The sequence below is a fragment of the Opisthocomus hoazin genome, chromosome 10 (genome assembly GCF_030867145.1).
Source record: "Opisthocomus hoazin isolate bOpiHoa1 chromosome 10, bOpiHoa1.hap1, whole genome shotgun sequence".
Lineage (NCBI taxonomy): Eukaryota > Metazoa > Chordata > Aves > Opisthocomiformes > Opisthocomidae > Opisthocomus > Opisthocomus hoazin.
This window is the reverse complement of record NC_134423.1, coordinates 3,370,453-3,439,961: the sequence shown is the minus strand read 5'-3', so window position 1 is coordinate 3,439,961 and position 69,509 is coordinate 3,370,453.

Genomic DNA, 69,509 nt, shown 5'->3' with positions numbered 1-69,509 from the left:
TGGCTGGGACACAAACTTTCCCAGGCTACGTTTGAAGTTTCAAGTGGCAAGACAAGCAAGGAGCCCCATTCTCTGTGCCTCTGTGCGAGCACTGCCATGGGCAGATGAGGCTGAGCAACAGCTTTCCAGGATAGCTCCTTCTGCCTGCCAGCTATCTGCAGACGGTCGCATTTCAAGAGCAGGGCTGCGAAAGGAGCCTAGCAGGTACACCATCTTTCCCAGGCTACGTTTGAAGTTTGAGGTGGCAAGACAAGCAAGGAGCCCCATTCTCTGTGCCTCTGTGCGAGCAGTGCCATGGGCAGATGAGGCTGAGCAACAGCTTTCCAGGCTAGCCCCTTCTGCCTGCCAGCTATCTGCAGACGTTCGCACTTTCGGAGCAGGGCTGCGAAAGGAGCCTGGCTGGGACACCAACTTTCACAGGCTACGTTTGAAGTTTCAAGTGGCAAGACAAGCAAGCAGCCCCATTCTCTGTGCCTCTGTACGAGCACTGCCATGGGGACATGAGGCTGAGCAACAGCTTTCCAGGCTAGCCCCTTCTGCCTGCCAGCTATCTGCAGACGTTCGCACTTTCGGAGCAGGGCTGTGATAGGAGCCTGGGAGGGACACCACCATTCCCAGCATGCGTTTGAAGTTTCAAGTGGCAAGATAAGCAAGCAGCCCCATTCTCTGTGCCTCTGTGCGAGCAGTGCCATGGGCAGATGAGGCTGAGCAACAGCTTTCCAGGCTAGCCCCTTCTGGCTGCCAGCTATCTGCAGACTTTCGCACTTCAAGAGCAGGGCTGCGAAAGGAGCCTAGCAGGTACACCATCTTTCCCAGGCTACGTTTGAAGTTTGAGGTGGCAAGACAAGCAAGGAGCCCCATTCTCTGTGCCTCTGTGCGAGCAGTGCCATGGGCAGATGAGGCTGAGCAACAGCTTTCCAGGCTAGTCCCTTCTGCCTGCCAGCTATCTGCAGACGTTCGCACTTTCGGAGCAGGGCTGCGAAAGGAGCCTGGCTGGGACACAAACTTTCCCAGGCTACGTTTGAAGTTTCAAGTGGCAAGACAAGCAAGGAGCCCCATTCTCTGTGCCTCTGTGCGAGCACTGCCATGGGCAGATGAGGCTGAGCAACAGCTTTCCAGGATAGCTCCTTCTGCCTGCCAGCTATCTGCAGACGGTCGCATTTCAAGAGCAGGGCTGCGAAAGGAGCCTAGCAGGTACACCATCTTTCCCAGGCTACGTTTGAAGTTTGAGGTGGCAAGACAAGCAAGGAGCCCCATTCTCTGTGCCTCTGTGCGAATAGTGCCATGGGCAGATGAGGCTGAGCAACAGCTTTCCAGGCTAGCCCCTTCTGCCTGCCAGCTATCTGCAGACGTTCGCACTTTCGGAGCAGGGCTGCGAAAGGAGCCTGGCTGGGACACCAACTTTCACAGGATACGTTTGAAGTTTCAAGTGGCAAGACAAGCAAGCAGCCCCATTCTCTGTGCCTCTGTACGAGCACTGCCATGGGGACATGAGGCTGAGCAACAGCTTTCCAGGCTAGCCCCTTCTGCCTGCCAGCTATCTGCAGACGTTCGCACTTTCGGAGCAGGGCTGTGATAGGAGCCTGGCAGGGACACCACCATTCCCAGCATGCGTTTGAAGTTTCAAGTGGCAAGATAAGCAAGCAGCCCCATTCTCTGTGCCTCTGTGCGAGCAGTGCCATGGGCAGATGAGGCTGAGCAACAGCTTTCCAGGCTAGCCCCTTCTGGCTGCCAGCTATCTGCAGACTTTCGCACTTCAAGAGCAGGGCTGCGAAAGGAGCCTAGCAGGTACACCATCTTTCCCAGGCTACGTTTGAAGTTTGAGGTGGCAAGACAAGCAAGGAGCCCCATTCTCTGTGTCTCTGTGCGAGCACTGCCATGGGCAGATGAGGCTGAGCAACAGCTTTCCAGGCTAGCCCCTTCTGGCTGCCAGCTATCTGCAGAAGTTCGCACTTTCGGAGCAGGGCTGTGATAGGAGCATGGCAGGGACACCACCATTCCCAGCATGCGTTTCAAGTTTCAAGTGGCAAGATAAGCAAGCAGCCCCATTCTCTGTGCCTCTATGCGAATAGTGCCATGGGCAGATGAGGCTGAGCAACAGCTTTCCAGGCTAGCCCCTTCTGCCTGCCAGCTATCTGCAGAAAGTCGCATTTCAAGAGCAGGGATGCGAAAGGAGCCTAGCAGGTACACCCTCTTTCCCAGGCTACGTTTGAAGTTTGAGGTGGCAAGACAAGCAAGGAGCCCCATTCTCTGTGCCTCTGTGCGAGCAGTGCCATGGGCACATGAGGCTGAGCAACAGCTTTCCAGGCTAGCACCTTCTGCCTGCCAGCTATCTGCAGACGTTCGCACTTTCGGAGCAGGGCTGTGAAAGGAGCCTGGCAGGGACACCACCATTTCCAGCATGCGTTTGAAATTTAAAGTGGCAAGATAAGCAAGCAGCCCCATTCTCTGTGCCTCTATGCGAACAGTGCCATGGGCAGATGAGGCTGAGCAAGAGCTTTCCAGGCTAGCCCCTTCTGGCTGCCAGCTATCTGCAGACTTTCGCACTTCAAGAGCAGGGCTGCGAAAGGAGCCTAGCAGGTACACCATCTTTCCCAGGCTACGTTTGAAGTTTGAGGTGGCAAGACAAGCAAGGAGCCCCATTCTCTGTGCCTCTGTGCGAGCAGTGCCATGGGCAGATGAGGCTGAGCAACAGCTTTCCAGGCTAGCCCCTTCTGCCTGCCAGCTATCTGCAGACGTTCGCACTTTCGGAGCAGGGCTGCGAAAGGAGCCTGGCTGGGACACCAACTTTCCCAGGCTACGTTTGAAGTTTCAAGTGGCAAGACAAGCAAGGAGCCCCATTCTCTGTGCCTCTGTGCGAGCACTGCCATGGGCACATGAGGCTGAGCAACAGCTTTCCAGGATAGCTCCTTCTGCCTGCCAGCTATCTGCAGACGTTCGCACTTTAGGAGCAGGGCTGTGAAATGAGCCTGGCAGGGACACCACCATTCCCAGCATGCGTTTGAAGTTTCAAGTGGCAAGATAAGCAAGCAGCCCCATTCTCTGTGCCTCTATGCGAACAGTGCCATGGGCAGATGAGGCTGAGCAACAGCTTTCCAGGCTAGCCCCTTCTGCCTGCCAGCTATCTGCAGACTTTCGCACTTCAAGAGCAGGGCTGCGAAAGGAGCCTAGCAGGTACACCATCTTTCCCAGGCTACGTTTGAAGATTGAGGTGGCAAGACAAGCAAGCAGGCCCATTCTCTGTGCCTCTGTGCGAGCAGTGCCATGGGCAGATGAGGCTGAGCAACAGCTTTCCAGGCTAGCCCCTTCTGCCTGCCAGCTATCTGCAGACGTTCGCACTTTCGGAGCAGGGCTGCGAAAGGAGCCTAGCAGGTACACCATCTTTCCCAGGCTACGTTTGAAGTTTGAGGTAGCAAGACAAGCAAGCAGCCCCATTCTCTGTGCCTCTGTGCGAACAGTGCCATGGGCAGATGAGGCTGAGCAACAGCTTTCCAGGCTAGCACCTTCTGAATGCCAGCTATGTGAAGACGGTCGCATTTCAAGAGCAGGGCTGCGAAAGGAGCCTAGCAGGTACACCATCTTTCCCAGGCTACGTTTGAAGTTTCAAGTGGCAAGACAAGCAAGGAGCCCCATTCTCTGTGCCTCTGTGCGAGCAGTGCCATGGGCAGATGAGGCTGAGCAACAGCTTTCCAGGCTAGCCCCTTCTGCCTGCCAGCTATCTGCAGACGTTCGCACTTTCGGAGCAGGGCTGCGAAAGGAGCCTGGCTGGGACACAAACTTTCCCAGGCTACGTTTGAAGTTTCAAGTGGCAAGACAAGCAAGGAGCCCCATTCTCTGTGCCTCTGTGCGAGCACTGCCATGGGCAGATGAGGCTGAGCAACAGCTTTCCAGGCTAGCCCCTTCTGCCTGCCAGCTATCTGCAGAAAGTCGCATTTCAAGAGCAGGGATGCGAAAGGAGCCTAGCAGGTGCACCATCTTTCCCAGGCTACGTTTGAAGTTTGAGGTGGCAAGACAAGCAAGGAGCCCCATTCTCTGTGCCTCTGTGCGAGCAGTGCCATGGGCAGATGAGGCTGAGCAACAGCTTTCCAGGCTAGCACCTTCTGCCTGCCAGCTATCTGCAGACGTTCGCACTTTCGGAGCAGGGCTGTGATAGGAGCCTGGGAGGGACACCACCATTCCCAGCATGCGTTTGAAGTTTCAAGTGGCAAGATAAGCAAGCAGCCCCATTCTCTGTGCCTCTGTGCAAGCAGTGCCATGGGCAGATGAGGCTGAGCAACAGCTTTCCAGGCTAGCCCCTTCTGCCTGCCAGCTATCTGCAGACGTTCGCACTTTCGGAGCAGGGCTGTGATAGGAGCCTGGGAGGGACACCACCATTCCCAGCATGCGTTTGAAGTTTCAAGTGGCAAGATAAGCAAGCAGCCCCATTCTCTGTGCCTCTGTGCGAGCAGTGCCATGGGCAGATGAGGCTGAGCAACAGCTTTCCAGGCTAGCCCCTTCTGGCTGCCAGCTATCTGCAGACTTTCGCACTTCAAGAGCAGGGCTGCGAAAGGAGCCTAGCAGGTACACCATCTTTCCCAGGCTACGTTTGAAGTTTGAGGTGGCAAGACAAGCAAAGAGCCCCATTCTCTGTGTCTCTGTGCGAGCACTGCCATGGGCAGATGAGGCTGAGCAACAGCTTTCCAGGCTAGCCCCTTCTGGCTGCCAGCTATCTGCAGAAGTTCGCACTTTCGGAGCAGGGCTGTGATAGGAGCATGGCAGGGACACCACCATTCCCAGCATGCGTTTCAAGTTTCAAGTGGCAAGATAAGCAAGCAGCCCCATTCTCTGTGCCTCTATGCGAATAGTGCCATGGGCAGATGAGGCTGAGCAACAGCTTTCCAGGCTAGCCCCTTCTGGCTGCCAGCTATCTGCAGAAAGTCGCATTTCAAGAGCAGGGATGCGAAAGGAGCCTAGCAGGTACACCCTCTTTCCCAGGCTACGTTTGAAGTTTGAGGTGGCAAGACAAGCAAGGAGCCCCATTCTCTGTGCCTCTGTGCGAGCAGTGCCATGGGCAGATGAGGCTGAGCAACAGCTTTCCAGGCTAGCACCTTCTGCCTGCCAGCTATCTGCAGACGTTCGCACTTTCGGAGCAGGGCTGTGAAAGGAGCCTGGCAGGGACACCACCATTTCCAGCATGCGTTTGAAATTTAAAGTGGCAAGATAAGCAAGCAGCCCCATTCTCTGTGCCTCTATGCGAACAGTGCCATGGGCAGATGAGGCTGAGCAAGAGCTTTCCAGGCTAGCCCCTTCTGGCTGCCAGCTATCTGCAGACTTTCGCACTTCAAGAGCAGGGCTGCGAAAGGAGCCTAGCAGGTACACCATCTTTCCCAGGCTACGTTTGAAGTTTGAGGTGGCAAGACAAGCAAGCAGCCCCATTCTCTGTGCCTCTGTGCGAGCACTGCCATGGGCACATGAGGCTGAGCAACAGCTTTCCAGGCTAGCCCCTTCTGCCTGCCAGCTATCTGCAGACTTTCGCACTTTCGGAGCAGGGCTGTGAAATGAGCCTGGCAGGGACACCACCATTCCCAGCATGCGTTTGAAGTTTCAAGTGGCAGGATAAGCAAGCAGCCCCATTCTCTGTGCCTCTATGCGAACAGTGCCATGGGCAGATGAGGCTGAGCAACAGCTTTCCAGGCTAGCCCCTTCTGCCTGCCAGCTATCTGCAGACGTTCGCACTTTCGGAGCAGGGCTGCGAAAGGAGCCTAGCAGGTACACCATCTTTCCCAGGCTACGTTTGAAGTTTCAAGTGGCAAGACAAGCAAGGAGCCCCATTCTCTGTGCCTCTGTGCGAGCAGTGCCATGGGCAGATGAGGCTGAGCAACAGCTTTCCAGGCTAGCCCCTTCTGCCTGCCAGCTATCTGCAGACGTTCGCACTTTCGGAGCAGGGCTGCGAAAGGAGCCTGGCTGGGACACAAACTTTCCCAGGCTACGTTTGAAGTTTCAAGTGGCAAGACAAGCAAGGAGCCCCATTCTCTGTGCCTCTGTGCGAGCACTGCCATGGGCAGATGAGGCTGAGCAACAGCTTTCCAGGATAGCTCCTTCTGCCTGCCAGCTATCTGCAGACGGTCGCATTTCAAGAGCAGGGCTGCGAAAGGAGCCTAGCAGGTACACCATCTTTCCCAGGCTACGTTTGAAGTTTGAGGTGGCAAGACAAGCAAGGAGCCCCATTCTCTGTGCCTCTGTGCGAGCAGTGCCATGGGCAGATGAGGCTGAGCAACAGCTTTCCAGGCTAGCCCCTTCTGCCTGCCAGCTATCTGCAGACGTTCGCACTTTCGGAGCAGGGCTGCGAAAGGAGCCTGGCTGGGACACCAACTTTCACAGGCTACGTTTGAAGTTTCAAGTGGCAAGACAAGCAAGGAGCCCCATTCTCTGTGCCTCTGTACGAGCACTGCCATGGGGACATGAGGCTGAGCAACAGCTTTCCAGGCTAGCCCCTTCTGCCTGCCAGCTATCTGCAGACGTTCGCACTTTCGGAGCAGGGCTGTGATAGGAGCCTGGCAGGGACACCACCATTCCCAGCATGCGTTTGAAGTTTCAAGTGGCAAGATAAGCAAGCAGCCCCATTCTCTGTGCCTCTGTGCGAGCAGTGCCATGGGCAGATGAGGCTGAGCAACAGCTTTCCAGGCTAGCCCCTTCTGGCTGCCAGCTATCTGCAGACTTTCGCACTTCAAGAGCAGGGCTGCGAAAGGAGCCTAGCAGGTACACCATCTTTCCCAGGCTACGTTTGAAGTTTGAGGTGGCAAGACAAGCAAGGAGCCCCATTCTCTGTGCCTCTGTGCGAGCAGTGCCATGGGCAGATGAGGCTGAGCAACAGCTTTCCAGGCTAGTCCCTTCTGCCTGCCAGCTATCTGCAGACGTTCGCACTTTCGGAGCAGGGCTGCGAAAGGAGCCTGGCTGGGACACAAACTTTCCCAGGCTACGTTTGAAGTTTCAAGTGGCAAGACAAGCAAGGAGCCCCATTCTCTGTGCCTCTGTGCGAGCACTGCCATGGGCAGATGAGGCTGAGCAACAGCTTTCCAGGATAGCTCCTTCTGCCTGCCAGCTATCTGCAGACGGTCGCATTTCAAGAGCAGGGCTGCGAAAGGAGCCTAGCAGGTACACCATCTTTCCCAGGCTACGTTTGAAGTTTGAGGTGGCAAGACAAGCAAGGAGCCCCATTCTCTGTGCCTCTGTGCGAATAGTGCCATGGGCAGATGAGGCTGAGCAACAGCTTTCCAGGCTAGCCCCTTCTGCCTGCCAGCTATCTGCAGACGTTCGCACTTTCGGAGCAGGGCTGCGAAAGGAGCCTGGCTGGGACACCAACTTTCACAGGCTACGTTTGAAGTTTCAAGTGGCAAGACAAGCAAGCAGCCCCATTCTCTGTGCCTCTGTACGAGCACTGCCATGGGGACATGAGGCTGAGCAACAGCTTTCCAGGCTAGCCCCTTCTGCCTGCCAGCTATCTGCAGACGTTCGCACTTTCGGAGCAGGGCTGTGATAGGAGCCTGGCAGGGACACCACCATTCCCAGCATGCGTTTGAAGTTTCAAGTGGCAAGATAAGCAAGCAGCCCCATTCTCTGTGCCTCTGTGCGAGCAGTGCCATGGGCAGATGAGGCTGAGCAACAGCTTTCCAGGCTAGCCCCTTCTGCCTGCCAGCTATCTGCAGACTTTCGCACTTCAAGAGCAGGGCTGCGAAAGGAGCCTAGCAGGTACACCATCTTTCCCAGGCTACGTTTGAAGTTTGAGGTGGCAAGACAAGCAAGGAGCCCCATTCTCTGTGTCTCTGTGCGAGCACTGCCATGGGCAGATGAGGCTGAGCAACAGCTTTCCAGGCTAGCCCCTTCTGGCTGCCAGCTATCTGCAGAAGTTCGCACTTTCGGAGCAGGGCTGTGATAGGAGCATGGCAGGGACACCACCATTCCCAGCATGCGTTTCAAGTTTCAAGTGGCAAGATAAGCAAGCAGCCCCATTCTCTGTGCCTCTATGCGAATAGTGCCATGGGCAGATGAGGCTGAGCAACAGCTTTCCAGGCTAGCCCCTTCTGCCTGCCAGCTATCTGCAGAAAGTCGCATTTCAAGAGCAGGGATGCGAAAGGAGCCTAGCAGGTACACCCTCTTTCCCAGGCTACGTTTGAAGTTTGAGGTGGCAAGACAAGCAAGGAGCCCCATTCTCTGTGCCTCTGTGCGAGCAGTGCCATGGGCAGATGAGGCTGAGCAACAGCTTTCCAGGCTAGCACCTTCTGCCTGCCAGCTATCTGCAGACGTTCGCACTTTCGGAGCAGGGCTGTGAAAGGAGCCTGGCAGGGACACCACCATTTCCAGCATGCGTTTGAAATTTAAAGTGGCAAGATAAGCAAGCAGCCCCATTCTCTGTGCCTCTATGCGAACAGTGCCATGGGCAGATGAGGCTGAGCAAGAGCTTTCCAGGCTAGCCCCTTCTGGCTGCCAGCTATCTGCAGACTTTCGCACTTCAAGAGCAGGGCTGCGAAAGGAGCCTAGCAGGTACACCATCTTTCCCAGGCTACGTTTGAAGTTTGAGGTGGCAAGACAAGCAAGCAGCCCCATTCTCTGTGCCTCTGTGCGAGCAGTGCCATGGGCACATGAGGCTGAGCAACAGCTTTCCAGGCTAGCCCCTTCTGCCTGCCAGCTATCTGCAGACTTTCGCACTTTCGGAGCAGGGCTGTGAAATGAGCCTGGCAGGGACACCACCATTCCCAGCATGCGTTTGAAGTTTCAAGTGGCAGGATAAGCAAGCAGCCCCATTCTCTGTGCCTCTATGCGAACAGTGCCATGGGCAGATGAGGCTGAGCAACAGCTTTCCAGGCTAGCCCCTTCTGCCTGCCAGCTATCTGCAGACGTTCGCACTTTCGGAGCAGGGCTGCGAAAGGAGCCTAGCAGGTACACCATCTTTCCCAGGCTACGTTTGAAGTTTCAAGTGGCAAGACAAGCAAGGAGCCCCATTCTCTGTGCCTCTGTGCGAGCAGTGCCATGGGCAGATGAGGCTGAGCAACAGCTTTCCAGGCTAGCCCCTTCTGCCTGCCAGCTATCTGCAGACGTTCGCACTTTCGGAGCAGGGCTGCGAAAGGAGCCTGGCTGGGACACAAACTTTCCCAGGCTACGTTTGAAGTTTCAAGTGGCAAGACAAGCAAGGAGCCCCATTCTCTGTGCCTCTGTGCGAGCACTGCCATGGGCAGATGAGGCTGAGCAACAGCTTTCCAGGATAGCTCCTTCTGCCTGCCAGCTATCTGCAGACGGTCGCATTTCAAGAGCAGGGCTGCGAAAGGAGCCTAGCAGGTACACCATCTTTCCCAGGCTACGTTTGAAGTTTGAGGTGGCAAGACAAGCAAGGAGCCCCATTCTCTGTGCCTCTGTGCGAGCAGTGCCATGGGGACATGAGGCTGAGCAACAGCTTTCCAGGCTAGCCCCTTCTGCCTGCCAGCTATCTGCAGACGTTCGCACTTTCGGAGCAGGGCTGCGAAAGGAGCCTGGCTGGGACACCAACTTTCACAGGCTACGTTTGAAGTTTCAAGTGGCAAGACAAGCAAGCAGCCCCATTCTCTGTGCCTCTGTACGAGCACTGCCATGGGGACATGAGGCTGAGCAACAGCTTTCCAGGCTAGCCCCTTCTGCCTGCCAGCTATCTGCAGACGTTCGCACTTTCGGAGCAGGGCTGTGATAGGAGCCTGGCAGGGACACCACCATTCCCAGCATGCGTTTGAAGTTTCAAGTGGCAAGATAAGCAAGCAGCCCCATTCTCTGTGCCTCTGTGCGAGCAGTGCCATGGGCAGATGAGGCTGAGCAACAGCTTTCCAGGCTAGCCCCTTCTGCCTGCCAGCTATCTGCAGACTTTCGCACTTCAAGAGCAGGGCTGCGAAAGGAGCCTAGCAGGTACACCATCTTTCCCAGGCTACGTTTGAAGTTTGAGGTGGCAAGACAAGCAAGGAGCCCCATTCTCTGTGCCTCTGTGCGAGCACTGCCATGGGCAGATGAGGCTGAGCAACATCTTTCCAGGCTAGCCCCTTCTGGCTGCCAGCTATCTGCAGAAGTTCGCACTTTCGGAGCAGGGCTGTGATAGGAGCATGGCAGGGACACCACCATTCCCAGCATGCGTTTCAAGTTTCAAGTGGCAAGATAAGCAAGCAGCCCCATTCTCTGTGCCTCTATGCGAATAGTGCCATGGGCAGATGAGGCTGAGCAACAGCTTTCCAGGCTAGCCCCTTCTGCCTGCCAGCTATCTGCAGACGGTCGCATTTCAAGAGCAGGGATGCGAATGGAGCCTAGCAGGTACACCCTCTTTCCCAGGCTACGTTTGAAGTTTGAGGTGGCAAGACAAGCAAGGAGCCCCATTCTCTGTGCCTCTGTGCGAGCAGTGCCATGGGCAGATGAGGCTGAGCAACAGCTTTCCAGGCTAGCACCTTCTGGCTGCCAGCTATCTGCAGACTTTCGCACTTCAAGAGCAGGGCTGCGAAAGGAGCCTAGCAGGTACACCATCTTTCCCAGGCTACGTTTGAAGTTTGAGGTGGCAAGACAAGCAAGCAGCCCCATTCTCTGTGCCTCTGTGCGAGCACTGCCATGGGCAGATGAGGCTGAGCAACAGCTTTCCAGGCTAGCACCTTCTGGCTGCCAGCTATCTGCAGACGTTCGCACTTTCGGAGCAGGGCTGTGAAAGGAGCCTGGCAGGGACACCACCATTCCCAGCATGCGTTTGAAATTTCAAGTGGCAAGATAAGCAAGCAGCCCCATTCTCTGTGCCTCTATGCGAACAGTGCCATGGGCAGATGAGGCTGAGCAACAGCTTTCCAGGCTAGCCCCTTCTGGCTGCCAGCTATCTGCAGACTTTCGCACTTCAAGAGCAGGGCTGCGAAAGGAGCCTAGCAGGTACAGCATCTTTCCCAGGCTACGTTTGAAGTTTGAGGTGGCAAGACAAGCAAGCAGCCCCATTCTCTGTGCCTCTGTGCGAGCAGTGCCATGGGCAGATGAGGCTGAGCAACAGCTTTCCAGGCTAGCCCCTTCTGCCTGCCAGCTATCTGCAGACGTTCGCACTTTCGGAGCAGGGCTGTGAAATGAGCCTGGCAGGGACACCACCATTCCCAGCATGCGTTTGAAGTTTCAAGTGGCAGGATAAGCAAGCAGCCCCATTCTCTGTGCCTCTATGCGAACAGTGCCATGGGCAGATGAGGCTGAGCAACAGCTTTCCAGGCTAGCCCCTTCTGCCTGCCAGCTATCTGCAGACGATCGCACTTCAAGACCAGGGCTGCGAAAGGAGCCTAGCAGGTACACCATCTTTCCCAGGCTACGTTTGAAGTTTGAGGTGGCAAGACAAGCAAGCAGCCCCATTCTCTGTGGCTCTGTGTGAGCACTGCCATGGGCACATGAGGCTGAGCAACAGCTTTCCAGGCTAGCCCCTTCTGGCTGCCAGCTATCTGCAGACGTTCGCACTTTCGGAGCAGGGCTGTGATAGGAGCCTGGCAGGGACACCACCATTCCCAGCATGCGTTTGAAGTTTGAAGTGCCAAGATAAGCAAGCAGCCCCATTCTCTGTGCCTCTATGCGAATAGTGCCATGGGCAGAAGAGGCTGAGCAACAGCTTTCCAGGCTAGCCCCTTCTGCCTGCCAGCTATCTGCAGACAGTCGCATTTCAAGAGCAGGGCTGCGAAAGGAGCCTGGCTGGGACACAAACTTTCCCAGGATTCGTTTGAGGTGGCAAGCAAGCAAGGAGCCCCATTCTCTGTGCCTCTGTGCAAGCAGTGCCATGGGCAGATGAGGCTGAGCAACAGCTTTCCAGGCTAGCACCTTCTGAATGCCAGCTATGTGAAGACGGTCGCATTTCAAGAGCAGGGCTGCGAAAGGAGCCTAGCAGGTACACCATCTTTCCCAGGCTACGTTTGAAGTTTCAAGTGGCAAGACAAGCAAGGAGCCCCATTCTCTGTGCCTCTGTGCGAGCAGTGCCATGGGCAGATGAGGCTGAGCAACAGCTTTCCAGGCTAGTCCCTTGTGCCTGCCAGCTATCTGCAGACGTTCGCACTTTCGGAGCAGGGCTGCGAAAGGAGCCTGGCTGGGACACAAACTTTCCCAGGCTACGTTTGAAGTTTCAAGTGGCAAGACAAGCAAGGAGCCCCATTCTCTGTGCCTCTGTGCGAGCACTGCCATGGGCAGATGAGGCTGAGCAACAGCTTTCCAGGATAGTTCCTTCTGCCTGCCAGCTATCTGCAGACGGTCGCATTTCAAGAGCAGGGCTGCGAAAGGAGCCTAGCAGGTACACCATCTTTCCCAGGCTACGTTTGAAGTTTGAGGTGGCAAGACAAGCAAGGAGCCCCATTCTCTGTGCCTCTGTGCGAGCAGTGCCAAGGGGACATGAGGCTGAGCAACAGCTTTCCAGGCTAGCCCCTTCTGCCTGCCAGCTATCTGCAGACGTTCGCACTTTCGGAGCAGGGCTGCGAAAGGAGCCTGGCTGGGACACCAACTTTCACAGGCTACGTTTGAAGTTTCAAGTGGCAAGACAAGCAAGCAGCCCCATTCTCTGTGCCTCTGTACGAGCACTGCCATGGGGACATGAGGCTGAGCAACAGCTTTCCAGGCTAGCCCCTTCTGCCTGCCAGCTATCTGCAGACGTTCGCACTTTCGGAGCAGGGCTGTGATAGGAGCCTGGCAGGGACACCACCATTCCCAGCATGCATTTGAAGTTTCAAGTGGCAAGATAAGCAAGCAGCCCCATTCTCTGTGCCTCTGTGCGAGCAGTGCCATGGGCAGATGAGGCTGAGCAACAGCTTTCCAGGCTAGCCCCTTCTGCCTGCCAGCTATCTGCAGACTTTCGCACTTCAAGAGCAGGGCTGCGAAAGGAGCCTAGCAGGTACACCATCTTTCCCAGGCTACGTTTGAAGTTTGAGGTGGCAAGACAAGCAAGGAGCCCCATTCTCTGTGTCTCTGTGCGAGCACTGCCATGGGCAGATGAGGCCGAGCAACAGCTTTCCAGGCTAGCCCCTTCTGGCTGCCAGCTATCTGCAGAAGTTCGCACTTTCGGAGCAGGGCTGTGATAGGAGCATGGCAGGGACACCACCATTCCCAGCATGCGTTTCAAGTTTCAAGTGGCAAGATAAGCAAGCAGCCCCATTCTCTGTGCCTCTATGCGAATAGTGCCATGGGCAGATGAGGCTGAGCAACAGCTTTCCAGGCTAGCCCCTTCTGCCTGCCAGCTATCTGCAGACGGTCGCATTTCAAGAGCAGGGATGCGAAAGGAGTCTAGCAGGTACACCCTCTTTCCCAGGCTACGTTTGAAGTTTGAGGTGGCAAGACAAGCAAGGAGCCCCATTCTCTGTGCCTCTGTGCGAGCAGTGCCATGGGCAGATGAGGCTGAGCAACAGCTTTCCAGGCTAGCCCCTTCTGGCTGCCAGCTATCTGCAGACGTTCGCACTTTCGGAGCAGTGCTGCGAAATGAGCCTGGCAGGGACACCACCATTCCCAGCATGCGTTTGAAGTTTCAAGTGGCAAGATAAGCAAGCAGCCCCATTCTCTGTGCCTCTATGCGAACAGTGCCATGGGCAGATGAGGCTGAGCAACAGCTTTCCAGGCTAGCCCCTTCTGCCTGCCAGCTATCTGCAGACGTTCGCACTTTCGGAGCAGGGCTGCGAAAGGAGCCTGGCTGGGACACAAACTTTCCCAGGCTACGTTTGAAGTTTCAAGTGGCAAGACAAGCAAGGAGCCCCATTCTCTGTGCCTCTGTGCGAGCACTGGCATGGGCAGATGAGGCTGAGCAACAGCTTTCCAGGATAGCTCCTTCTGCCTGCCAGCTATCTGCAGACGGTCGCATTTCAAGAGCAGGGCTGCGAAAGGAGCCTAGCAGGTACACCATCTTTCCCAGGCTACGTTTGAAGTTTGAGGTGGCAAGACAAGCAAGGAGCCCCAGTCTCTGTGCCTCTGTGCGAGCAGTGCCATGGGGACATGAGGCTGAGCAACAGCTTTCCAGGCTAGCCCCTTCTGCCTGCCAGCTATCTGCAGACGTTCGCACTTTCGGAGCAGGGCTGCGAAAGGAGCCTGGCTGGGACACCAACTTTCACAGGCTACGTTTGAAGTTTCAAGTGGCAAGACAAGCAAGGAGCCCCATTCTCTGTGCCTCTGTGCGAGCACTGCCATGGGCAGATGAGGCTGAGCAACAGCTTTCCAGGCTAGCCCCTTCTGCCTGCCAGCTATCTGCAGACGTTCGCACTTTCGGAGCAGGGCTGTGAAAGGAGCCTGGCAGGGACACCACAATTCCCAGTATGCGTTTGAAATTTCAAGTGGCAAGATAAGCAAGCAGCCCCATTCTCTGTGCCTCTATGCGAACAGTGCCATGGGCAGATGAGGCTGAGCAACAGCTTTCCAGGCTAGCCCCTTCTGGCTGCCAGCTATCTGCAGACTTTCGCACTTCAAGAGCAGGGCTGCGAAAGGAGCCTATCAGGTACAGCATCTTTCCCAGGCTACGTTTGAAGTTTGAGGTGGCAAGACAAGCAAGCAGCCCCATTCTCTGTGCCTCTGTGCGAGCAGTGCCATGGGCACATGAGGCTGAGCAACAGCTTTCCAGGCTAGCCCCTTCTGCCTGCCAGCTATCTGCAGACTTTCGCACTTTTGGAGCAGGGCTGTGAAATGAGCCTGGCAGGGACACCACCATTCCCAGCATGCATTTGAAGTTTCAAGTGGCAAGATAAGCAAGCAGCCCCATTCTCTGTGCCTCTGTGCGAACAGTGCCATGGGCAGATGAGGCTGAGCAACAGCTTTCCAGGCTAGCCCCTTCTGGCTGCCAGCTATCTGCAGACTTTCGCACTTCAAGAGCAGGGCTGCGAAAGGAGCCTAGCAGGTACACCATCTTTCCCAGGCTACGTTTGAAGTTTGAGGTGGCAAGACAAGCAAGGAGCCCCATTCTCTGTGTCTCTGTGCGAGCACTGCCATGGGCAGATGAGGCCGAGCAACAGCTTTCCAGGCTAGCCCCTTCTGGCTGCCAGCTATCTGCAGAAGTTCGCACTTTCGGAGCAGGGCTGTGATAGGAGCATGGCAGGGACACCACCATTCCCAGCATGCGTCTCAAGTTTCAAGTGGCAAGATAAGCAAGCAGCCCCATTCTCTGTGCCTCTATGCGAATAGTGCCATGGGCAGATGAGGCTGAGCAACAGCTTTCCAGGCTAGCCCCTTCTGCCTGCCAGCTATCTGCAGACGGTCGCATTTCAAGAGCAGGGATGCGAAAGGAGCCTAGCAGGTACACCCTCTTTCCCAGGCTACGTTTGAAGTTTGAGGTGGCAAGACAAGCAAGGAGCCCCATTCTCTGTGCCTCTGTGCGAGCAGTGCCATGGGCAGATGAGGCTGAGCAACAGCTTTCCAGGCTAGCACCTTCTGCCTGCCAGCTATCTGCAGACGTTCGCACTTTCGGAGCAGTGCTGCGAAATGAGCCTGGCAGGGACACCACCATTCCCAGCATGCGTTTGAAGTTTCAAGTGGCAAGATAAGCAAGCAGCCCCATTCTCTGTGCCTCTATGCGAACAGTGCCATGGGCAGATGAGGCTGAGCAACAGCTTTCCAGGTTAGCCCCTTCTGGCTGCCAGCTATCTGCAGACTTTCGCACTTCAAGAGCAGGGCTGCGAAAGGAGCCTAGCAGGTACACCATCTTTCCCAGGCTACGTTTCAAGTTTGAGGTGGCAAGACAAGCAAGCAGCCCCATTCTCTGTGCCTCTGTGCGAGCAGTGCCATGGGCAGATGAGGCTGAGCAACAGCTTTCCAGGCTAGCCCCTTCTGCCTGCCAGCTATCTGCAGACGTTCGCACTTTCGGAGCAGGGCTGCGAAAGGAGCCTGGCTGGGACACAAACTTTCCCAGGCTACGTTTGAAGTTTCAAGTGGCAAGACAAGCAAGGAGCCCCATTCTCTGTGCCTCTGTGCGAGCACTGCCATGGGCAGATGAGGCTGAGCAACAGCTTTCCAGGATAGCTCCTTCTGCCTGCCAGCTATCTGCAGACGGTCGCATTTCAAGAGCAGGGCTGCGAAAGGAGCCTAGCAGGTACACCATCTTTCCCAGGCTACGTTTGAAGTTTGAGGTGGCAAGACAAGCAAGGAGCCCCATTCTCTGTGCCTCTGTGCGAGCAGTGCCATGGGGACATGAGGCTGAGCAACAGCTTTCCAGGCTAGCCCCTTCTGCCTGCCAGCTATCTGCAGACGTTCGCACTTTCGGAGCAGGGCTTCGAAAGGAGCCTGGCTGGGACACCAACTTTCACAGGCTACGTTTGAAGTTTCAAGTGGCAAGACAAGCAAGCAGCCCCATTCTCTGTGCCTCTGTGCGAGCACTGCCATGGGCAGATGAGGCTGAGCAACAGCTTTCCAGGCTAGCACCTTCTGGCTGCCAGCTATCTGCAGACGTTCGCACTTTCGGAGCAGGGCTGTGAAAGGAGCCTGGCAGGGACACCACCATTCCCAGCATGCGTTTGAAATTTCAAGTGGCAAGATAAGCAAGCAGCCCCATTCTCTGTGCCTCTATGCGAACAGTGCCATGGGCAGATGAGGCTGAGCAACAGCTTTCCAGGCTAGCCCCTTCTGGCTGCCAGCTATCTGCAGACTTTCGCACTTCAAGAGCAGGGCTGCGAAAGGAGCCTAGCAGGTACAGCATCTTTCCCAGGCTACGTTTGAAGTTTGAGGTGGCAAGACAAGCAAGCAGCCCCATTCTCTGTGCCTCTGTGCGAGCAGTGCCATGGGCACATGAGGCTGAGCAACAGCTTTCCAGGCTAGCCCCTTCTGCCTGCCAGCTATCTGCAGACTTTCGCACTTTCGGAGCAGGGCTGTGAAATGAGCCTGGCAGGGACACCACCATTCCCAGCATGCGTTTGAAGTTTCAAGTGGCAAGATAAGCAAGCAGCCCCATTCTCTGTGCCTCTATGCGAACAGTGCCATGGGCAGATGAGGCTGAGCAACAGCTTTCCAGGCTAGCCCCTTCTGCCTGCCAGCTATCTGCAGACGATCGCACTTCAAGACCAGGGCTGCGAAAGGAGCCTAGCAGGTACACCATCGTTCCCAGGCTACGTTTGAAGTTTGAGGTGGCAAGACAAGCAAGCAGCCCCATTCTCTGTGGCTCTGTGTGAGCACTGCCATGGGCAGATGAGGCTGAGCAACAGCTTTCCAGGCTAGCCCCTTCTGGCTGCCAGCTATCTGCAGACGTTCGCACTTTCGGAGCAGGGCTGTGATAGGAGCCTGGCAGGGACACCACCATTCCCAGCATGCGTTTGAAGTTTGAAGTGCCAAGATAAGCAAGCAGCCCCATTCTCTGTGCCTCTATGCGAATAGTGCCATGGGCAGAAGAGGCTGAGCAACAGCTTTCCAGGCTAGCCCCTTCTGCCTGCCAGCTATCTGCAGACAGTCGCATTTCAAGAGCAGGGCTGCGAAAGGAGCCTGGCTGGGACACCAACTTTCCCAGGCTTCGTTTGAAGTTTGAGGTGGCAAGCAAGCAAGGAGCCCCATTCTCTGTGCCTCTGTGCGAGCAGTGCCATGGGCAGATGAGGCTGACCAACAGCTTTCCAGGCTAGCACCTTCTGAATGCCAGCTATGTGAAGACGGTCGCATTTCAAGAGCAGGGCTGCGAAAGGAGCCTAGCAGGTACACCATCTTTCCCAGGCTACGTTTGAAGTTTCAAGTGGCAAGACAAGCAAGGAGCCCCATTCTCTGTGCCTCTGTGCGAGCAGTGCCATGGGCAGATGAGGCTGAGCAACAGCTTTCCAGGCTAGTCCCTTCTGCCTGCCAGCTATCTGCAGACGTTCGCACTTTCGGAGCAGGGCTGCGAAAGGAGCCTGGCTGGGACACAAACTTTCCCAGGCTACGTTTGAAGTTTCAAGTGGCAAGACAAGCAAGGAGCCCCATTCTCTGTGCCTCTGTGCGAGCACTGCCATGGGCAGATGAGGCTGAGCAACAGCTTTCCAGGATAGCTCCTTCTGCCTGCCAGCTATCTGCAGACGGTCGCATTTCAAGAGCAGGGCTGCGAAAGGAGCCTAGCAGGTACACCATCTTTCCCAGGCTACGTTTGAAGTTTGAGGTGGCAAGACAAGCAAGGAGCCCCATTCTCTGTGCCTCTGTGCGAGCAGTGCCAAGGGGACATGAGGCTGAGCAACAGCTTTCCAGGCTAGCCCCTTGTGCCTGCCAGCTATCTGCAGACGTTCGCACTTTCGGAGCAGGGCTGCGAAAGGAGCCTGGCTGGGACACCAACTTTCACAGGCTACGTTTGAAGTTTCAAGTGGCAAGACAAGCAAGCAGCCCCATTCTCTGTGCCTCTGTACGAGCACTGCCATGGGGACATGAGGCTGAGCAACAGCTTTCCAGGCTAGCCCCTTCTGCCTGCCAGCTATCTGCAGACGTTCGCACTTTCGGAGCAGGGCTGTGATAGGAGCCTGGCAGGGACACCACCATTCCCAGCATGCATTTGAAGTTTCAAGTGGCAAGATAAGCAAGCAGCCCCATTCTCTGTGCCTCTGTGCGAGCAGTGCCATGGGCAGATGAGGCTGAGCAACAGCTTTCCAGGCTAGCCCCTTCTGCCTGCCAGCTATCTGCAGACTTTCGCACTTCAAGAGCAGGGCTGCGAAAGGAGCCTAGCAGGTACACCATCTTTCCCAGGCTACGTTTGAAGTTTGAGGTGGCAAGACAAGCAAGGAGCCCCATTCTCTGTGTCTCTGTGCGAGCACTGCCATGGGCAGATGAGGCCGAGCAACAGCTTTCCAGGCTAGCCCCTTCTGGCTGCCAGCTATCTGCAGAAGTTCGCACTTTCGGAGCAGGGCTGTGATAGGAGCATGGCAGGGACACCACCATTCCCAGCATGCGTTTCAAGTTTCAAGTGGCAAGATAAGCAAGCAGCCCCATTCTCTGTGCCTCTATGCGAATAGTGCCATGGGCAGATGAGGCTGAGCAACAGCTTTCCAGGCTAGCCCCTTCTGCCTGCCAGCTATCTGCAGACGGTCGCATTTCAAGAGCAGGGATGCGAAAGGAGCCTAGCAGGTACACCCTCTCTCCCAGGCTACGTTTGAAGTTTGAGGTGGCAAGACAAGCAAGGAGCCCCATTCTCTGTGCCTCTGTGCGAGCAGTGCCATGGGCAGATGAGGCTGAGCAACAGCTTTCCAGGCTAGCACCTTCTGCCTGCCAGCTATCTGCAGACGTTCGCACTTTCGGAGCAGTGCTGCGAAATGAGCCTGGCAGGGACACCACCATTCCCAGCATGCGTTTGAAGTTTCAAGTGGCAAGATAAGCAAGCAGCCCCATTCTCTGTGCCTCTATGCGAACAGTGCCATGGGCAGATGAGGCTGAGCAACAGCTTTCCAGGCTAGCCCCTTCTGGCTGCCAGCTATCTGCAGACTTTCGCACTTCAAGAGCAGGGCTGCGAAAGGAGCCTAGCAGGTACACCATCTTTCCCAGGCTACGTTTGAAGTTTGAGGTGGCAAGACAAGCAAGCAGCCCCATTCTCTGTGCCTCTGTGCGAGCACTGCCATGGGCACATGAGGCTGAGCAACAGCTTTCCAGGCTAGCACCTTCTGGCTGCCAGCTATCTGCAGACGTTCGCACTTTCGGAGCAGGGCTGTGAAAGGAGCCTGGCAGGGACACCACCATTCCCAGCATGCGTTTGAAATTTCAAGTGGCAAGATAAGCAAGCAGCCCCATTCTCTGTGCCTCTATGCGAACAGTGCCATGGGCAGATGAGGCTGAGCAACAGCTTTCCAGGCTAGCCCCTTCTGGCTGCCAGCTATCTGCAGACTTTCGCACTTCAAGAGCAGGGCTGCGAAAGGAGCCTAGCAGGTACAGCATCTTTCCCAGGCTACGTTTGAAGTTTGAGGTGGCAAGACAAGCAAGCAGCCCCATTCTCTGTGCCTCTGTGCGAGCAGTGCCATGGGCACATGAGGCTGAGCAACAGCTTTCCAGGCTAGCCCCTTCTGCCTGCCAGCTATCTGCAGACTTTCGCACTTTCGGAGCAGGGCTGTGAAATGAGCCTGGCAGGGACACCACCATTCCCAGCATGCGTTTGAAGTTTCAAGTGGCAAGATAAGCAAGCAGCCCCATTCTCTGTGCCTCTATGCGAACAGTGCCATGGGCAGATGAGGCTGAGCAACAGCTTTCCAGGCTAGCCCCTTCTGCCTGCCAGCTATCTGCAGACGATCGCACTTCAAGACCAGGGCTGCGAAAGGAGCCTAGCAGGTACACCATCGTTCCCAGGCTACGTTTGAAGTTTGAGGTGGCAAGACAAGCAAGCAGCCCCATTCTCTGTGGCTCTGTGTGAGCACTGCCATGGGCACATGAGGCTGAGCAACAGCTTTCCAGGCTAGCCCCTTCTGGCTGCCAGCTATCTGCAGACGTTCGCACTTTCGGAGCAGGGCTGTGATAGGAGCCTGGCAGGGACACCACCATTCCCAGCATGCGTTTGAAGTTTGAAGTGCCAAGATAAGCAAGCAGCCCCATTCTCTGTGCCTCTATGCGAATAGTGCCATGGGCAGAAGAGGCTGAGCAACAGCTTTCCAGGCTAGCCCCTTCTGCCTGCCAGCTATCTGCAGACAGTCGCATTTCAAGAGCAGGGCTGCGAAAGGAGCCTGGCTGGGACACCAACTTTCCCAGGCTTCGTTTGAAGTTTGAGGTGGCAAGCAAGCAAGGAGCCCCATTCTCTGTGCCTCTGTGCGAGCAGTGCCATGGGCAGATGAGGCTGACCAACAGCTTTCCAGGCTAGCACCTTCTGAATGCCAGCTATGTGAAGACGGTCGCATTTCAAGAGCAGGGCTGCGAAAGGAGCCTAGCAGGTACACCATCTTTCCCAGGCTACGTTTGAAGTTTCAAGTGGCAAGACAAGCAAGGAGCCCCATTCTCTGTGCCTCTGTGCGAGCAGTGCCATGGGCAGATGAGGCTGAGCAACAGCTTTCCAGGCTAGTCCCTTCTGCCTGCCAGCTATCTGCAGACGTTCGCACTTTCGGAGCAGGGCTGCGAAAGGAGCCTGGCTGGGACACAAACTTTCCCAGGCTACGTTTGAAGTTTCAAGTGGCAAGACAAGCAAGGAGCCCCATTCTCTGTGCCTCTGTGCGAGCACTGCCATGGGCAGATGAGGCTGAGCAACAGCTTTCCAGGATAGCTCCTTCTGCCTGCCAGCTATCTGCAGACGGTCGCATTTCAAGAGCAGGGCTGCGAAAGGAGCCTAGCAGGTACACCATCTTTCCCAGGCTACGTTTGAAGTTTGAGGTGGCAAGACAAGCAAGGAGCCCCATTCTCTGTGCCTCTGTGCGAGCAGTGCCAAGGGGACATGAGGCTGAGCAACAGCTTTCCAGGCTAGCCCCTTGTGCCTGCCAGCTATCTGCAGACGTTCGCACTTTCGGAGCAGGGCTGCGAAAGGAGCCTGGCTGGGACACCAACTTTCACAGGCTACGTTTGAAGTTTCAAGTGGCAAGACAAGCAAGCAGCCCCATTCTCTGTGCCTCTGTACGAGCACTGCCATGGGGACATGAGGCTGAGCAACAGCTTTCCAGGCTAGCCCCTTCTGCCTGCCAGCTATCTGCAGACGTTCGCACTTTCGGAGCAGGGCTGTGATAGGAGCCTGGCAGGGACACCACCATTCCCAGCATGCATTTGAAGTTTCAAGTGGCAAGATAAGCAAGCAGCCCCATTCTCTGTGCCTCTGTGCGAGCAGTGCCATGGGCAGATGAGGCTGAGCAACAGCTTTCCAGGCTAGCCCCTTCTGCCTGCCAGCTATCTGCAGACTTTCGCACTTCAAGAGCAGGGCTGCGAAAGGAGCCTAGCAGGTACACCATCTTTCCCAGGCTACGTTTGAAGTTTGAGGTGGCAAGACAAGCAAGGAGCCCCATTCTCTGTGTCTCTGTGCGAGCACTGCCATGGGCAGATGAGGCCGAGCAACAGCTTTCCAGGCTAGCCCCTTCTGGCTGCCAGCTATCTGCAGAAGTTCGCACTTTCGGAGCAGGGCTGTGATAGGAGCATGGCAGGGACACCACCATTCCCAGCATGCGTTTCAAGTTTCAAGTGGCAAGATAAGCAAGCAGCCCCATTCTCTGTGCCTCTATGCGAATAGTGCCATGGGCAGATGAGGCTGAGCAACAGCTTTCCAGGCTAGCCCCTTCTGCCTGCCAGCTATCTGCAGACGGTCGCATTTCAAGAGCAGGGATGCGAAAGGAGCCTAGCAGGTACACCCTCTCTCCCAGGCTACGTTTGAAGTTTGAGGTGGCAAGACAAGCAAGGAGCCCCATTCTCTGTGCCTCTGTGCGAGCAGTGCCATGGGCAGATGAGGCTGAGCAACAGCTTTCCAGGCTAGCACCTTCTGCCTGCCAGCTATCTGCAGACGTTCGCACTTTCGGAGCAGTGCTGCGAAATGAGCCTGGCAGGGACACCACCATTCCCAGCATGCGTTTGAAGTTTCAAGTGGCAAGATAAGCAAGCAGCCCCATTCTCTGTGCCTCTATGCGAACAGTGCCATGGGCAGATGAGGCTGAGCAACAGCTTTCCAGGCTAGCCCCTTCTGGCTGCCAGCTATCTGCAGACTTTCGCACTTCAAGAGCAGGGCTGCGAAAGGAGCCTAGCAGGTACACCATCTTTCCCAGGCTACGTTTGAAGTTTGAGGTGGCAAGACAAGCAAGCAGCCCCATTCTCTGTGCCTCTGTGCGAGCACTGCCATGGGCACATGAGGCTGAGCAACAGCTTTCCAGGCTAGCACCTTCTGGCTGCCAGCTATCTGCAGACGTTCGCACTTTCGGAGCAGGGCTGTGAAAGGAGCCTGGCAGGGACACCACCATTCCCAGCATGCGTTTGAAATTTCAAGTGGCAAGATAAGCAAGCAGCCCCATTCTCTGTGCCTCTATGCGAACAGTGCCATGGGCAGATGAGGCTGAGCAACAGCTTTCCAGGCTAGCCCCTTCTGGCTGCCAGCTATCTGCAGACTTTCGCACTTCAAGAGCAGGGCTGCGAAAGGAGCCTAGCAGGTACAGCATCTTTCCCAGGCTACGTTTGAAGTTTGAGGTGGCAAGACAAGCAAGCAGCCCCATTCTCTGTGCCTCTGTGCGAGCAGTGCCATGGGCACATGAGGCTGAGCAACAGCTTTCCAGGCTAGCCCCTTCTGCCTGCCAGCTATCTGCAGACTTTCGCACTTTCGGAGCAGGGCTGTGAAATGAGCCTGGCAGGGACACCACCATTACCAGGCTACGTTTGAAGTTTCAAGTGGCAGGATAAGCAAGCAGCCCCATTCTCTGTGCCTCTATGCGAACAGTGCCATGGGCAGATGAGGCTGAGCAACAGCTTTCCAGGCTAGCACCTTCTGCCTGCCAGCTATCTGCAGACGTTCGCACTTCAAGAGCAGGGCTGCGAAAGGAGCCTAGCAGGTACACCATCTTTCCCAGGCTACGTTTGAAGTTTGAGGGGGCAAGACAAGCAAGGAGCCCCATTCTCTGTGCCTTTGTGCGAGCAGTGCCATGAGCAGATGAGGCTGAGCAACAGCTTTCCAGGCTAGCACCTTCTGGCTGCCAGCTATCTGCAGACGTTCGCACTTTCGGAGCAGGGCTGTGATAGGAGCCTGGCAGGGACACCACCATTCCCAGCATGCGTTTGAAGTTTGAAGTGCCAAGATAAGCAAGCAGCCCCATTCTCTGTGCCTCTATGCGAATAGTGCCATGGGCAGATGAGGCTGAGCAACAGCTTTCCAGGCTAGCCCCTTCTGCCTGCCAGCTATCTGCAGACAGTCGCACTTTCGGAGCAGGGCTGCGAAAGGAGCCTGGCTGGGATACCAACTTTCCCAGGCTACGTTTGAAGTTTGAGGGGGCAAGACAAGCAAGGAGCCCCATTCTCTGTGCCTTTGTGCGAGCAGTGCCATGAGCAGATGAGGCTGAGCAACAGCTTTCCAGGCTAGCACCTTCTGGCTGCCAGCTATCTGCAGACGTTCGCACTTTTGGAGCAGGGCTGCGAAAGGAGCCTGGCTGGGACACCAACTTTCCCAGGCTTCGTTTGAAGTTTGAGGTGGCAAGCAAGCAAGGAGCCCCATTCTCTGTGCCTCTGTGCAAGCACTGCCATGGGCAGATGAGGCTGAGCAACAGCTTTCCAGGCTAGCCCCTTCTGCCTGCCAGCTATCTGCAGACGTTCGCTTTTCAAGAGCTGGCCTGCGAAAGGAGCCTAGAAGGTACACCATCTTTCCCAGGCTACGTTTGAAGTTTGAGGTGGCAAGACAAGCAAGGAGCCCCATTCTCTGTGCCTCTGTGCAAGCACTGCCATGGGCAGATGAGGCTGAGCAACAGCTTTCCAGGCTAGCACCTTCTGCCTGCCAGCTATCTGCAGAATTTTGCACTTTCGAAGCAGGTCTGCGAAAGGAGCCTGGCGGGGAAACCAACTTTCCCAGGCTACGTTTGAAGTTTGAGGTGGCAAGACAAGCAAGCAGCTCCATTCTCTGCGCCTCTGTACGAGCACTGCCACGGGCAGATGAGGCTAAGCAACAGCTTTCCAGGCTAGCCCCTTCTGCCTGCCAGCTATCTGCAGACATTCGCACTTTCGCAGCAGGGCTGTGAAATGAGCCTGGCAGGGACACCACCATTCCCAGCATGCGTTTGAAGTTTCAAGTGGCAAGATAAGCAAGCAGCCCCATTCTCTGTGCCTCTGTGCGAGCACTGCCATGGGCACATGAGGCTGAGCAACAGCTTTCCAGGCTAGCACCTTCTGGCTGCCAGCTATCTGCAGACGTTCGCACTTTCGGAGCAGGGCTGTGAAAGGAGCCTAGCAGGTACACCCTCATTCCCAGGCTACGTTTGAAGTTTGAGGTAGCAAGACAAGCAAGGAGCCCCATTCTCTGTGCCTCTGTGCGAGCAGTGCCATGGGCAGATGAGGCTGAGCAACAGCTTTCCAGGCTAGCCCCTTCTGGCTGCCAGCTATCTGCAGACTTTCGCACTTTCGGAGCAGGGCTACGAAAGGAGCCTGGCTGGGACACCAACTTTCCCAGGCTACGTTTGAAGTTTGAGGTGGCAAGACAAGCAAGCAGCCCCATTCTCTGTGCCTCTATGCGAACAGTGCCATGGGCAGATGAGGCTGAGCAACAGCTTTCCAGGCTAGCCCCTTCTGGCTGCCAGCTATCTGCAGACTTTCGCACTTCAAGAGCAGGGCTGCGAAAGGAGCCTAGCAGGTACAGCATCTTTCCCAGGCTACGTTTGAAGTTTGAGGTGGCAAGACAAGCAAGCAGCCCCATTCTCTGTGCCTCTGTGCGAGCAGTGCCATGGGCACATGAGGCTGAGCAACAGCTTTCCAGGCTAGCCCCTTCTGCCTGCCAGCTATCTGCAGACTTTCGCACTTTCGGAGCAGGGCTGTGAAATGAGCCTGGCAGGGACACCACCATTCCCAGCATGCGTTTGAAGTTTCAAGTGGCAGGATAAGCAAGCAGCCCCATTCTCTGTGCCTCTATGCGAACAGTGCCATGGGCAGATGAGGCTGAGCAACAGCTTTCCAGGCTAGCCCCTTCTGGCTGCCAGCTATCTGCAGACGTTCGCACTTCAAGAGCAGGGCTGCGAAAGGAGCCTAGCAGGTACACCATCTTTCCCAGGCTGCGTTTGAAGTTTGAGGTGGCAAGACAAGCAAGCAGCCCCATTGTCTGTGGCTCTGTGCGAGCACTGCCATGGGCACATGAGGCTGAGCAACAGCTTTCCAGGCTAGCCCCTTCTGGCTGCCAGCTATCTGCAGACGTTCGCACTTTCGGAGCAGGGCTGTGATAGGAGCCTGGCAGGGACACCACCATTCCCAGCATGCGTTTGAAGTTTGAAGTGCCAAGATAAGCAAGCAGCCCCATTCTCTGTGCCTCTATGCGAATAGTGCCATGGGCAGATGAGGCTGAGCAACAGCTTTCCAGGCTAGCCCCTTCTGCCTGCCAGCTATCTGCAGACGTTCGCACTTTCGGAGCAGGGCTGCGAAAGGAGCCTGGCTGGGATACCAACTTTCCCAGGCTACGTTTGAAGTTTGAGGGGGCAAGACAAGCAAGGAGCCCCATTCTCTGTGCCTTTGTGCGAGCAGTGCCATGAGCAGATGAGGCTGAGCAACAGCTTTCCAGGCTAGCACCTTCTGGCTGCCAGCTATCTGCAGACGTTCGCACTTTCGGAGCAGGGCTGCGAAAGGAGCCTGGCTGGGACACCAACTTTCCCAGGCTTCGTTTGAAGTTTGAGGTGGCAAGCAAGCAAGGAGCCCCATTCTCTGTGCCTCTGTGCAAGCACTGCCATGGGCAGATGAGGCTGAGCAACAGCTTTCCAGGCTAGCCCCTTCTGCCTGCCAGCTATCTGCAGACGTTCGCTTTTCAAGAGCTGGCCTGCGAAAGGAGCCTAGCAGGTACACCATCTTTCCCAGGCTACGTTTGAAGTTTGAGGTGGCAAGACAAGCAAGGAGCCCCATTCTCTGTGCCTCTGTGCAAGCACTGCCATGGGCAGATGAGGCTGAGCAACAGCTTTCCAGGCTAGCACCTTCTGCCTGCCAGCTATCTGCAGAATTTTGCACTTTCGAAGCAGGTCTGCGAAAGGAGCCTAGCAGGTACACCATCTTTCACAGGCTACGTTTCAAGTTTGAGGTGGCAAGACAAGCAAGCAGCCCCATTCTCTGTGCCTCTGTGCGAGCACTGCCATGGGCACATGAGGCTGAGCAACAGCTTTCCAGGCTAGCACCTTCTGGCTGCCAGCTATCTGCAGACGTTCGCACTTTCGGAGCAGGGCTGTGATAGGAGCCTGGCAGGGACACCACCATTCCCAGCATGCGTTTGAAGTTTGAAGTGCCAAGATAAGCAAGCAGCCCCATTCTCTGTGCCTCTATGCGAATAGTGCCATGGGCAGATGAGGCTGAGCAACAGCTTTCCAGGCTAGCCCCTTCTGGCTGCCAGCTATCTGCAGACAGTCGCACTTTCGGAGCAGGGCTGCGAAAGGAGCCTGGCTGGGATACCAACTTTCCCAGGCTACGTTTGAAGTTTGAGGGGGCAAGACAAGCAAGGAGCCCCATTCTCTGTGCCTCTGTGCAAGCACTGCCATGGGCAGATGAGGCTGAGCAACAGCTTTCCAGGCTAGCCCCTTCTGCCTGCCAGCTATCTGCAGACAGTTGCACTTTCGGAGCAGGGCTGCGAAAGGAGCCTGGCTGGGATACCATCTTTCCCAGGCTACGTTTGAAGTTTGAGGTGGCAAGACAAGCAAGGAGCCCCATTCTCTGTGCCTCTGTGCAAGCACTGCCATGGGCAGATGAGGCTGAGCAACAGCTTTGCAGGCTAGCACCTTCTGCCTGCCAGCTATCTGCAGAATTTTGCACTTTCGGAGCAGGTCTGCGAAAGGAGCCTTGCTGGGACACCAACTTTCCCAGGCTACGTTTGAAGTTTGAGGTGGCAAGACAAGCAAGCAGCTCCATTCTCTGCGCCTCTGTACGAGCACTGCCACGGGCAGATGAGGCTATACAACAGCTTTCCAGGCTAGCCCCTTCTGCCTGCCAGCTATCTGCAGACATTCGCACTTTCGCAGCAGGGCTGTGAAATGAGCCTGGCAGGGACACCACCATTTCCAGCATGCGTTTGAAGTTTCAAGTGGCAAGATAAGCAAGCAGCCCCATTCTCTGTGCCTCTGTGCGAGCACTGCCATGGGCACATGAGGCTGAGCAACAGCTTTCCAGGCTAGCACCTTCTGGCTGCCAGCTATCTGCAGACGTTCGCACTTTCGGAGCAGGGCTGTGAAAGGAGTCTAGCAGGTACACCCTCATTCCCAGGCTACGTTTGAAGTTTGAGGTAGCAAGACAAGCAAGGAGCCCCATTCTCTGTGCCTCTATGCGAACAGTGCCATGGGCAGATGAGGCTGAGCAACAGCTTTCCAGGCTAGCCCCTTCTGGCTGCCAGCTATCTGCAGACGTTCGCACTTTCGCAGCAGTTCTGCGAAAGGAGCCTGGCTGGGACACCAACTTTCCCAGGCTACGTTTGAAGTTTGAGGTGGCAAGACAAGCAAGCAGCCCCATTCTCTGTGCCTCTATGCGAACAGTGCCATGGGCAGATGAGGCTGAGCAACAGCTTTCCAGGCTAGCCCCTTCTGCCTGCCAGCTGTCTGCAGACGTTTGCACTTTCGGAGCAGGGCTGTGAAATGAGCCTGGCAGGGACACCACCATTCCCAGCATGCGTTTGAAGTTTCAAGTGGCAAGATAAGCAAGCAGCCCCATTCTCTGTGCCTCTATGCGAACAGTGCCATGGGCAGATGAGGCTGAGCAACTGCTTTCCAGGCTAGCCCCTTCTGCCTGCCAGCTATCTGCAGACGTTCGCTTTTCAAGAGCTGGGCTGCGAAAGGAGCCTAGCAGGTACACCATCTTTCCCAGGCTACGTTTGAGGTTTGAGGTGGCAAGACAAGCAAGGAGCCCCATTCTCTGTGCCACTGTGCGAGCAGTGCCATGGGCAGATGAGGCTGAGCAACAGCTTTCCAGGCTAGCACCTTCTGGCTGCCAGCTATCTGCAGACTTTCGCACTTTCGGAGCAGGTCTGCGAAAGGAGCCTTGCTGGGACAACAACTTTCCCAGGCTACGTTTGAAATTTAAGGTGGCAAGACAAGCAAGTAGCTCCATTCTCTGCGCCTCTGTGCGAGCACTGCCATGGGCAGATGAGGCTAAGCAACAGCTTTCCAGGCTAGCCCCTTCTGCTTGCCAGCTATCTGCTGACATTCGCACTTTCGGAGCAGGGCTGTGAAATGAGCCTGGCAGGGACACCACCATTCCCAGCATGCGTTTGAAGTTTCAAGTGGCAAGATAAGCAAGCAGCCCCATTCTCTGTGCCTCTATGCGAACAGTGCCATGGGCAGATGAGGCTGAGCAACAGCTTTCCAGGCTAGCCCCTTCTGGCTGCCAGATATCTGCAGACGTTCGCACTTTCGGAGCAGGGCTGTGAAAGGAGCCTGGCAGGGACACCACCATTCCCAGCATGCGTTTGAAGTTTCAAGTGGCAAGATAAGCAAGGAGCCTCATTCTCTGTGCCTCTGTGCGAAGAGTGCCATGGGCAGATGAGGCTGATCAACAGCTTTCCAGGCTAGCCCCTTCTGCCTGCCAGCTATCTGCAGACGTTCGCATTTCAAGAGCAGGGATGCGAAAGGAGCCTAGCAGGTACACCATCTTTCCCAGGCTACGTTTGAAGTTTGAAGTGGCAAGACAAGCAAGGAGCCCCATTCTCTGTGCCTCTGTGCGAGCACTGCCATGGGCAGATGAGGCTGAGCAACAGCTTTCCAGGCTAGCACCTTCTGGCTGCCAGCTATCTGCAGACTTTCGCACTTTCGGAGCAGGTCTGAGAAAGGAGCCTGGCTGGGACACCAACTTTCACAGGCTACGTTTGAAGTTTCAAGTGGCAAGACAAGCAAGCAGCCCCATTCTCTGTGCCTCTGTACGAGCACTGCCATGGGGACATGAGGCTGAGCAACAGCTTTCCAGGCTAGCCCTTTCTGCCTGCCAGCTATCTGCAGACGTTCGCACTTTCGGAGCAGGGCTGTGATAGGAGCCTGGCAGGGACACCACCATTCCCAGCATGCGTTTGAAGTTTCAAGTGGCAAGATAAGCAAGGAGCCCCATTCTCTGTGCCACTGTGCGAGCAGTGCCATGGGCAGATGAGGCTGAGCAACAGCTTTCCAGGATAGCTCCTTCTGCCTGCCAGCTATCTGCAGACGGTCGCATTTCAAGAGCAGGGCTGCGATAGGAGCCTAGCAGGTACACCATCTTTCCCAGGCTACGTTTGAAGTTTGAGGTGGCAAGACAAGCAAGCAGCCCCATTCTCTGTGCCTCTGTGCGAGCACTGCCATGGGCAGATGAGGCTGAGCAACAGCTTTCCAGGCTAGCCCCTTCTGCCTGCCAGCTATCTGCAGACGTTCGCACTTTCGGAGCAGGGCTGCGAAAGGAGCCTAGCAGGTACACCATCTTTCCCAGGCTACGTTTGAGGTTTGAGGTGGCAAGACAAGCAAGGAGCCCCATTCTCTGTGCCACTGTGCGAGCAGTGCCATGGGCAGATGAGGCTGAGCAACAGCTTTCCAGGATAGCTCCTTCTGCCTGCCAGCTATCTGCAGACGGTCGCATTTCAAGAGCAGGGCTGCGAAAGGAGCCTAGCAGGTACACCATCTTTCCCAGGCTACGTTTGAAGTTTGAGGTGGCAAGACAAGCAAGGAGCCCCATTCTCTGTGCCTCTGTGCGAATAGTGCCATGGGCAGATGAGGCTGAGCAACAGCTTTCCAGGCTAGCACCTTCTGAATGCCAGCTATGTGAAGACGGTCGCATTTCAAGAGCAGGGCTGCGAAAGGAGCCTAGCAGGTACACCATCTTTCCCAGGCTACGTTTGAAGTTTCAAGTGGCAAGACAAGCAAGGAGCCCCATTCTCTGTGCCTCTGTGCGAGCAGTGCCATGGGCAGATGAGGCTGAGCAACAGCTTTCCAGGCTAGCCCCTTCTGCCTGCCAGCTATCTGCAGACGTTCGCACTTTCGGAGCAGGGCTGCGAAAGGAGCCTGGCTGGGACACAAACTTTCCCAGGCTACGTTTGAAGTTTCAAGTGGCAAGACAAGCAAGGAGCCCCATTCTCTGTGCCTCTGTGCGAGCACTGCCATGGGCAGATGAGGCTGAGCAACAGCTTTCCAGGATAGCTCCTTCTGCCTGCCAGCTATCTGCAGACGGTCGCATTTCAAGAGCAGGGCTGCGAAAGGAGCCTAGCAGGTACACCATCTTTCCCAGGCTACGTTTGAAGTTTGAGGTGGCAAGACAAGCAAGGAGCCCCATTCTCTGTGCCTCTGTGCGAGCAGTGCCATGGGGACATGAGGCTGAGCAACAGCTTTCCAGGCTAGACCCTTCTGCCTGCCAGCTATCTGCAGACGTTCGCACTTTCGGAGCAGGGCTGCGAAAGGAGCCTGGCTGGGACACCAACTTTCACAGGCTACGTTTGAAGTTTCAAGTGGCAAGACAAGCAAGCAGCCCCATTCTCTGTGCCTCTGTACGAGCACTGCCATGGGGACATGAGGCTGAGCAACAGCTTTCCAGGTTAGCCCCTTCTGCCTGCCAGCTATCTGCAGACGTTCGCACTTTCGGAGCAGGTCTGCGAAAGGAGCCTTGCTGGACACCAACTTTCCCAGGCTACGTTTGAAGTTTGAGGTGGCAAGACAAGCAAGCAGCTCCATTCTCTGCGCCTCTGTACGAGCACTGCCATGGGCAGATGAGGCTAAGTAACAGCTTTCCAGGCTAGCCCCTTCTGCCTGCCAGCTATCTGCAGACATTCGCACTTTCGCAGCAGGGCTGTGAAATGAGCCTGGCAGGGACACCACCATTCCCAGCATGCGTTTGAAGTTTCAAGTGGCAAGATAAGCAAGCAGCCCCATTCTCTGTGCCTCTGTGCGAGCACTGCCATGGGCACATGAGGCTGAGCAACAGCTTTCCAGGCTAGCACCTTCTGGCTGCCAGCTATCTGCAGACGTTCGCACTTTCGGAGCAGGGCTGTGAAAGGAGCCTGGCAGGGACACCACCATTCCCAGCATGCGTTTGAAATTTCAAGTGGCAAGATAAGCAAGGAGCCCCATTCTCTGTGCCTCTATGCGAACAGTGCCATGGGCAGATGAGGCTGAGCAACAGCTTTCCAGGCTAGCCCCTTCTGGCTGCCAGCTATCTGCAGACGTTCGCACTTTCGCAGCAGTTCTGCGAAAGGAGCCTGGCTGGGACACCAACTTTCCCAGGCTACGTTTGAAGTTTGAGGTGGCAAGACAAGCAAGCAGCCCCATTCTCTGTGCCTCTATGCGAACAGTGCCATGGGCAGATGAGGCTGAGCAACAGCTTTCCAGGCTAGCCCCTTCTGCCTGCCAGCTGTCTGCAGACGTTTGCACTTTCGGAGCAGGGCTGTGAAATGAGCCTGGCAGGGACACCACCATTCCCAGCATGCGTTTGAAGTTTCAAGTGGCAAGATAAGCAAGCAGCCCCATTCTCTGTGCCTCTATGCGAACAGTGCCATGGGCAGATGAGGCTGAGCAACAGCTTTCCAGGCTAGCCCCTTCTGCCTGCCAGCTATCTGCAGACGTTCGCTTTTCAAGAGCTGGGCTGCGAAATGAGCCTAGCAGGTACACCATCTTTCCCAGGCTACGTTTGAAGTTTGAGGTGGCAAGACAAGCAAGGAGCCCCATTCTCTGTGCCACTGTGCGAGCAGTGCCATGGGCAGATGAGGCTGAGCAACAGCTTTCCAGGCTAGCACCTTCTGCCTGCCAGCTATCTGCAGACTTTCGCACTTCAAGAGCAGGTCTGCGAAAGGAGCCTTGCTGGGACACAAACTTTCCCAGGCTACGTTTGAAGTTTGAGGTGGCAAGACAAGCAAGCAGCTCCATTCTCTGCGCCTCTGTACGAGCACTGCCATGGGCAGATGAGGCTAAGCAACAGCTTTCCAGGCTAGCCCCTTCTGCCTGCCAGCTATCTGCTGACATTCGCACTTTCGGAGCAGGGCTGTGAAATGAGCCTGGCAGGGCCACCACCATTCCCAGCATGCGTTTGAAGTTTCAAGTGGCAAGATAAGCAAGCAGCCCCATTCTCTGTGCCTCTATGCGAACAGTGCCATGGGCAGATGAGGCTGAGCAACAGCTTTCCAGGCTAGCCCCTTCTGGCTGCCAGCTATCTGCAGACGTTCGCACTTTCGGAGCAGGGCTGTGAAAGGAGCCTGGCAGGGACACCACCATTCCCAGCATGCGGTTGAAGTTTCAAATGGCAAGATAAGCAAGGAGCCCCATTCTCTGTGCCTCTGTGCGAAGAGTGCCATGGGCAGATGAGGCTGAGCAACAGCTTTCCAGGCTAGCCCCTTCTGCCTGCCAGCTATCTGCAGACGGTCGCATTTCAAGAGCAGGGCTGCGAAAGGAGCCTAGCAGGTACACCATCTTTCCCAGGCTACGTTTGAAGTTTGAGGTAGCAAGACAAGCAAGGAGCCCCATTCTCTGTGCCTCTGTGCGAGCAGTGCCATGGGCAGATGAGGCTGAGCAACAGCTTTCCAGGCTAGCCCCTTCTGCCTGCCAGCTATCTGCAGACGTTCGCTTTTCAAGAGCTGGGCTGCGAAAGGAGCCTAGCAGGTACACCATCTTTCCCAGGCTACGTTTGAAGTTTGAAGTGGCAAGACAAGCAAGGAGCCCCATTCTCTGTGCCTCTGTGCGAGCACTGCCATGGGCAGATGAGGCTGAGCAACAGCTTTCCAGGCTAGCACCTTCTGGCTGCCAGCTATCTGCAGACGTTCGCACTTTCGGAGCAGGGCTGTGAAAGGCGCCTGGCAGGGACACCACCATTCCCAGCATGCGTTTTAAATTTCAAGTGGCAAGATAAGCAAGCAGCCCCATTCTCTGTGCCTCTATGCGAACAGTGCCATGGGCACATGAGGCTGAGCAACAGCTTTCCAGGCTAGCCCCTTCTGGTTGCCAGCTATCTGCAGACGGTCGCATTTCAAGAGCAGGGCTGCGAAAGGAGCCTGGCTGGGACAAAAACTTTCCCAGGCTACGTTTGAAGTTTGAGGTGGCAAGATAAGCAAGGAGTCCCATTCTCTGTGCCTCTGTGCGAGCACTGCCATGGGCAGATGAGGCTGAGCAACAGCTTTCCAGGCTAGCACCTTCTGGCTGCCAGCTATCTGCAGACTTTCGCACTTTCGGAGCAGGTCTGCGAAAGGAGCCTGGCTGGGACACCACCATTCCCAGGCTACGTTTGAAGTTTGAGGTGGCAAGACAAGCAAGCAGCCCCATTCTCTGTGCCTCTGTGCGAGCACTGCCATGGGCAGATGAGGCTAAGCAACAGCTTTCCAGGCTAGCCCCTTCTGCCTGCCAGCTATCTGCAGACGTTCGCACTTTCGGAGCAGGGCTGTGAAATGAGCCTGGCAGGGACACCACCATTCCCAGCATGCGTTTGAAGTTTCAAGTGGCAAGATAAGCAAGCAGCCCCATTCTATGTGCCTCTATGCGAACAGTGCCATGGTCAGATGAGGCTGAGCAACAGCTTTCCAGGCTAGCCCCTTCTGCCTGCCAGCTATCTGCAGATGTTCGCACTTTCGCAGCAGGGCTGTGAAATGAGCCTGGCAGGGACACCACCATTCCCAGCATGCGTTTGAAGTTTCAAGTGGCAAGATAAGCAAGCAGCCCCATTCTATGTGCCTCTATGCGAACAGTGCCCTGGGCACATGAGGCTGAGCAACAGCTTTCCAGGCTAGCCCCTTCTGCCTGCCAGCTATCTGCAGATGTTCGCACTTTCGCAGTAGGGCTGTGAAATGAGCCTGGCAGGGACACCACCATTCCCAGCATGCGTTTGAAGTTTCAAGTGGCAAGATAAGCAAGCAGCCCCATTCTATGTGCCTCTATGCGAACAGTGCCCTGGGCACATGAGGCTGAGCAACAGCTTTCCAGGCTAGCACCTTCTGGCTGCCAGCTATCTGCAGACGTTCGCACTTTCGGAGCAGGGCTGTGAAATGAGCCTGGCAGGGACACCACCATTCCCAGCATGCGTTTGAAATTTCAGGTGGCAAGATAAGCAAGCAGCCCCATTCTCTGTGCCTCTATGCGAACAGTGCCATGGGCAGATGAGGCTGAGCAACAGCTTTCCAGGCTAGCCCCTTCTGGCTGCCAGCTATCTGCAGACTTTCGCACTTCAAGAGCAGGGCTGCGAAAGGAGCCTAGCAGGTACACCATCTTTCCCAGGCTACGTTTGAAGTTTGAGGTGGCAAGACAAGCAAGCAGCCCCATTCTCTGTGCCTCTGTGCGAGCAGTGCCATAGGCACATAAGGCTGAGCAACAGCTTTCCAGGCTAGCCCCTTCTGCCTGCCAGCTATCTGCAGACGTTCGCACTTTCGGAGCAGGGCTGTGATAGGAGCCTGGCAGGGACACCACCATTCCCAGCATGCGTTTGAAGTTTCAAGTAGCAAGATAAACAAGCAGCCCCATTCTCTGTGCCTCTATGCGAATAGTGCCATGGGCAGATGAGGCTGAGCAACAGCTTTCCAGGCTAGCCCCTTCTGCCTGCCAGCTATCTGCAGACGGTCGCATTTCAAGAGCAGGGATGCGAAAGGAGCCTAGCAGGTACACCATCTTTCCCAGGCTGCGTTTGAAGTTTGAGGTGGCAAGACAAGCAAGGAGCCCCGTTCTCTGTGCCTCTGTGCGAGCAGTGCCATGGGCAGATGAGGCTGAGCAACAGCTTTCCAGGCTAGCCCCTTCTGCCTGCCAGCTATCTGCAGACGTTCGCACTTTCGCAGCAGTTCTGCGAAAGGAGCCTGGCTGGGACACCAACTTTCCCAGGCTACGTTTGAAGTTTGAGGTGGCAAGACAAGCAAGCAGCCCCATTCTCTGTGCCTCTATGCGAACAGTGCCATGGGCAGATGAGGCTGAGCAACAGCTTTCCAGGCTAGCCCCTTCTGCCTGCCAGCTATCTGCTGATATTCGCACTTTCGGAGCAGGGCTGTGAAATGAGCCTGGCAGGGACACCACCATTCCCAGCATGCGTTTGAAGTTTCAAGTGGCAAGATAAGCAAGCAGCCCCATTCTCTGTGCCTCTATGCGAACAGTGCCATGGGCAGATGAGGCTGAGCAACAGCTTTCCAGGCTAGCCCCTTCTGGCTGCCAGCTATCTGCAGACGTTCGCACTTTCGGAGCAGGGCTGTGAAAGGAGCCTGGCAGGGACACCACCATTCCCAGCATGCGGTTGAAGTTTAAAATGGCAAGATAAGCAAGGAGCCCCATTCTCTGTGCCTCTGTGCGAAGAGTGCCATGGGCAGATGAGGCTGAGCAACAGCTTTCCAGGCTAGCCCCTTCTGCCTGCCAGCTATCTGCAGACGGTCGCATTTCAAGAGCAGGGATGCGAAAGGAGCCTAGCAGGTACACCATCTTTCCCAGGCTACGTTTGAAGTTTGAGGTGGCAAGACAAGCAAGGAGCCCCATTCTCTGTGCCTCTGTGCAAGCACTGCCATGGGCAGATGAGGCTGAGCAACAGCTTTCCAGGCTAGCCCCTTCTGGCTGCCAGCTATCTGCAGACTTTCGCACTTCAAGAGCAGGGCTGCGAAAGGAGCCTAGCAGGTACACCATCTTTCCCAGGCTACGTTTGAAGTTTGAGGTGGCAAGACAAGCAAGCAGCCCCATTCTCTGTGCCTCTGTGCAAGCACTGCCATGGGCAGATGAGGCTGAGCAACAGCTTTCCAGGCTAGCCCCTTCTGGCTGCCAGCTATCTGCAGATGTTCGCACTTTCGCAGCAGGGCTGTGAAATGAGCCTGGCAGGGACACCACCATTCCCAGCATGCGTTTGAAGTTTCAAGTGGCAAGATAAGCAAGCAGCCCCATTCTCTGTGCCTCTATGCGAACAGTGCCATGGGCAGATGAGGCTGAGCAACAGCTTTCCAGGCTAGCCCCTTCTGGCTGCCAGCTATCTGCAGACTTTCGCACTTCAAGAGCAGGGCTGCGAAAGGAGCCTAGCAGGTACACCATCTTTCCCAGGCTACGTTTGAAGTTTGAGGTGGCAAGACAAGCAAGGAGCCCCATTCTCTGTGCCACTGTGCGAGCAGTGCCATGGGCAGATGAGGCTGAGCAACAGCTTTCCAGGCTAGCACCTTCTGCCTGCCAGCTATCTGCAGACTTTCGCACTTCAAGAGCAGGTCTGCGAAAGGAGCCTTGCTGGGACACCAACTTTCCCAGGCTACGTTTGAAGTTTGAGGTGGCAAGACAAGCAAGCAGCTCCATTCTCTGCGCCTCTGTACGAGCACTGCCATGGGCAGATGAGGCTAAGCAAGAGCTTTCCAGGCTAGCCCCTTCTGCCTGCCAGCTATCTGCTGACATTCGCACTTTCGGAGCAGGGCTGTGAAATGAGCCTGGCAGGGACACCACCATTCCCAGCATGCGTTTGAAGTTTCAAGTGGCAAGATAAGCAAGCAGCCCCATTCTCTGTGCCTCTATGCGAACAGTGCCATGGGCAGATGAGGCTGAGCAACAGCTTTCCAGGCTAGCCCCTTCTGGCTGCCAGCTATCTGCAGAAGTTCGCACTTTCGGAGCAGGGCTGTGAAAGGAGCCTGGCAGGGACACCACCATTCCCAGCATGCGGTTGAAGTTTCAAATGGCAAGATAAGCAAGGAGCCCCATTCTCTGTGCCTCTGTGCGAAGAGTGCCATGGGCAGATGAGGCTGAGCAACAGCTTTCCAGGCTAGCCCCTTCTGCCTGCCAGCTATCTGCAGACTTTCGCACTTCAAGAGCAGGGCTGCGAAAGGAGCCTAGCAGGTACACCATCTTTCCCAGGCTACGTTTGAAGTTTGAGGTGGCAAGACAAGCAAGCAGCCCCATTCTCTGTGGCTCTGTGCGAGCACTGCCATGGGCACATGAGGCTGAGCAACAGCTTTCCAGGCTAGCCCCTTCTGGCTGCCAGCTATCTGCAGACGTTCGCACTTTCGGAGCAGGGCTGTGATAAGAGCCTGGCAGGGACACCACCATTCCCAGCATGCGTTTGAAGTTTGAGGTGGCAAGACAAGCAAGCAGCCCCATTCTCTGTGCCTCTGTGCGAGCAGTGCCATAGGCACATAAGGCTGAGCAACAGCTTTCCAGGCTAGCCCCTTCTGCCTGCCAGCTATCTGCAGACGTTCGCACTTTCGGAGCAGGGCTGTGATAGGAGCCTGGCAGGGACACCACCATTCCCAGCATGCGTTTGAAGTTTCAAGTAGCAAGATAAACAAGCAGCCCCATTCTCTGTGCCTCTATGCGAATAGTGCCATGGGCAGATGAGGCTGAGCAACAGCTTTCCAGGCTAGCCCCTTCTGCCTGCCAGCTATATGCAGACGGTCGCATTTCAAGAGCAGGGATGCGAAAGGAGCCTAGCAGGTACACCATCTTTCCCAGGCTGCGTTTGAAGTTTGAGGTGGCAAGACAAGCAAGGAGCCCCGTTCTCTGTGCCTCTGTGCGAGCAGTGCCATGGGCAGATGAGGCTGAGCAACAGCTTTCCAGGCTAGCCCCTTCTGGCTGCCAGCTATCTGCAGACGTTCGCACTTTCGCAGCAGTTCTGCGAAAGGAGCCTGGCTGGGACACCAACTTTCCCAGGCTACGTTTGAAGTTTGAGGTGGCAAGACAAGCAAGCAGCCCCATTCTCTGTGCCTCTATGCGAACAGTGCCATGGGCAGATGAGGCTGAGCAACAGCTTTCCAGGCTAGCCCCTTCTGCCTGCCAGCTATCTGCTGATATTCGCACTTTCGGAGCAGGGCTGTGAAATGAGCCTGGCAGGGACACCACCATTCCCAGCATGCGTTTGAAGTTTCAAGTGGCAAGATAAGCAAGCAGCCCCATTCTCTGTGCCTCTATGCGAACAGTGCCATGGGCAGATGAGGCTGAGCAACAGCTTTCCAGGCTAGCCCCTTCTGCCTGCCAGCTATCTGCAGACGTTCGCACTTTCGGAGCAGGGCTGTGAAAGGAGCCTGGCAGGGACACCACCATTCCCAGCATGCGTTTGAAGTTTCAAGTGGCAGGATAAGCAAGCAGCCCCATTCTCTGTGCCTCTATGCGAACAGTGCCATGGGCAGATGAGGCTGAGCAACAGCTTTCCAGGCTAGCCCCTTCTGGCTGCCAGCTATCTGCAGACGTTCGCACTTCAAGAGCAGGGCTGCGAAAGGAGCCTAGCAGGTACACCATCTTTCCCAGGCTGCGTTTGAAGTTTGAGGTGGCAAGACAAGCAAGCAGCCCCATTGTCTGTGGCTCTGTGCGAGCACTGCCATGGGCACATGAGGCTGAGCAACAGCTTTCCAGGCTAGCCCCTTCTGGCTGCCAGCTATCTGCAGACGTTCGCACTTTCGGAGCAGGGCTGTGATAGGAGCCTGGCAGGGACACCACCATTCCCAGCATGCGTTTGAAGTTTGAAGTGCCAAGATAAGCAAGCAGCCCCATTCTCTGTGCCTCTATGCGAATAGTGCCATGGGCAGATGAGGCTGAGCAACAGCTTTCCAGGCTAGCCCCTTCTGCCTGCCAGCTATCTGCAGACGTTCGCACTTTCGGAGCAGGGCTGCGAAAGGAGCCTGGCTGGGATACCAACTTTCCCAGGCTACGTTTGAAGTTTGAGGGGGCAAGACAAGCAAGGAGCCCCATTCTCTGTGCCTTTGTGCGAGCAGTGCCATGAGCAGATGAGGCTGAGCAACAGCTTTCCAGGCTAGCACCTTCTGGCTGCCAGCTATCTGCAGACGTTCGCACTTTCGGAGCAGGGCTGCGAAAGGAGCCTGGCTGGGACACCAACTTTCCCAGGCTTCGTTTGAAGTTTGAGGTGGCAAGCAAGCAAGGAGCCCCATTCTCTGTGCCTCTGTGCAAGCACTGCCATGGGCAGATGAGGCTGAGCAACAGCTTTCCAGGCTAGCCCCTTCTGCCTGCCAGCTATCTGCAGACGTTCGCTTTTCAAGAGCTGGCCTGCGAAAGGAGCCTAGCAGGTACACCATCTTTCCCAGGCTACGTTTGAAGTTTGAGGTGGCAAGACAAGCAAGGAGCCCCATTCTCTGTGCCTCTGTGCAAGCACTGCCATGGGCAGATGAGGCTGAGCAACAGCTTTCCAGGCTAGCACCTTCTGCCTGCCAGCTATCTGCAGAATTTTGCACTTTCGAAGCAGGTCTGCGAAAGGAGCCTAGCAGGTACACCATCTTTCACAGGCTACGTTTCAAGTTTGAGGTGGCAAGACAAGCAAGCAGCCCCATTCTCTGTGCCTCTGTGCGAGCACTGCCATGGGCACATGAGGCTGAGCAACAGCTTTCCAGGCTAGCACCTTCTGGCTGCCAGCTATCTGCAGACGTTCGCACTTTCGGAGCAGGGCTGTGATAGGAGCCTGGCAGGGACACCACCATTCCCAGCATGCGTTTGAAGTTTGAAGTGCCAAGATAAGCAAGCAGCCCCATTCTCTGTGCCTCTATGCGAATAGTGCCATGGGCAGATGAGGCTGAGCAACAGCTTTCCAGGCTAGCCCCTTCTGGTTGCCAGCTATCTGCAGACAGTCGCACTTTCGGAGCAGGGCTGCGAAAGGAGCCTGGCTGGGATACCAACTTTCCCAGGCTACGTTTGAAGTTTGAGGGGGCAAGACAAGCAAGGAGCCCCATTCTCTGTGCCTCTGTGCAAGCACTGCCATGGGCAGATGAGGCTGAGCAACAGCTTTCCAGGCTAGCCCCTTCTGCCTGCCAGCTATCTGCAGACAGTTGCACTTTCGGAGCAGGGCTGCGAAAGGAGCCTGGCTGGGATACCATCTTTCCCAGGCTACGTTTGAAGTTTGAGGTGGCAAGACAAGCAAGGAGCCCCATTCTCTGTGCCTCTGTGCAAGCACTGCCATGGGCAGATGAGGCTGAGCAACAGCTTTGCAGGCTAGCACCTTCTGCCTGCCAGCTATCTGCAGAATTTTGCACTTTCGGAGCAGGTCTGCGAAAGGAGCCTTGCTGGGACACCAACTTTCCCAGGCTACGTTTGAAGTTTGAGGTGGCAAGACAAGCAAGCAGCTCCATTCTCTGCGCCTCTGTACGAGCACTGCCACGGGCAGATGAGGCTAAGCAACAGCTTTCCAGGCTAGCCCCTTCTGCCTGCCAGCTATCTGCAGACATTCGCACTTTCGCAGCAGGGCTGTGAAATGAGCCTGGCAGGGACACCACCATTTCCAGCATGCGTTTGAAGTTTCAAGTGGCAAGATAAGCAAGCAGCCCCATTCTCTGTGCCTCTGTGCGAGCACTGCCATGGGCACATGAGGCTGAGCAACAGCTTTCCAGGCTAGCACCTTCTGGCTGCCAGCTATCTGCAGACGTTCGCACTTTCGGAGCAGGGCTGTGAAAGGAGTCTAGCAGGTACACCCTCATTCCCAGGCTACGTTTGAAGTTTGAGGTAGCAAGACAAGCAAGGAGCCCCATTCTCTGTGCCTCTATGCGAACAGTGCCATGGGCAGATGAGGCTGAGCAACAGCTTTCCAGGCTAGCCCCTTCTGGCTGCCAGCTATCTGCAGACGTTCGCACTTTCGCAGCAGTTCTGCGAAAGGAGCCTGGCTGGGACACCAACTTTCCCAGGCTACGTTTGAAGTTTGAGGTGGCAAGACAAGCAAGCAGCCCCATTCTCTGTGCCTCTATGCGAACAGTGCCATGGGCAGATGAGGCTGAGCAACAGCTTTCCAGGCTAGCCCCTTCTGCCTGCCAGCTGTCTGCAGACGTTTGCACTTTCGGAGCAGGGCTGTGAAATGAGCCTGGCAGGGACACCACCATTCCCAGCATGCGTTTGAAGTTTCAAGTGGCAAGATAAGCAAGCAGCCCCATTCTCTGTGCCTCTATGCGAACAGTGCCATGGGCAGATGAGGCTGAGCAACTGCTTTCCAGGCTAGCCCCTTCTGCCTGCCAGCTATCTGCAGACGTTCGCTTTTCAAGAGCTGGGCTGCGAAAGGAGCCTAGCAGGTACACCATCTTTCCCAGGCTACGTTTGAGGTTTGAGGTGGCAAGACAAGCAAGGAGCCCCATTCTCTGTGCCACTGTGCGAGCAGTGCCATGGGCAGATGAGGCTGAGCAACAGCTTTCCAGGCTAGCACCTTCTGGCTGCCAGCTATCTGCAGACTTTCGCACTTTCGGAGCAGGTCTGCGAAAGGAGCCTTGCTGGGACAACAACTTTCCCAGGCTACGTTTGAAATTTAAGGTGGCAAGACAAGCAAGTAGCTCCATTCTCTGCGCCTCTGTGCGAGCACTGCCATGGGCAGATGAGGCTAAGCAACAGCTTTCCAGGCTAGCCCCTTCTGCTTGCCAGCTATCTGCTGACATTCGCACTTTCGGAGCAGGGCTGTGAAATGAGCCTGGCAGGGACACCACCATTCCCAGCATGCGTTTGAAGTTTCAAGTGGCAAGATAAGCAAGCAGCCCCATTCTCTGTGCCTCTATGCGAACAGTGCCATGGGCAGATGAGGCTGAGCAACAGCTTTCCAGGCTAGCCCCTTCTGGCTGCCAGATATCTGCAGACGTTCGCACTTTCGGAGCAGGGCTGTGAAAGGAGCCTGGCAGGGACACCACCATTCCCAGCATGCGTTTGAAGTTTCAAGTGGCAAGATAAGCAAGGAGCCTCATTCTCTGTGCCTCTGTGCGAAGAGTGCCATGGGCAGATGAGGCTGATCAACAGCTTTCCAGGCTAGCCCCTTCTGCCTGCCAGCTATCTGCAGACGTTCGCATTTCAAGAGCAGGGATGCGAAAGGAGCCTAGCAGGTACACCATCTTTCCCAGGCTACGTTTGAAGTTTGAAGTGGCAAGACAAGCAAGGAGCCCCATTCTCTGTGCCTCTGTGCGAGCACTGCCATGGGCAGATGAGGCTGAGCAACAGCTTTCCAGGCTAGCACCTTCTGGCTGCCAGCTATCTGCAGACTTTCGCACTTTCGGAGCAGGTCTGAGAAAGGAGCCTGGCTGGGACACCAACTTTCACAGGCTACGTTTGAAGTTTCAAGTGGCAAGACAAGCAAGCAGCCCCATTCTCTGTGCCTCTGTACGAGCACTGCCATGGGGACATGAGGCTGAGCAACAGCTTTCCAGGCTAGCCCTTTCTGCCTGCCAGCTATCTGCAGACGTTCGCACTTTCGGAGCAGGGCTGTGATAGGAGCCTGGCAGGGACACCACCATTCCCAGCATGCGTTTGAAGTTTCAAGTGGCAAGATAAGCAAGGAGCCCCATTCTCTGTGCCACTGTGCGAGCAGTGCCATGGGCAGATGAGGCTGAGCAACAGCTTTCCAGGATAGCTCCTTCTGCCTGCCAGCTATCTGCAGACGGTCGCATTTCAAGAGCAGGGCTGCGATAGGAGCCTAGCAGGTACACCATCTTTCCCAGGCTACGTTTGAAGTTTGAGGTGGCAAGACAAGCAAGCAGCCCCATTCTCTGTGCCTCTGTGCGAGCACTGCCATGGGCAGATGAGGCTGAGCAACAGCTTTCCAGGCTAGCCCCTTCTGCCTGCCAGCTATCTGCAGACGTTCGCACTTTCGGAGCAGGGCTGCGAAAGGAGCCTAGCAGGTACACCATCTTTCCCAGGCTACGTTTGAGGTTTGAGGTGGCAAGACAAGCAAGGAGCCCCATTCTCTGTGCCACTGTGCGAGCAGTGCCATGGGCAGATGAGGCTGAGCAACAGCTTTCCAGGATAGCTCCTTCTGCCTGCCAGCTATCTGCAGACGGTCGCATTTCAAGAGCAGGGCTGCGAAAGGAGCCTAGCAGGTACACCATCTTTCCCAGGCTACGTTTGAAGTTTGAGGTGGCAAGACAAGCAAGGAGCCCCATTCTCTGTGCCTCTGTGCGAATAGTGCCATGGGCAGATGAGGCTGAGCAACAGCTTTCCAGGCTAGCACCTTCTGAATGCCAGCTATGTGAAGACGGTCGCATTTCAAGAGCAGGGCTGCGAAAGGAGCCTAGCAGGTACACCATCTTTCCCAGGCTACGTTTGAAGTTTCAAGTGGCAAGACAAGCAAGGAGCCCCATTCTCTGTGCCTCTGTGCGAGCAGTGCCATGGGCAGATGAGGCTGAGCAACAGCTTTCCAGGCTAGCCCCTTCTGGCTGCCAGCTATCTGCAGACGTTCGCACTTTCGGAGCAGGGCTGCGAAAGGAGCCTGGCTGGGACACAAACTTTCCCAGGCTACGTTTGAAGTTTCAAGTGGCAAGACAAGCAAGGAGCCCCATTCTCTGTGCCTCTGTGCGAGCACTGCCATGGGCAGATGAGGCTGAGCAACAGCTTTCCAGGATAGCTCCTTCTGCCTGCCAGCTATCTGCAGACGGTCGCATTTCAAGAGCAGGGCTGCGAAAGGAGCCTAGCAGGTACACCATCTTTCCCAGGCTACGTTTGAAGTTTGAGGTGGCAAGACAAGCAAGGAGCCCCATTCTCTGTGCCTCTGTGCGAGCAGTGCCATGGGGACATGAGGCTGAGCAACAGCTTTCCAGGCTAGACCCTTCTGCCTGCCAGCTATCTGCAGACGTTCGCACTTTCGGAGCAGGGCTGCGAAAGGAGCCTGGCTGGGACACCAACTTTCACAGGCTACGTTTGAAGTTTCAAGTGGCAAGACAAGCAAGCAGCCCCATTCTCTGTGCCTCTGTACGAGCACTGCCATGGGGACATGAGGCTGAGCAACAGCTTTCCAGGCTAGCCCCTTCTGCCTGCCAGCTATCTGCAGACGTTCGCACTTTCGGAGCAGGTCTGCGAAAGGAGCCTTGCTGGACACCAACTTTCCCAGGCTACGTTTGAAGTTTGAGGTGGCAAGACAAGCAAGCAGCTCCATTCTCTGCGCCTCTGTACGAGCACTGCCATGGGCAGATGAGGCTAAGTAACAGCTTTCCAGGCTAGCCCCTTCTGCCTGCCAGCTATCTGCAGACATTCGCACTTTCGCAGCAGGGCTGTGAAATGAGCCTGGCAGGGACACCACCATTCCCAGCATGCGTTTGAAGTTTCAAGTGGCAAGATAAGCAAGCAGCCCCATTCTCTGTGCCTCTGTGCGAGCACTGCCATGGGCACATGAGGCTGAGCAACAGCTTTCCAGGCTAGCACCTTCTGGCTGCCAGCTATCTGCAGACGTTCGCACTTTCGGAGCAGGGCTGTGAAAGGAGCCTGGCAGGGACACCACCATTCCCAGCATGCGTTTGAAATTTCAAGTGGCAAGATAAGCAAGGAGCCCCATTCTCTGTGCCTCTATGCGAACAGTGCCATGGGCAGATGAGGCTGAGCAACAGCTTTCCAGGCTAGCCCCTTCTGGCTGCCAGCTATCTGCAGACGTTCGCACTTTCGCAGCAGTTCTGCGAAAGGAGCCTGGCTGGGACACCAACTTTCCCAGGCTACGTTTGAAGTTTGAGGTGGCAAGACAAGCAAGCAGCCCCATTCTCTGTGCCTCTATGCGAACAGTGCCATGGGCAGATGAGGCTGAGCAACAGCTTTCCAGGCTAGCCCCTTCTGCCTGCCAGCTGTCTGCAGACGTTTGCACTTTCGGAGCAGGGCTGTGAAATGAGCCTGGCAGGGACACCACCATTCCCAGCATGCGTTTGAAGTTTCAAGTGGCAAGATAAGCAAGCAGCCCCATTCTCTGTGCCTCTATGCGAACAGTGCCATGGGCAGATGAGGCTGAGCAACAGCTTTCCAGGCTAGCCCCTTCTGCCTGCCAGCTATCTGCAGACGTTCGCTTTTCAAGAGCTGGGCTGCGAAATGAGCCTAGCAGGTACACCATCTTTCCCAGGCTACGTTTGAAGTTTGAGGTGGCAAGACAAGCAAGGAGCCCCATTCTCTGTGCCACTGTGCGAGCAGTGCCATGGGCAGATGAGGCTGAGCAACAGCTTTCCAGGCTAGCACCTTCTGCCTGCCAGCTATCTGCAGACTTTCGCACTTCAAGAGCAGGTCTGCGAAAGGAGCCTTGCTGGGACACCAACTTTCCCAGGCTACGTTTGAAGTTTGAGGTGGCAAGACAAGCAAGCAGCTCCATTCTCTGCGCCTCTGTACGAGCACTGCCATGGGCAGATGAGGCTAAGCAACAGCTTTCCAGGCTAGCCCCTTCTGCCTGCCAGCTATCTGCTGACATTCGCACTTTCGGAGCAGGGCTGTGAAATGAGCCTGGCAGGGCCACCACCATTCCCAGCATGCGTTTGAAGTTTCAAGTGGCAAGATAAGCAAGCAGCCCCATTCTCTGTGCCTCTATGCGAACAGTGCCATGGGCAGATGAGGCTGAGCAACAGCTTTCCAGGCTAGCCCCTTCTGGCTGCCAGCTATCTGCAGACGTTCGCACTTTCGGAGCAGGGCTGTGAAAGGAGCCTGGCAGGGACACCACCATTCCCAGCATGCGGTTGAAGTTTCAAATGGCAAGATAAGCAAGGAGCCCCATTCTCTGTGCCTCTGTGCGAAGAGTGCCATGGGCAGATGAGGCTGAGCAACAGCTTTCCAGGCTAGCCCCTTCTGCCTGCCAGCTATCTGCAGACGGTCGCATTTCAAGAGCAGGGCTGCGAAAGGAGCCTAGCAGGTACACCATCTTTCCCAGGCTACGTTTGAAGTTTGAGGTAGCAAGACAAGCAAGGAGCCCCATTCTCTGTGCCTCTGTGCGAGCAGTGCCATGGGCAGATGAGGCTGAGCAACAGCTTTCCAGGCTAGCCCCTTCTGCCTGCCAGCTATCTGCAGACGTTCGCTTTTCAAGAGCTGGGCTGCGAAAGGAGCCTAGCAGGTACACCATCTTTCCCAGGCTACGTTTGAAGTTTGAAGTGGCAAGACAAGCAAGGAGCCCCATTCTCTGTGCCTCTGTGCGAGCACTGCCATGGGCAGATGAGGCTGAGCAACAGCTTTCCAGGCTAGCACCTTCTGGCTGCCAGCTATCTGCAGACGTTCGCACTTTCGGAGCAGGGCTGTGAAAGGCGCCTGGCAGGGACACCACCATTCCCAGCATGCGTTTTAAATTTCAAGTGGCAAGATAAGCAAGCAGCCCCATTCTCTGTGCCTCTATGCGAACAGTGCCATGGGCACATGAGGCTGAGCAACAGCTTTCCAGGCTAGCCCCTTCTGGTTGCCAGCTATCTGCAGACGGTCGCATTTCAAGAGCAGGGCTGCGAAAGGAGCCTGGCTGGGACAAAAACTTTCCCAGGCTACGTTTGAAGTTTGAGGTGGCAAGATAAGCAAGGAGTCCCATTCTCTGTGCCTCTGTGCGAGCACTGCCATGGGCAGATGAGGCTGAGCAACAGCTTTCCAGGCTAGCACCTTCTGGCTGCCAGCTATCTGCAGACTTTCGCACTTTCGGAGCAGGTCTGCGAAAGGAGCCTGGCTGGGACACCACCATTCCCAGGCTACGTTTGAAGTTTGAGGTGGCAAGACAAGCAAGCAGCCCCATTCTCTGTGCCTCTGTGCGAGCACTGCCATGGGCAGATGAGGCTAAGCAACAGCTTTCCAGGCTAGCCCCTTCTGCCTGCCAGCTATCTGCAGACGTTCGCACTTTCGGAGCAGGGCTGTGAAATGAGCCTGGCAGGGACACCACCATTCCCAGCATGCGTTTGAAGTTTCAAGTGGCAAGATAAGCAAGCAGCCCCATTCTATGTGCCTCTATGCGAACAGTGCCATGGTCAGATGAGGCTGAGCAACAGCTTTCCAGGCTAGCCCCTTCTGCCTGCCAGCTATCTGCAGATGTTCGCACTTTCGCAGCAGGGCTGTGAAATGAGCCTGGCAGGGACACCACCATTCCCAGCATGCGTTTGAAGTTTCAAGTGGCAAGATAAGCAAGCAGCCCCATTCTATGTGCCTCTATGCGAACAGTGCCCTGGGCACATGAGGCTGAGCAACAGCTTTCCAGGCTAGCCCCTTCTGCCTGCCAGCTATCTGCAGATGTTCGCACTTTCGCAGTAGGGCTGTGAAATGAGCCTGGCAGGGACACCACCATTCCCAGCATGCGTTTGAAGTTTCAAGTGGCAAGATAAGCAAGCAGCCCCATTCTATGTGCCTCTATGCGAACAGTGCCCTGGGCACATGAGGCTGAGCAACAGCTTTCCAGGCTAGCACCTTCTGGCTGCCAGCTATCTGCAGACGTTCGCACTTTCGGAGCAGGGCTGTGAAATGAGCCTGGCAGGGACACCACCATTCCCAGCATGCGTTTGAAATTTCAGGTGGCAAGATAAGCAAGCAGCCCCATTCTCTGTGCCTCTATGCGAACAGTGCCATGGGCAGATGAGGCTGAGCAACAGCTTTCCAGGCTAGCCCCTTCTGGCTGCCAGCTATCTGCAGACTTTCGCACTTCAAGAGCAGGGCTGCGAAAGGAGCCTAGCAGGTACACCATCTTTCCCAGGCTACGTTTGAAGTTTGAGGTGGCAAGACAAGCAAGCAGCCCCATTCTCTGTGCCTCTGTGCGAGCAGTGCCATAGGCACATAAGGCTGAGCAACAGCTTTCCAGGCTAGCCCCTTCTGCCTGCCAGCTATCTGCAGACGTTCGCACTTTCGGAGCAGGGCTGTGATAGGAGCCTGGCAGGGACACCACCATTCCCAGCATGCGTTTGAAGTTTCAAGTAGCAAGATAAACAAGCAGCCCCATTCTCTGTGCCTCTATGCGAATAGTGCCATGGGCAGATGAGGCTGAGCAACAGCTTTCCAGGCTAGCCCCTTCTGCCTGCCAGCTATCTGCAGACGGTCGCATTTCAAGAGCAGGGATGCGAAAGGAGCCTAGCAGGTACACCATCTTTCCCAGGCTGCGTTTGAAGTTTGAGGTGGCAAGACAAGCAAGGAGCCCCGTTCTCTGTGCCTCTGTGCGAGCAGTGCCATGGGCAGATGAGGCTGAGCAACAGCTTTCCAGGCTAGCCCCTTCTGGCTGCCAGCTATCTGCAGACGTTCGCACTTTCGCAGCAGTTCTGCGAAAGGAGCCTGGCTGGGACACCAACTTTCCCAGGCTACGTTTGAAGTTTGAGGTGGCAAGACAAGCAAGCAGCCCCATTCTCTGTGCCTCTATGCGAACAGTGCCATGGGCAGATGAGGCTGAGCAACAGCTTTCCAGGCTAGCCCCTTCTGCCTGCCAGCTATCTGCTGATATTCGCACTTTCGGAGCAGGGCTGTGAAATGAGCCTGGCAGGGACACCACCATTCCCAGCATGCGTTTGAAGTTTCAAGTGGCAAGATAAGCAAGCAGCCCCATTCTCTGTGCCTCTATGCGAACAGTGCCATGGGCAGATGAGGCTGAGCAACAGCTTTCCAGGCTAGCCCCTTCTGGCTGCCAGCTATCTGCAGACGTTCGCACTTTCGGAGCAGGGCTGTGAAAGGAGCCTGGCAGGGACACCACCATTCCCAGCATGCGGTTGAAGTTTCAAATGGCAAGATAAGCAAGGAGCCCCATTCTCTGTGCCTCTGTGCGAAGAGTGCCATGGGCAGATGAGGCTGAGCAACAGCTTTCCAGGCTAGCCCCTTCTGCCTGCCAGCTATCTGCAGACGGTCGCATTTCAAGAGCAGGGATGCGAAAGGAGCCTAGCAGGTACACCATCTTTCCCAGGCTACGTTTGAAGTTTGAGGTGGCAAGACAAGCAAGGAGCCCCATTCTCTGTGCCTCTGTGCAAGCACTGCCATGGGCAGATGAGGCTGAGCAACAGCTTTCCAGGCTAGCCCCTTCTGGCTGCCAGCTATCTGCAGACTTTCGCACTTCAAGAGCAGGGCTGCGAAAGGAGCCTAGCAGGTACACCATCTTTCCCAGGCTACGTTTGAAGTTTGAGGTGGCAAGACAAGCAAGCAGCCCCATTCTCTGTGCCTCTGTGCAAGCACTGCCATGGGCAGATGAGGCTGAGCAACAGCTTTCCAGGCTAGCCCCTTCTGGCTGCCAGCTATCTGCAGATGTTCGCACTTTCGCAGCAGGGCTGTGAAATGAGCCTGGCAGGGACACCACCATTCCCAGCATGCGTTTGAAGTTTCAAGTGGCAAGATAAGCAAGCAGCCCCATTCTCTGTGCCTCTATGCGAACAGTGCCATGGGCAGATGAGGCTGAGCAACAGCTTTCCAGGCTAGCCCCTTCTGGCTGCCAGCTATCTGCAGACTTTCGCACTTCAAGAGCAGGGCTGCGAAAGGAGCCTAGCAGGTACACCATCTTTCCCAGGCTACGTTTGAAGTTTGAGGTGGCAAGACAAGCAAGGAGCCCCATTCTCTGTGCCACTGTGCGAGCAGTGCCATGGGCAGATGAGGCTGAGCAACAGCTTTCCAGGCTAGCACCTTCTGCCTGCCAGCTATCTGCAGACTTTCGCACTTCAAGAGCAGGTCTGCGAAAGGAGCCTTGCTGGGACACCAACTTTCCCAGGCTACGTTTGAAGTTTGAGGTGGCAAGACAAGCAAGCAGCTCCATTCTCTGCGCCTCTGTACGAGCACTGCCATGGGCAGATGAGGCTAAGCAAGAGCTTTCCAGGCTAGCCCCTTCTGCCTGCCAGCTATCTGCTGACATTCGCACTTTCGGAGCAGGGCTGTGAAATGAGCCTGGCAGGGACACCACCATTCCCAGCATGCGTTTGAAGTTTCAAGTGGCAAGATAAGCAAGCAGCCCCATTCTCTGTGCCTCTATGCGAACAGTGCCATGGGCAGATGAGGCTGAGCAACAGCTTTCCAGGCTAGCCCCTTCTGGCTGCCAGCTATCTGCAGACGTTCGCACTTTCGGAGCAGGGCTGTGAAAGGAGCCTGGCAGGGACACCACCATTCCCAGCATGCGGTTGAAGTTTCAAATGGCAAGATAAGCAAGGAGCCCCATTCTCTGTGCCTCTGTGCGAAGAGTGCCATGGGCAGATGAGGCTGAGCAACAGCTTTCCAGGCTAGCCCCTTCTGCCTGCCAGCTATCTGCAGACTTTCGCACTTCAAGAGCAGGGCTGCGAAAGGAGCCTAGCAGGTACACCATCTTTCCCAGGCTACGTTTGAAGTTTGAGGTGGCAAGACAAGCAAGCAGCCCCATTCTCTGTGGCTCTGTGCGAGCACTGCCATGGGCACATGAGGCTGAGCAACAGCTTTCCAGGCTAGCCCCTTCTGGCTGCCAGCTATCTGCAGACGTTCGCACTTTCGGAGCAGGGCTGTGATAAGAGCCTGGCAGGGACACCACCATTCCCAGCATGCGTTTGAAGTTTGAGGTGGCAAGACAAGCAAGCAGCCCCATTCTCTGTGCCTCTGTGCGAGCAGTGCCATAGGCACATAAGGCTGAGCAACAGCTTTCCAGGCTAGCCCCTTCTGCCTGCCAGCTATCTGCAGACGTTCGCACTTTCGGAGCAGGGCTGTGATAGGAGCCTGGCAGGGACACCACCATTCCCAGCATGCGTTTGAAGTTTCAAGTAGCAAGATAAACAAGCAGCCCCATTCTCTGTGCCTCTATGCGAATAGTGCCATGGGCAGATGAGGCTGAGCAACAGCTTTCCAGGCTAGCCCCTTCTGCCTGCCAGCTATCTGCAGACGGTCGCATTTCAAGAGCAGGGATGCGAAAGGAGCCTAGCAGGTACACCATCTTTCCCAGGCTGCGTTTGAAGTTTGAGGTGGCAAGACAAGCAAGGAGCCCCGTTCTCTGTGCCTCTGTGCGAGCAGTGCCATGGGCAGATGAGGCTGAGCAACAGCTTTCCAGGCTAGCCCCTTCTGGCTGCCAGCTATCTGCAGACGTTCGCACTTTCGCAGCAGTTCTGCGAAAGGAGCCTGGCTGGGACACCAACTTTCCCAGGCTACGTTTGAAGTTTGAGGTGGCAAGACAAGCAAGCAGCCCCATTCTCTGTGCCTCTATGCGAACAGTGCCATGGGCAGATGAGGCTGAGCAACAGCTTTCCAGGCTAGCCCCTTCTGCCTGCCAGCTATCTGCTGATATTCGCACTTTCGGAGCAGGGCTGTGAAATGAGCCTGGCAGGGACACCACCATTCCCAGCATGCGTTTGAAGTTTCAAGTGGCAAGATAAGCAAGCAGCCCCATTCTCTGTGCCTCTATGCGAACAGTGCCATGGGCAGATGAGGCTGAGCAACAGCTTTCCAGGCTAGCCCCTTCTGGCTGCCAGCTATCTGCAGACGTTCGCACTTTCGGAGCAGGGCTGTGAAAGGAGCCTGGCAGGGACACCACCATTCCCAGCATGCGGTTGAAGTTTCAAATGGCAAGATAAGCAAGGAGCCCCATTCTCTGTGCCTCTGTGCGAAGAGTGCCATGGGCAGATGAGGCTGAGCAACAGCTTTCCAGGCTAGCCCCTTCTGCCTGCCAGCTATCTGCAGACGGTCGCATTTCAAGAGCAGGGATGCGAAAGGAGCCTAGCAGGTACACCATCTTTCCCAGGCTACGTTTGAAGTTTGAGGTGGCAAGACAAGCAAGGAGCCCCATTCTCTGTGCCTCTGTGCAAGCACTGCCATGGGCAGATGAGGCTGAGCAACAGCTTTCCAGGCTAGCCCCTTCTGGCTGCCAGCTATCTGCAGACTTTCGCACTTCAAGAGCAGGGCTGCGAAAGGAGCCTAGCAGGTACACCATCTTTCCCAGGCTACGTTTGAAGTTTGAGGTGGCAAGACAAGCAAGCAGCCCCATTCTCTGTGCCTCTGTGCAAGCACTGCCATGGGCAGATGAGGCTGAGCAACAGCTTTCCAGGCTAGCCCCTTCTGGCTGCCAGCTATCTGCAGATGTTCGCACTTTCGCAGCAGGGCTGTGAAATGAGCCTGGCAGGGACACCACCATTCCCAGCATGCGTTTGAAGTTTCAAGTGGCAAGATAAGCAAGCAGCCCCATTCTCTGTGCCTCTATGCGAACAGTGCCATGGGCAGATGAGGCTGAGCAACAGCTTTCCAGGCTAGCCCCTTCTGGCTGCCAGCTATCTGCAGACTTTCGCACTTCAAGAGCAGGGCTGCGAAAGGAGCCTAGCAGGTACACCATCTTTCCCAGGCTACGTTTGAAGTTTGAGGTGGCAAGACAAGCAAGGAGCCCCATTCTCTGTGCCACTGTGCGAGCAGTGCCATGGGCAGATGAGGCTGAGCAACAGCTTTCCAGGCTAGCACCTTCTGCCTGCCAGCTATCTGCAGACTTTCGCACTTCAAGAGCAGGTCTGCGAAAGGAGCCTTGCTGGGACACCAACTTTCCCAGGCTACGTTTGAAGTTTGAGGTGGCAAGACAAGCAAGCAGCTCCATTCTCTGCGCCTCTGTACGAGCACTGCCATGGGCAGATGAGGCTAAGCAAGAGCTTTCCAGGCTAGCCCCTTCTGCCTGCCAGCTATCTGCTGACATTCGCACTTTCGGAGCAGGGCTGTGAAATGAGCCTGGCAGGGACACCACCATTCCCAGCATGCGTTTGAAGTTTCAAGTGGCAAGATAAGCAAGCAGCCCCATTCTCTGTGCCTCTGTGCGAGCAGTGCCATAGGCACATAAGGCTGAGCAACAGCTTTCCAGGCTAGCCCCTTCTGCCTGCCAGCTATCTGCAGACGTTCGCACTTTCGGAGCAGGGCTGTGATAGGAGCCTGGCAGGGACACCACCATTCCCAGCATGCGTTTGAAGTTTCAAGTAGCAAGATAAACAAGCAGCCCCATTCTCTGTGCCTCTATGCGAATAGTGCCATGGGCAGATGAGGCTGAGCAACAGCTTTCCAGGCTAGCCCCTTCTGCCTGCCAGCTATCTGCAGACGGTCGCATTTCAAGAGCAGGGATGCGAAAGGAGCCTAGCAGGTACACCATCTTTCCCAGGCTGCGTTTGAAGTTTGAGGTGGCAAGACAAGCAAGGAGCCCCGTTCTCTGTGCCTCTGTGCGAGCAGTGCCATGGGCAGATGAGGCTGAGCAATAGCTTTCCAGGCTAGCCCCTTCTGGCTGCCAGCTATCTGCAGACGTTCGCACTTTCGCAGCAGTTCTGCGAAAGGAGCCTGGCTGGGACACCAACTTTCCCAGGCTACGTTTGAAGTTTGAGGTGGCAAGACAAGCAAGCAGCCCCATTCTCTGTGCCTCTATGCGAACAGTGCCATGGGCAGATGAGGCTGAGCAACAGCTTTCCAGGCTAGCCCCTTCTGCCTGCCAGCTATCTGCAGACGTTCGCATTTCAAGAGCAGGGCTGCGAAAGGAGCCTAGCAGGTACACCATCTTTCACAGGCTACGTTTGAAGTATGAGGTGGCAAGACAAGCAAGGAGCCCCATTCTCTGTGCCTCTGTGCGAGCAGTGCCATGGGCAGATGAGGCTGAGCAACAGCTTTCCAGGCTAGCACCTTCTGCCTGCCAGCTATCTGCAGACGTTCGCATTTCAAGAGCAGGGCTGCGAAAGGAGCCTGGCTGGGACACCAACTTTCCCAGGCTACGTTTGAAGTTTGAGGTGGCAAGACAAGCAAGGAGCCACATTCTCTGTGCCTCTGTGCGAGCACTGCCATGGGCAGATGAGGCTGAGCAACAGCTTTCCAGGCTAGCCCCTTCTGCCTGCCAGCTATCTGCAGACGTTGGCACTTTTCGAGGAAGGCTGTGATAGGAGCCTGGCAGGGACACCACCATTCCCAGCATGCGTTTGAAGTTTCAAGTGGCAAGATAAGCAAGCAGCCCCATTCTCTGTGCCTCTATGCGAACAGTGCCATGGGCAGATGAGGCTGAGCAACAGCTTTCCAGGCTAGCCCCTTCTGGCTGCCAGCTATCTGCAGACTTTCGCACTTCAAGAGCAGGGCTGCGAAAGGAGCCTGGCAGGTACACCAACTTTCCCAGGCTACGTTTGAAGTTTGAGGTGGCAAGACAAGCAAGCAGCCCCATTCTCTGTGCCTCTGTGCGAGCAGTGCCATGGGCAGATGAGGCTGAGCAACAGCTTTCCAGGCTAGCCCCTTCTGCCTGCCAGATATCTGCAGACGTTCGCACTTTCGGAGCAGGGCTGTGATAGGAGCCTGGCAGGGACACCACCATTCCCAGCATGCGTTTGAACTTTCAAGTGGCACGATAAGCAAGCAGCCCCATTCTCTGTGCCTCTATGCGAATAGTGCCATGGGCAGATGAGGCTGAGCAACAGCTTTCCAGGATAGCCCCTTCTGCCTGCCAGCTATCTGCAGACGGTCGCATTTCAAGAGCAGGGCTGCGAAAGGAGCCTGGCTGGGACACCAACTTTCCCAGGCTACGTTTGAAGTTTGAGGTGGCAAGATAAGCAAGGAGCCCCATTCTCTGTGCCTCTGTGTGAGCAGTGCCATGGGCAGATGATGCTGAGCAACAGCTTTCCAGGCTAGCACCTTCTGGCTGCCAGCTATCTGCAGATGTTCGCACTTTCGGAGCAGGTCTGCGAAAGGAGCCTGGCTGGGACACCAACTTTCCCAGGCTACGTTTGAAGTTTGAGGTGGCAAGACAAGCAAGCAGCTCCATTCTCTGCGCCTCTGTGCGAGCACTGCCATGGGCAGATGAGGCTGAGCAACAGCTTTCCAGGCTAGCCCCTTCTGCCTGCCAGCTATCTGCAGACGTTCGCACTTTCGGAGCAGGGCTGTGAAAGGAGCCTGGCAGGGACACCACCATTCCCAGCATGCGTTTGAAGTTTCAAGTAGCAAGATAAGCAAGCAGCCCCATTCTCTGTGCCTCTATGCGAACAGTGCCATGGGCACATGAGGCTGAGCAACAGCTTTCCAGGCTAGCCCCTTCTGGTTGCCAGCTATCTGCAGACTTTCGCACTTCAAGAGCAGGGCTGCGAAAGGAGCCTAGCAGGTACACCATCTTTCCCAGGCTACGTTTGAAGTTTGAGGTGGCAAGACAAGCAAGGAGCCCCATTCTCTGTGCCTCTGTGCGAGCAGTGCCATGGGCAGATGAGGCTGAGCAACAGCTTTCCAGGCTAGCCCCTTCTGCCTGCCAGCTATCTGCAGACGGTCGCATTTCAAGAGCAGGGCTGCGAAAGGAGCCTGGCTGGGACAAAAACTTTCCCAGGCTACGTTTGAAGTTTGAGGTGGCAAGATAAGCAAGGAGTCCCATTCTCTGTGCCTCTGTGCGAGCACTGCCATGGGCAGATGAGGCTGAGCAACAGCTTTCCAGGCTAGCCCCTTCTGCCTGCCAGCTATCTGCAGACTTTCGCACTTTCGGAGCAGGTCTGCGAAAGGAGCCTGGCTGGGACACCACCATTCCCAGGCTACGTTTGAAGTTTGAGGTGGCAAGACAAGCAAGCAGCCCCATTCTCTGTGCCTCTGTGCGAGCACTGCCATGGGCAGATGAGGCTAAGCAACAGCTTTCCATGCTAGCCCCTTCTGCCTGCCAGCTATCTGCAGACGTTCGCACTTTCGGAGCAGGGCTGTGAAATGAGCCTGGCAGGGACACCACCATTCCCAGCATGCGTTTGAAGTTTCAAGTGGCAAGATAAGCAAGCAGCCCCATTCTATGTGCCTCTATGCGAACAGTGCCATGGTCAGATGAGGCTGAGCAACAGCTTTCCACGCTAGCCCCTTCTGGCTGCCAGCTATCTGCAGATGTTCGCACTTTCGCAGCAGGGCTGTGAAATGAGCCTGGCAGGGACACCACCATTCCCAGCATGCGTTTGAAGTTTCAAGTGGCAAGATAAGCAAGCAGCCCCATTCTCTGTGCCTCTATGCGAATAGTGCCATGGGCAGATGAGGCTGAGCAACAGCTTTCCAGGCTAGCCCCTTCTGCCTGCCAGCTATCTGCAGACTTTCGCACTTCAAGAGCAGGGCTGCGAAAGGAGCCTAGCAGGTACACCATCTTTCCCAGGCTACGTTTGAAGTTTGAGGTAGCAAGACAAGCAAGGAGCCCCATTCTCTGTGCCTCTGTGCGAGCAGTGCCATGGGCAGATGAGGCTGAGCAACAGCTTTCCAGGCTAGCCCCTTCTGCCTGCCACCTATCTGCAGACGTTCCCATTTCAAGAGCTGGGCTGCGAAAGGAGCCTAGCAGGTACACCATCTTTCCCAGGCTACGTTTGAAGTTTGAGGTAGCAAGACAAGCAAGGAGCCCCATTCTCTGTGCCTCTGTGCGAGCACTGCCCTGGGCAGATGAGGCTGAGCAACAGCTTTCCAGGCTAGCCCCTTCTGCCTGCCAGCTATCTGCAGACGTTCGCACTTTCGGAGCAGGGCTGTGAAATGAGCCTGGCAGGGACACCACCATTCCCAGCATGCGTTTGAAGTTTCAAGTAGCAAGATAAACAAGCAGCCCCATTCTCTGTGCCTCTATGCGAATAGTGCCATGGGCAGATGAGGCTGAGCAACAGCTTTCCAGGCTAGCCCCTTCTGCCTGCCAGCTATCTGCAGACGGTCGCATTTCAAGAGCAGGGATGCGAAAGGAGCCTAGCAGGTACACCCTCTTTCCCAGGATACGTTTGAAGTTTGAGGTGGCAGGACAAGCAAGCAGCTCCATTCTCTGCGCCTCTGTGCGAGCACTGCCATGGGCAGATGAGGCTGAGCAACAGCTTTCCAGGCTAGCCCCTTCTGCCTGCCAGCTATCTGCAGACGGTCGCATTTCAAGAGCAGGGCTGCGAAAGGAGCCTAGGAGGTACACCAACTTTCCCAAGCTACGTTTGAAGTTTGAGGTGGCAAGACAAGCAAGCAGCCCCATTCTCTGTGCCTCTGTGCGAGCACTGCCATGGGCACATGAGGCTGAGCAACAGCTTTCCAGGCTAGCACCTTCTGGCTGCCAGCTATCTGCAGACGTTCGCACTTTCGGAGCAGGGCTGTGAAAGGAGCCTGGCAGGGACACCACCATTCCCAGCATGCGTTTGAAGTTTCAAGTGGCAAGATAAGCAAGCAGCCCCATTCTCTGTGCCTCTGTGCGAGCACTGCCATGGGCACATGAGGCTGAGCAACAGCTTTCCAGGCTAGCACCTTCTGGCTGCCAGCTATCTGCAGACGTTCGCACTTTCGGAGCAGGGCTGTGAAAGGAGCCTGGCAGGGACACCACCATTCCCAGCATGCGTTTGAAATTTCAAGTGGCAAGATAAGCAAGGAGCCCCATTCTCTGTGCCTCTATGCGAACAGTGCCATGGGCAGATAAGGCTGAGCAACAGCTTTCCAGGCTAGCCCCTTCTGGTTGCCAGCTATCTGCAGACTTTCGCACTTCAAGAGCAGGGCTGCGAAAGGATCCTAGCAGGTACACCATCTTTCCCAGGCTACGTTTGAAGTTTGAGGTGGCAAGACAAGCAAGGAGCCCCGTTCTCTGTGCCTCTGTGCGAGCAGTGCCATGGGCAGATGAGGCTGAGCAACAGCTTTCCAGGCTAGCCCCTTCTGGCTGCCAGCTATCTGCAGACGTTCGCACTTTCGCAGCAGTTCTGCGAAAGGAGCCTGGCTGGGACACCAACTTTCCCAGGCTACGTTTGAAGTTTGAGGTGGCAAGACAAGCAAGGAGCCCCATTCTCTGTGCCTCTATGCGAACAGTGCCATGGGCAGATGAGGCTGAGCAACAGCTTTCCAGGCTAGCCCCTTCTGCCTGCCAGCTGTCTGCAGACGTTTGCACTTTCGGAGCAGGGCTGTGAAATGAGCCTGGCAGGGACACCACCATTCCCAGCATGCGTTTGAAGTTTCAAGTGGCAAGATAAGCAAGCAGCCCCATTCTCTGTGCCTCTATGCGAACAGTGCCATGGGCAGATGAGGCTGAGCAACAGCTTTCCAGGCTAGCCCCTTCTGCCTGCCAGCTATCTGCAGACGTTCGCTTTTCAAGAGCTGGGCTGCGAAAGGAGCCTAGCAGGTACACCATCTTTCCCAGGCTACGTTTGAAGTTTGAGGTGGCAAGACAAGCAAGGAGCCCCATTCTCTGTGCCACTGTGCGAGCAGTGCCATGGGCAGATGAGGCTGAGCAACAGCTTTCCAGGCTAGCACCTTCTGCCTGCCAGCTATCTGCAGACGGTCGCACTTCAAGAGCAGGTCTGCGAAAGGAGCCTTGCTGGGACACCAACTTTCCCAGGCTACGTTTGAAGTTTGAGGTGGCAAGACAAGCAAGCAGCTCCATTCTCTGCGCCTCTGTACGAGCACTGCCATGGGCAGATGAGGCTGAGCAACAGCTTTCCAAGCTAGCCCCTTCTGCCTGCCAGCTATCTGCTGACATTTGCACTTTCGGAGCAGGGCTGTGAAATGAGCCTGGCAGGGACACCACCATTCCCAGCATGCGTTTGAAGTTTCAAGTGGCAAGATAAGCAAGCAGCCCCATTCTCTGTGCCTCTATGCGAACAGTGCCATGGGCAGATGAGGCTGAGCAACAGCTTTCCAGGCTAGCCCCTTCTGGCTGCCAGCTATCTGCAGACGTTCGCACTTTCGGAGCAGGGCTGTGAAAGGAGCCTGGCAGGGACACCACCATTCCCAGCATGCGGTTGAAGTTTCAAATGGCAAAATAAGCAAGGAGCCCCATTCTCTGTGCCTCTGTGCGAAGAGTGCCATGGGCAGATGAGGCTGAGCAACAGCTTTCCAGGCTAGCCCCTTCTGCCTGCCAGCTATCTGCAGACGGTCGCATTTCAAGAGCAGGGATGCGAAAGGAGCCTAGCAGGTACACCATCTTTCCCAGGCTACGTTTGAAGTTTGAGGTAGCAAGACAAGCAAGGAGCCCCATTCTCTGTGCCTCTGTGCGAGCAGTGCCATGGGCAGATGAGGCTGAGCAACAGCTTTCCAGGCTAGCCCCTTCTGGCTGCCAGCTATCTGCAGACTTTCGCACTTCAAGAGCAGGGCTGCGAAAGGAGCCTAGCAGGTACACCATCTTTCCCAGGCTACGTTTGAAGTTTGAGGTGGCAAGACAAGCAAGCAGCCCCATTCTCTGTGCCTCTGTGCGAGCAGTGCCATAGGCACATAAGGCTGAGCAACAGCTTTCCAGGCTAGCCCCTTCTGCCTGCCAGCTATCTGCAGACGTTCGCACTTTCGGAGCAGGGCTGTGATAGGAGCCTGGCAGGGACACCACCATTCCCAGCATGCGTTTGAAGTTTCAAGTAGCAAGATAAACAAGCAGCCCCATTCTCTGTGCCTCTATGCGAATAGTGCCATGGGCAGATGAGGCTGAGCAACAGCTTTCCAGGCTAGCCCCTTCTGCCTGCCAGCTATCTGCAGACGGTCGCATTTCAAGAGCAGGGATGCGAAAGGAGCCTAGCAGGTACACCCTCTTTCCCAGGATACGTTTGAAGTTTGAGGTGGCAGGACAAGCAAGCAGCTCCATTCTCTGCGCCTCTGTGCGAGCACTGCCATGGGCAGATGAGGCTGAGCAACAGCTTTCCAGGCTAGCCCCTTCTGGCTGCCAGCTATCTGCAGACGGTCGCATTTCAAGAGCAGGGCTGCGAAAGGAGCCTAGCAGGTACACCAACTTTCCCAAACTACGTTTGAGGTGGCAAGACAAGCAAGCAGCCCCATTCTCTGTGCCTCTGTGCGAGCACTGCCATGGGCACATGAGGCTGAGCAACAGCTTTCCAGGCTAGCACCTTCTGGCTGCCAGCTATCTGCAGACGTTCGCACTTTCGGAGCAGGGCTGTGAAAGGAGCCTGGCAGGGACACCACCATTCCCAGCATGCGTTTGAAATTTCAAGCGGCAAGACAAGCAAGCAGCCCCATTCTCTGTGCCTCTATGCGAACAGTGCCATGGGCAGATGAGGGTGAGCAACAGCTTTCCAGGCTAGCCCCTTCTGCCTGCCAGCTATCTGCAGACGTTCGCTTTTCAAGAGCTGGCCTGCGAAAGGAGCCTAGCAGGTACACCATCTTTCCCAGTCTACGTTTGAAGTTTGAGGTGGCAAGACAAGCAAGGAGCCCCATTCTCTGTGCTTCTGTGCGAGCAGTGCCATGGGCAGATGAGGCTGAGCAACAGCTTTCCAGGCTAGCCCCTTCTGCCTGCCAGCTATCTGCAGACGGTCGCATTTCAAGAGCAGGGATGCGAAAGGAGCCTAGCAGGTACACCATCTTTCCCAGGCTACGTTTGAAGTTTGAGGTGGCAAGACAAGCAAGCAGCTCCATTCTCTGCGCCTCTGTGCGAGCAGTGCCATGGGCAGATGAGGCTGAGCAACAGCTTTCCAGGCTAGCCCCTTCTGCCTGCCAGATATCTGCAGACGTTCTCATTTCAAGAGTTGGGCTGCGAAAGGAGCCTAGCAGGTACACCATCTTTCCCAAGCTACGTTTGAAGTTTGAGGTGGCAAGACAAGCAAGGAGCCCCATTCTCTGTGCCTCTGTGCGAGCACTGCCATGGGCACATGAGGCTGAGCAACAGCTTTCCAGGCTAGCCCCTTCTGCCTGCCAGCTATCTGCAGACGTTGGCACTTTCGGAGGAAGGCTGTGATAGGAGCCTGGCAGGGACACCACCATTCCCAGCATGCGTTTGAAGTTTCAAGTAGCAAGATAAGCAAGCAGCCCCATTCTCTGTGCCTCTGTGCGAGCAGTGCCATAGGCACATAAGGCTCAGCAACAGCTTTCCAGGCTAGCCCCTTCTGCCTGCCAGCTATCTGCAGACGTTCGCATTTCAAGAGTTGGGCTGCGAAAGGAGCCTAGCAGGTACACCATCTTTCCCAAGCTACGTTTGAAGTTTGAGGTGGCAAGACAAGCAAGGAGCCCCATTCTCTGTGCCTCTGTGCGAGCAGTGCCATGGGCACATGAGGCTGAGCAACAGCTTTCCAGGCTAGCACCTTCTGGCTGCCAGCTATCTGCAGACGTTCGCACTTTCGGAGCAGGGCTGTGAAAGGCGCCTGGCAGGGACACCACCATTCCCAGCATGCGTTTGAAATTTCAAGTGGCAAGATAAGCAAGCAGCCCCATTCTCTGTGCCTCTATGCGAACAGTGCCATGGGCAGATGAGGGTGAGCAACAGCTTTCCAGGGTAGCACCTTCTGCCTGCCAGCTATCTGCAGACGGTCGCACTTTTGGAGCAGGGCTGCGAAAGGAGCCTGGCTGGGACACCAACTTTCCCAGGCTACTTTTGAAGTTTGAGGTGGCAAGACAAGCAAGGAGCCCCATTCTCTGTGCCTCTGTGCAAGCACTGCCATGGGCAGATGAGGCTGAGCAACAGCTTTCCAGGCTAGCCCCTTCTGGCTGCCAGCTATCTGCAGACTTTCGCACTTCAAGAGCAGGGCTGCGAAAGGAGCCTAGCAGGTACACCATCTTTCCCAGGCTACGTTTGAAGTTTGAGGTGGCAAGACAAGCAAGCAGCCCCATTCTCTGTGCCTCTGTGCGAGCACTGCCATGGGCACATGAGGCTGAGCAACAGCTTTCCAGGCTAGCCCCTTCTGGCTGCCAGCTATCTGCAGACGTTCGCACTTTCGGAGCAGGGCTGTGATAGGAGCCTGGCAGGGACACCACCATTCCCAGCATGCGTTTGAAGTTTGAAGTGCCAAGATAAGCAAGCAGCCCCATTCTCTGTGCCTCTATGCGAACAGTGCCATGGGCAGTTGAGGCTGAGCAACAGCTTTCCAGGCTAGCCCCTTCTGCCTGCCAGCTATCTGCAGACGTTCGCGTTTCAAGAGCAGGGCTGCGAAAGCAGCCTAGCAGGTACACCATCTTTCCCAGGCTACGTTTGAAGTTTGAGGTGGCAAGACAAGCAAGGAGCCCCATTCTCTGTGCCTCTGTGCGAGCAGTGCCATGGGCAGATGAGGCTGAGCAACAGCTTTCCAGGCTAGCCCCTTCTGCCTGCCAGCTATCTGCAGACGGTCGCATTTCAAGAGCAGGGCTGCGAAAGGAGCCTTGCTGGGACACCAACTTTCCCAGGCTACGTTTGAAGTTTGAGGTGGCAAGACAAGCAAGGAGCCACATTCTCTGTGCCTCTGTGCGAGCACTGCCATGGGCAGATGAGGCTGAGCAACAGCTTTCCAGGCTAGCCCCTTCTGCCTGCCAGCTATCTGCAGACGTTGGCACTTTTCGAGGAAGGCTGTGATAGGAGCCTGGCAGGGACACCACCATTCCCAGCATGCGTTTGAAGTTTCAAGTGGCAAGATAAGCAAGCAGCCCCATTCTCTGTGCCTCTATGCGAACAGTGCCATGGGCAGATGAGGCTGAGCAACAGCTTTCCAGGCTAGCCCCTTCTGGCTGCCAGCTATCTGCAGACGTTCGCACTTTCGGAGCAGGGCTGCGAAATGAGCCTGGCAGGTACACCATCTTTCCCAGGATACGTTTGAAGTTTGAGGTGGCAAGACAAGCAAGCAGCCCCATTCTCTGTGCCTCTGTGCGAGCAGTGCCATGGGCACATGAGGCTGAGCAACAGCTTTCCAGGCTAGCCCCTTCTGCCTGCCAGATATCTGCAGACGTTCGCACTTTCGGAGCAGGGCTGTGATAGGAGCCTGGCAGGGACACCACCATTCCCAGCATGCGTTTGAACTTTCAAGTGGCACGATAAGCAAGCAGCCCCATTCTCTGTGCCTCTATGCGAATAGTGCCATGGGCAGATGAGGCTGAGCAACAGCTTTCCAGGATAGCCCCTTCTGCCTGCCAGCTATCTGCAGACGGTCGCATTTCAAGAGCAGGGCTGCGAAAGGAGCCTGGCTGGGACACCAACTTTCCCAGGCTACGTTTGAAGTTTGAGGTGGCAAGATAAGCAAGGAGCCCCATTCTCTGTGCCTCTGTGTGAGCAGTGCCATGGGCAGATGATGCTGAGCAACAGCTTTCCAGGCTAGCACCTTTTGGCTGCCAGCTATCTGCAGATGTTCGCACTTTCGGAGCAGGTCTGCGAAAGGAGCCTGGCTGGGACACCAACTTTCCCAGGCTACGTTTGAAGTTTGAGGTGGCAAGACAAGCAAGCAGCCCCATTCTCTGTGCCTCTGTGCGAGCAGTGCCATGGGCAGATGAGGCTGAGCAACAGCTTTCCAGGCTAGCCCCTTCTGACTGCCAGCTATCTGCAGACGTTCGCACTTTCGGAGCAGGGCTGTGAAAGGAGCCTGGCAGGGACACCACCATTCCCAGCATGCGTTTGAAGTTTCAAGTAGCAAGATAAGCAAGCAGCCCCATTCTCTGTGCCTCTATGCGAACAGTGCCATGGGCACATGAGGCTGAGCAACAGCTTTCCAGGCTAGCCCCTTCTGGTTGCCAGCTATCTGCAGACTTTCGCACTTCAAGAGCAGGGCTGCGAAAGGAGCCTAGCAGGTACACCATCTTTCCCAGGCTACGTTTGAAGTTTGAGGTGGCAAGACAAGCAAGGAGCCCCATTCTCTGTGCCTCTGTGCGAGCAGTGCCATGGGCAGATGAGGCTGAGCAACAGCTTTCCAGGCTAGCCCCTTCTGGCTGCCAGATATCTGCAGACGTTAGCACTTTCGGAGCAGGGCTGTGATAGGAGCCTGGCAGGGACACCACCATTCCCAGCATGCGTTTGAAGTTTCAAGTGGCAAGATAAGCAAGCAGCCCCATTCTCTGTGCCTCTATGCGAACAGTGCAATGGGCACATGAGGCTGAGCAACAGCTTTCCAGGCTAGCCCCTTCTGGCTGCCAGCTATCTGCAGACGTTCGCACTTTCGCAGCAGGGCTGTGAAATGAGCCTGGCAGGGACACCACCATTCCCAGCATGCGTTTGAAGTTTCAAGTGGCAAGATAAGCAAGCAGCCCCATTCTCTGTGCCTCTGTGCGAGCAGTGCCATGGGCAGATGAGGCTGAGCAACAGCTTTCCAGGCTAGCCCCTTCTGCCTGCCAGCTATCTGCAGACGGTCGCATTTCAAGAGCAGGGCTGCGAAAGGAGCCTGGCTGGGACAAAAACTTTCCCAGGCTACGTTTGAAGTTTGAGGTGGCAAGATAAGCAAGGAGTCCTATTCTCTGTGCCTCTGTGCGAGCACTGCCATGGGCAGATGAGGCTGAGCAACAGCTTTCCAGGCTAGCCCCTTCTGCCTGCCAGCTATCTGCAGACGTTCGCACTTTCGGAGCAGGTCTGCGAAAGGAGCCTGGCTGGGACACCACCATTCCCAGGCTACGTTTGAAGTTTGAGGTGGCAAGACAAGCAAGCAGCCCCATTCTCTGTGCCTCTGTGCGAGCACTGCCATGGGCAGATGAGGCTAAGCAACAGCTTTCCAGGCTAGCCCCTTCTGCCTGCCAGCTATCTGCAGACGTTCGCACTTTCGGAGCAGGGCTGTGAAATGAGCCTGGCAGGGACACCACCATTCCCAGCATGCGTTTGAAGTTTCAAGTGGCAAGATAAGCAAGCAGCCCCATTCTATGTGCCTCTATGCGAACAGTGCCATGGTCAGATGAGGCTGAGCAACAGCTTTCCACGCTAGCCCCTTCTGCCTGCCAGCTATCTGCAGATGTTCGCACTTTCGCAGCAGGGCTGTGAAATGAGCCTGGCAGGGACACCACCATTCCCAGCATGCGTTTGAAGTTTCAAGTGGCAAGATAAGCAAGCAGCCCCATTCTCTGTGCCTCTATGCGAATAGTGCCATGGGCAGATGAGGCTGAGCAACAGCTTTCCAGGCTAGCCCCTTCTGCCTGCCAGCTATCTGCAGACGGTCGCATTTCAAGAGCAGGGCTGCGAAAGGAGCCTAGCAGGTACACCATCTTTCCCAGGCTACGTTTGAAGTTTGAGGTAGCAAGACAAGCAAGGAGCCCCATTCTCTGTGCCTCTGTGCGAGCAGTGCCATGGGCAGATGAGGCTGAGCAACAGCTTTCCAGGCTAGCCCCTTCTGCCTGCCACCTATCTGCAGACGTTCGCATTTCAAGAGCTGGGCTGCGAAAGGAGCCTAGCAGGTACACCATCTTTCCCAGGCTACGTTTGAAGTTTGAGGTAGCAAGACAAGCAAGGAGCCCCATTCTCTGTGCCTCTGTGCGAGCACTGCCCTGGGCACATGAGGCTGAGCAACAGCTTTCCAGGCTAGCACCTTCTGGCTGCCAGCTATCTGCAGACGTTCGCACTTTCGGAGCAGGGCTGTGAAATGAGCCTGGCAGGGACACCACCATTCCCAGCATGCGTTTGAAATTTGAGGTGGCAAGATAAGCAAGCAGCCCCATTCTCTGTGCCTCTATGCGAACAGTGCCATGGGCAGATGAGGCTGAGCAACAGCTTTCCAGGCTAGCCCCTTCTGGCTGCCAGCTATCTGCAGACTTTCGCACTTCAAGAGCAGGGCTGCGAAAGGAGCCTAGCAGGTACACCATCTTTCCCAGGCTACGTTTGAAGTTTGAGGTGGCAAGACAAGCAAGCAGCCCCATTCTCTGTGCCTCTGTGCGAGCAGTGCCATAGGCACATAAGGCTGAGCAACAGCTTTCCAGGCTAGCCCCTTCTGGCTGCCAGCTATCTGCAGACGTTCGCACTTTCGGAGCAGGGCTGTGATAGGAGCCTGGCAGGGACACCACCATTCCCAGCATGCGTTTGAAGTTTCAAGTAGCAAGATAAACAAGCAGCCCCATTCTCTGTGCCTCTATGCGAACAGTGCCATGGGCAGATGAGGCTGAGCAACAGCTTTCCAGGCTAGCCCCTTCTGCCTGCCAGCTATCTGCAGACGGTCGCATTTCAAGAGCAGGGATGCGAAAGGAGCCTAGCAGGTACACCCTCTTTCCCAGGATACGTTTGAAGTTTGAGGTGGCAGGACAAGCAAGCAGCTCCATTCTCTGCGCCTCTGTGCGAGCACTGCCATGGGCAGATGAGGCTGAGCAACAGCTTTCCAGGCTAGCACCTTCTGCCTGCCAGCTATCTGCAGACGGTCGCATTTGAAGAGCAGGGCTGCGAAAGGAGCTTAGCAGGTACACCAACTTTCCCAAGCTACGTTTGAAGTTTGAGGTGGCAAGACAAGCAAGCAGCCCCATTCTCTGTGCCTCTGTGCGAGCACTGCCATGGGCACATGAGGCTGAGCAACAGCTTTCCAGGCTAGCACCTTCTGGCTGCCAGCTATCTGCAGACGTTCGCACTTTCGGAGCAGGGCTGTGAAAGGAGCCTGGCAGGGACACCACCATTCCCAGCATGCGTTTGAAATTTCAAGTGGCAAGATAAGCAAGCAGCCCCATTCTCTGTGCCTCTATGCGAACAGTGCCATGGGCAGATGAGGGTGAGCAACAGCTTTCCAGGCTAGCCCCTTCTGCCTGCCAGCTATCTGCAGACGGTCGCATTTCAAGAGCAGGGCTGCGAAAGGAGCCTAGCAGGTACACCATCTTTCACATGCTACGTTTGAAGTTTGAGGTGGCAAGACAAGCAAGGAGCTCCATTCTCTGTGCTTCTGTGCGAGCAGTGCCATGGGCAGATGAGGCTGAGCAACAGCTTTCCAGGCTAGCACGTTCTGCCTGCCAGCTATCTGCAGACGTTCGCTTTTCAAGAGCTGGGCTGCGAAAGGAGTTTAGCAGGTACACCATCTTTCCCAGGCTACGTTTGAAGTTTGAGGTGGCAAGACAAGCAAGGAGCCCCATTCTCTGTGCCTCTGTGCAAGCACTGCTATGGGCAGATGAGGCTGAGCAACAGCTTTCCAGGCTAGCACCTTCTGGCTGCCAGCTATCTGCAGACTTTCGCACTTTCGGAGCAGGTCTGCGAAAGGAGCCTGGCTGGGACACCAACTTTCCCAGGCTACTTTTGAAGTTTGAGGTGGCAAGACAAGCAAGGAGCCCCATTCTCTGTGCCTCTGTGCAAGCACTGCCATGGGCAGATGAGGCTGAGCAACAGCTTTCCAGGCTAGCCCCTTCTGGCTGCCAGCTATCTGCAGACTTTCGCACTTCAAGAGCAGGGCTGCGAAAGGAGCCTAGCAGGTACACCATCTTTCCCAGGCTACGTTTGAAGTTTGAGGTGGCAAGACAAGCAAGCAGCCCCATTCTCTGTGCCTCTGTGCGAGCACTGCCATGGGCACATGAGGCTGAGCAACAGCTTTCCAGGCTAGCCCCTTCTGCCTGCCAGCTATCTGCAGACGTTGGCACTTTTCGAGGAAGGCTGTGATAGGAGTCTGGCAGGGACACCACCATTCCCAGCATGCGTTTGAAGTTTGAAGTGCCAAGATAAGCAAGCAGCCCCATTCTCTGTGCCTCTATGCGAACAGTGCCATGGGCAGTTGAGGCTGAGCAACAGCTTTCCAGGCTAGCCCCTTCTGCCTGCCAGCTATCTGCAGACGTTCGCATTTCAAGAGCAGGGCTGCGAAAGGAGCCTAGCAGGTACACCATCTTTCACAGGCTACGTTTGAAGTTTGAGGTGGCAAGACAAGCAAGGAGCCCCATTCTCTGTGCCTCTGTGCGAGCAGTGCCATGGGCAGATGAGGCTGAGCAACAGCTTTCCAGGCTAGCCCCTTCTGTCTGCCAGCTATCTGCAGACGTTCGCATTTCAAGAGCAGGGCTGCGAAAGGAGCCTGGCTGGGACACCAACTTTCCCAGGCTACGTTTGAAGTTTGAGGTGGCAAGACAAGCAAGGAGCCACATTCTCTGTGTCTCTGTGCGAGCACTGCCATGGGCAGATGAGGCCGAGCAACAGCTTTCCAGGCTAGCCCCTTCTGGCTGCCAGCTATCTGCAGACGTTCGCACTTTCGGAGCAGGGCTGTGATAGGAGCATGGCAGGAACACCACCATTCCCAGCATGCGTTTCAAGTTTCAAGTGGCAAGATAAGCAAGCAGCCCCATTCTCTGTGCCTCTATGCGAATAGTGCCATGGGCAGATGAGGCTGAGCAACAGCTTTCCAGGCTAGCCCCTTCTGCCTGCCAGCTATCTGCAGACGTTCGCACTTTCGGAGCAGGGCTGCGAAATGAGCCTGGCAGGGACACCACCATTCCCAGGCTACGTTTGAAGTTTGAGGTGGCAAGACAAGCAAGCAGCCCCATTCTCTGTGCCTCTGTGCGAGCACTGCCATGGGCAGATGAGGCTAAGCAACAGCTTTCCAGGCTAGCCCCTTCTGCCTGCCAGCTATCTGCAGACGTTCGCACTTTCGGAGCAGGGCTGTGAAATGAGCCTGGCAGGGACACCACCATTCCCAGCATGCGTTTGAAGTTTCAAGTGGCAAGATAAGCAAGCAGCCCCATTCTATGTGCCTCTATGCGAACAGTGCCATGGTCAGATGAGGCTGAGCAACAGCTTTCCAGGCTAGCCCCTTCTGCCTGCCAGCTATCTGCAGATGTTCGCACTTTCGCAGCAGGGCTGTGAAATGAGCCTGGCAGGGACACCACCATTCCCAGCATGCGTTTGAAGTTTCAAGTGGCAAGATAAGCAAGCAGCCCCATTCTCTGTGCCTCTATGCGAATAGTGCCATGGGCAGATGAGGCTGAGCAACAGCTTTCCAGGCTAGCCCCTTCTGCCTGCCAGCTATCTGCAGACGGTCGCATTTCAAGAGCAGGGCTGCGAAAGGAGCCTAGCAGGTACACCATCTTTCCCAGGCTACGTTTGAAGTTTGAGGTAGCAAGACAAGCAAGGAGCCCCATTCTCTGTGCCTCTGTGCGAGCAGTGCCATGGGCAGATGAGGCTGAGCAACAGCTTTCCAGGCTAGCCCCTTCTGCCTGCCACCTATCTGCAGACGTTCGCATTTCAAGAGCTGGGCTGCGAAAGGAGCCTAGCAGGTACACCATCTTTCCCAGGCTACGTTTGAAGTTTGAGGTAGCAAGACAAGCAAGGAGCCCCATTCTCTGTGCCTCTGTGCGAGCACTGCCCTGGGCACATGAGGCTGAGCAACAGCTTTCCAGGCTAGCACCTTCTGGCTGCCAGCTATCTGCAGACGTTCGCACTTTCGGAGCAGGGCTGTGAAATGAGCCTGGCAGGGACACCACCATTCCCAGCATGCGTTTGAAATTTGAGGTGGCAAGATAAGCAAGCAGCCCCATTCTCTGTGCCTCTATGCGAACAGTGCCATGGGCAGATGAGGCTGAGCAACAGCTTTCCAGGCTAGCCCCTTCTGGCTGCCAGCTATCTGCAGACTTTCGCACTTCAAGAGCAGGGCTGCGAAAGGAGCCTAGCAGGTACACCATCTTTCCCAGGCTATGTTTGAAGTTTGAGGTGGCAAGACAAGCAAGCAGCCCCATTCTCTGTGCCTCTGTGCGAGCAGTGCCATAGGCACATAAGGCTGAGCAACAGCTTTCCAGGCTAGCCCCTTCTGCCTGCCAGCTATCTGCAGACGTTCGCACTTTCGGAGCAGGGCTGTGATAGGAGCCTGGCAGGGACACCACCATTCCCAGCATGCGTTTGAAGTTTCAAGTAGCAAGATAAACAAGCAGCCCCATTCTCTGTGCCTCTATGCGAACAGTGCCATGGGCAGATGAGGCTGAGCAACAGCTTTCCAGGCTAGCCCCTTCTGCCTGCCAGCTATCTGCAGACGGTCGCATTTCAAGAGCAGGGATGCGAAAGGAGCCTAGCAGGTACACCCTCTTTCCCAGGATACGTTT